Source organism: Phragmites australis, chromosome 4 (assembly GCF_958298935.1).
Source record: "Phragmites australis chromosome 4, lpPhrAust1.1, whole genome shotgun sequence".
NCBI classification, from domain to species: Eukaryota; Viridiplantae; Streptophyta; class Magnoliopsida; order Poales; family Poaceae; genus Phragmites; species Phragmites australis.
The window spans coordinates 18,074,905-18,146,993 of record NC_084924.1 but is presented as its reverse complement, the minus strand read 5'-3'; positions in this window follow the sequence as shown (position 1 = coordinate 18,146,993).

Sequence of the window (72,089 nt, the reverse complement as noted above, 5' to 3'; positions counted from 1 at the left end):
AAATGAAAAATGGGCTTTGTTGTACGATAGTGGTGGGGCAAGGTATGGGATAATGACAACTAATCTTGCTGAGGTCTATAACTGGGTCATGCGAGGTATGAGGTCCCTCCCACTTGTTGGAATTGTAGAAGGTATTATGCATGGGACTTGCATATATTTTATTGATCGGTACGTGCGCTACTTCAAAGGCAATGAAAGATAACTGTATGCTTTATGGATGAATGCTATGTGAGTACATGGAGAAGTCCACAAAGAAGGCACACATGTACCACGCTAATCAAGAGGGGACTCCGGAGCACAGGTTCAGTGTCTTGTGCTGGGATAAGGGTCGTAGGGGGTGGAAGACGTTAGCGGCATGTGCAAGAGTGTGTGTTTAGGAGTGAGTCATGCATTTGTACATACCAGAAGCCACAATTTCTTCATAGGCTGTACACACATCATAGCTACATGTGCGGAGCACAATATGTTTCCCAGGCAATATGTTTCTATGTACTTCATGAAGGATCAGATACTGAACACCTGGAAGCATGAGCTCGATGGCTACGAAATTATTGATACATTTACAAGTAATCCAGGTCCCTCATGAAGCTAAGTGCTAGATTTCAAAAGGATGAAGAATGCACCGGGACGTCAAAAAACTCGCCGGATTCGTAACTATATGAATGAATCCGAGGCAGGTCCAAGGGTGAAGCGATGCAGCCAGTGAAATGAAACAGGTCACACGTACAAGTATTGTCTGAAAAATGCACCTGTTGTGTAGGTGAGTGCATGACCACGCTTTAGTGTGAATGTATTTAGCATACCTTGCTATTATATTTGTACGGTAATAGCCTTCGTTCCCTATGTTGCATTTGGACCTTACATTTGTACCTACATGTCGCAATATATTCATGTAACTTTTCCTATGTGTATGTAATATGCTGTTCTCTTCACGTAACTATGTACATATTTTCATGTAACAGAATATACACATTATTCATGTATATGTAGTTGCGATGTATATTTCGATTCAATATGTATTCTTCTTGTCTACATGTTGCAATATATCCATGTACCTGTGGTTTTAATGCAGATATGACGCACCCTTTGACCCCCGAGCTTATTGACCCTGCAGTGGACAAGAGGCACCGCAGCTTCTTGTCCGTCGTGCACCAGAAAGAGTTTGGGGTATTCCGACCACGTGGCCCTGGGGAGCTACTTATGATCGACGATCGTTGGAAGCACCGATATGTCGCTATTTGGATATGTATGTGCCGATTTATTTATGTATGGCATCCCCCAGTTTATTTCTATTCCTAATGGTGCAGGTTGGCAGCATCGGGACTCCTACCGCTTTGTCGTTTGGTGGAGGCCCGAGCGACGGAGAACCCCGAGGCAGCGGCGAGATGATTCTATTTTGACCGCTCCCTGATAGCTATCCTGGTTGACCGATGGAGGCTTGAGACCCATACTTTCCACCTCCCCTGCGGCGAGATGACTCCGACGTTGCAGGACGCAGCCTACCTGTTAGGCTTACCTTGCGTCGGAGCTACTGTTGGAGTCATCGACATGGATGCTAACTGGATGAACGTCATGCATCAGCGCTTCTCCCCTGTTCAGCGGACTGACGACGCACCCCCCTACGTGCCTAAGTTCTTGTCCAATCCACGAGGGCCCACGAAGAAGTGGATCCTACAGTTCCAGGTACCTTTGAGTTTAACTTCTCATTTACTTCATGATTTTCCAGATATTTTTCTTATCATCACTTGCATTATTTGTAGCCTACGTACATGCAACCGAAGGCCGGCTTGTACTCAGTGTCGAGGTATTCGGAGGCCTGCCTGCTTTGGCTGTTTGGCTGAGTTATGTTCACCAGAGGCCAAGGCCACATGGTGTCTAGGACCCTTGTTCCGTATGCGAGGTGGATAGCGGATGTGGAGGGAGATGAGATCCCACAATTGAGTTAGGCCTTTGCTGTCCTTGCTGTGACGTATCGGGCCTTGTGCGATGCGTGCACGAAGAAGGAGCCACTAGCCACTTTTGCTGGGTGCCCACTACTACTGCAGCTGTGGTCTTACGAGCGGTTCGCGATAGGCCGACCAGTTGTGGACCGCTCATCGTACCCTGAGGAATGGTACGGTGAGCCCACGGAGGACGAGCCCACCATAGCCTCGCTGTGGTGTCAACGCTAGGTACGTACGTAATATTTGAATGCTTTACTTCTCACATGTTTTTGTTCTGGATTCTGACTATGTTTCTCACATAGCCGCATTGGGTGCATGAGCAGGCCCATAGAGCGTACGAACTCTGTCGGTCGCAGTTCGACCGGCTTCGTCCAGATGACGTGGTCTGGACCTACTACAACTACTTTTCCATCCAAGCCCGTGCATCTTTGGGTCTGTCTCCGTTGTGTACCCGTGACGAGGAGTACTGGCTTACGAAGACGCCGCTTGTCTTCAACATTTTTGTCGAGGAGTACCTACCCCACTGTGTCATGCGGTAATTCGGGTGCTACCAGGCTTTCCCCCTCGTCAACATTCGCACGGTTCTAGGCCATGTCCACAAGTAACTATAATCAAGTAAATAATTCATAACGTTCATCTCATTATCAGTCTATTTAACGTGGTTCACTTTCAGGTATACACGAAAGGGACAGCCGGGTGGCAACCTCTAGGCAGATCGCTTGGCGTCGTATGTCTCAACATGGTCCCAAGCACTTGAGGATGTCGTGGAGGAGGCACTCAAAAGTATTTCTTACAAAGCTACTTATACACGAAGTGACCACTCAAAAACTCTGTCGAGAGTCTAGCTTTTGTTATGAAGTGACCACATGACTCAACTTTAACCATTAAATGACATCATCGTTGTCCTGGTGTAATATCCTAGGTCCCGATACCCTACAACAGGGCAAATATCCTAGGTGCACTCAGTAGAGAGCATCTAATGTAACCCGTCATGTTTCCACCCCCTAAGGCATGTTATGATTAGGAGCGGTGCACTATTAAGTAGGTCTTTATGCGAACCGTACATGCCACCTTTTTTTGTCATCGTGTCATCGTGGTTAAAGTCCCATGTAATGTTTTCCACCGTATGTATAATCTAATGTTTGTCACCGTTTGTAAACTCATTGCCACGTAATATGCTGCGAGTGCTTCACATCTATAATTTTTTCACAAAATTTGATTTTGTATCCTCCCAACAATACGTAAACTAGTCCAAAATATCGACATATATACAACGATCCATATTTTCCAAAATATTGCTTCCCAATTATGCCGTATTTGCCACTTTTTTACCATTTTAATTCCAAATTTTGCAACATATCAATTTCAAATATTGAGCAATACAATTGTACAATTAAAAAAAACCTAAATCTGGGCCTACCTGCCCAGTGGAAGGGCGGTTGGCACCTACCTGCCCTATCAGAGGGCGGTTACGCCCTACCCACCCTCTGAGATGGTGGTTAGCCCCACTCGCCCTTTCAGAGGGCGGTAAGGGGTGGCCCTGCCAACGTGGCCCTCCTTACCGCCTTTCAAAGGGCAGCAGGTGCCTATTTTTGTAAATGTTACCGCAAGGAGTGTATTTATTTAAATTTTTAATCAAAAAATATAAAAATAAAAAGCTGGTACCGTACATGCGCCAGGGTCAAGCCCTCAATGCCCATGGGAATTTTCTTTTCCTTTTTCAATCTATTATCTTAATATTTGAGGTGTAAGAAGTGCCTCCACGTTCGCTATTGAGATTACGAAATTACTACATTAATAAAAAAAAGAATCTATATCACTTATTGTGATAAATATCTAATGATCTAAATTTATCCAAAGAGTCTGTATCGAATTAGCAGTTCAAATGTTCGATTTGACTATCTTTTTGGATAGTAAGCACATGTAACCGGATTAGGCTTGCAGTCAAAAGAATTGAGCAGAAACAGATCATGTTCTGGGTATCGAGTGGAAACACAATTGGATCGAGTGACCTGCTATTAACCGCACTCAAAACTCAAAAAAGGACTAAAATTCGACTAATTGACACTTGATTATGAGTAGAGTTAATAATCCTTCGAAGCTTGAACCGTTGGGTATAAGGCTACCTCCAACGGAATCAAAATTGATCTGGCAAAGTACTGTGCCGACTGCTCTCATGTACTTTTGCCGATCGAGCTCGTCCGCAACAACCACCAACGATTCCCATATCAAGATCAATAATGATACAGGCGTCGTTTACTATAGCGCTGGGAGCAGCAAATATGTCGAGCGATTGAGGGAGCTATATTACTGTGTCGAGTGGATGACTATGGGTCCAGAGGAAGGAGGAGAGTAATGGAAGGTAGGAAATAGGGTAGCTGTTGGAGATGAAAAAAATAGGGGATATTGTAATAGTGTTAGGGGATGTTGTAACAGTGTTATAGGGGATGAATTTTTAAAGTATATGTTGGAGATGACCTAAGCCCATTTAATGCATTCAGATGGGTGTGGAGAGATTCACACAATGCCATCATCCCGTCTTTCATGTCGATTGAGGTGCCATAGAGATGGGGGTGGTTAGAAAAAGAGTGATAAATTTTGGGCTATTTATCTATACAAACCTGGACTGTAGCAATTCTTCCTCGCTCTCACCCTCGACCTTCTCGCACAAGCCTCCATCTTTCTCTGCCCAAACACGCATCACAGCTGGAAGACTTGGACTCATGGATTCCGGCTCCCCTGCGAAGACCTTCGCTTCTTCCTCGTCGGAGAAGTAGCCCGATGCGAAGATCGCCGGTGCCTCCCCAGAGCAGCAAGAATCAAGGATAAAGGAGCTTGAAGTTGAAGGGATAGCGCCTCATCACGATCTGGTTGACTAGAGGTCTGCATCTGGTGAGGAATTCCCATCTTGCCAATTCGACTACAAGATCGTGGTTTTCAAATCCTTCTTCCGATGTGGATTCAACGTTCCCCCTTCTAAGTTTCTTTTCAATGTACTCGACTGGTACCAAATCGAGCTCCACCCAGTTAAATCCAAACTCCATCACTATGCTTAGTGTCTTTGTTCATCAAGCCAAGTGTGAATATAATCTAGTATTTTATCATCTAAAGAGGAATAAGGTGAACAAGTGTGTTGGAGGTTGTAGTTTCCAACAACGATCTAGAATGAAAAACTCTTATATCCTAGTTGCTTTAATCTCCTCATGGCAAAATGATTGAAAAAACACTGGTTTTATATCTTCAACCCAAACCCAGTCCACTCCCCCTTCGTCTATAGAGGTCTCTTTCCCCTACAAAATTCATCTTGGACAAAGAAGAATCGCGAATCGAACCACACCACCTTCTACATCATGAAGATTGGTGAACTTAGGCAAAGTGGCTTAACCGGGTGGCACATAGCTAAAGACTTCATCAGTCGAAGGCTAAGTCCCTTGAAAGCGCAGGATCACTTCGCTTGGGAATATGCTAGAGAGAGCGATAGCTCCATGGGCACGGTTGGAGGTAAATTTATATAGCAATTTGCTGCTTCTGTTATCTTATTCAAGCTCTTTCGAGTGACTATTTCTTCCTTTTTATAGCTCTGTCTCCTCTAGATATTGATGCTTGATTAAGCAAACTCTTCTCTAAGAAGCACAAGAATGATCTGTGCTGCCCTACTCCCTAGCAAATCATCGACCAGAGGTGAGGATTTCTCAAGTAAGAGAGCAGTGCTGATTACTACTTATTAAACCTAATTCAACTTTTTGATTTCGGGTCCCAGTCTATCATCAAGAGCATATCCTTATGACCGAGGTCCTTGACCTTGATGACACTTCCTCTTTTGGAACCAGTGACAAGGGGAAAATGCCAGTTAAGCGTGGGGCTGAAGGGTCTCTTTGATGCAAGAGATCGTCTCTGTTATATGATCCAGTGCCTCTCAAGCATTAGCGGAAAAGAAGCAAATTGATACTAACATCAAGTTGTCACATGATTATTTAGTCGCATCTCTGGCTATCGAGCACTTGCATACTAACGCTTGGTCTATATGGGTGGCCTTCCTACAGGTGACAGCTGGATCCACTCCTCGATTGTCTCCTCGAGTGATCGACATATTTGATGACTCGGTAAGAAAGGTAACCTTTATCAAGCTGCCCTCTCACATTGGTCATTGTTCAAAGCATTAGTTCGATGAATCCAGAATGATGATGAATCATTATAAGCTATTTTCTTACAGGAAATGATAGCTTTGGCTTTATTTGTCCCCCAAATGGCCCCTCCAACATAGTCGATATTAGCTACCGTATGATGAAGAAGAAAGTTACCATCAAAAGGCAGAAGTCGAGTGTTTTTTTCTCGCATCCCAGTCACCACAATGTTATATCTGACTATTTGTCTTGGTTTGTGGTCTTCTTGTTTCTTAGCCAGCCGATGGCAGGTTGCCATGCCCAGAGAAGTTGAAGGAGAAGGAAACAAGTGATCCAGTTACCAGCCAATTCCTGCTTCTTCTGACACGCCACTTCTGCCTCCTCGAGTAGAGCAAACTTCTATAGATGCGTCTGAGGGAAGCTTGGAGCCTACTACAACCACAACCCTTGGACCAACCATCGATCCTATGACAGTGATAGAAGCTCACATGGCAACTGCCAAGGATCAATATACGACGATCGACCATGCTGTTCACGAAGGATCCCTCTAGGACAAGGATAAGGAGCTAGCCGTTCACCATGAGAGGATTAAAGGTCAGACTTTGTTTACTTTCTCAGAACTTGAAGCTAACATGAAAATCCAACTCCAAGCTATTGCTGAGTCAATAAACATCCACATGAAAGATGCTAATTAGTGAGAAGAACTCAGGGATGCCTTAAAGGAAGTAGAAGCTAAGCGAGATGCAAAGGTCGATGCTCTGAAGAAAGCAGAAATTGATCAGGACGCCATGGCCGCTGAGCCGGACACCGCGGTTTTAGTGCTTCAAAAACTGAAAGAATAGACCCTCGCCCGCATGAACTAGTCGGCCTCTATAAGTGTCGAGACAATGCTTGGTCTCCTCAAGAGCTACAACCCCGACCTCGACACATCAGTGTGACAAAGGGGTTTCGGTGTTCAGCAGAGAAAGTAGCAGGCATTATTCATAGTATCGAGTCTTACATCCCTGCCTTCATCAAGTCTTTAGCACTTAGCCTGCCTAACATGAGAGCGAGGGTAGCCCTTCTAACTGACTTGACTCAAAACATTTGAAACTTGTTCCATGACTTGGGGATGTCTGGTACATTACTGATATTTTTTCCTATCAATTATCCTACTGCTTGCTATTTCCTTATCGATGAAATAGAGTTAGCACAAGTAGATGCAAATACTAATTAGTAAATGTTGTAACCATCCTCGCGTTTAGTTGATCGAATATCTATTAACACATGAAAACTCAACTAGATAGATGATTAGATGCGTTGACCTTCGAGTAACCACTCGAAGCAACCATAATAATGAGAAAAAAGCGACTAGTATAAAACTAGAAATAGGAATAACATGATAATCTTTTGCAAATTTTCACTGGCTTGTGCCTTGACCTGCGCGCGAATATGAACTCGACAGAGACACACACAAAATTGACTATAACTTCAGAACCTTGTTAGCTGTTAGGCGCGAGATGTCTGATAATTTCTTGTGCCGTTATGCCATATTAAGTATAGCTGTCTGTCATCAACCCAACACATACCTCTGTTGGGTTCTATCCAACGCCAATGCAGTCGACATAATGCAAAAAGTACATCCTTACTAAATAAATATGGTATTACGATGTAACCCCCGACTCTCTGGTCGAGGAGGAAAACATCCTTACTAAATAAATATGGTATTACTACGTAACCCCCCACTCTCTGGTCGAGGAGGAAAACATACTTGATAAGAGAGTACGAAAGAACATCCCTATACCATCAAAAATATACGATATAGCCCTCGACTCTCTGATCGATGATTGGATCTAGTGGAGAGTAAAGTCGTAGCATCAAAAGTATGTAATGTAGCCCCCGACTTTTTGTTTGATGTGATAATCAAGACAAATAGTAGAGCTGTAGCGTCATAAGATTCCCAACGTGGCCCCTGACCCTTCGCTCAATAACTAAGTTCGAGTAGAAAATGGAGAATAAGCACATGCATCAAATAATGTAACTCCTGGCTCTCTAGTTAATGCGATAGTAAAATAGAGAGTGAAGTATAAGCATAAAAAAATACATGATATAGCCCCTAAGAAACCAAGTTAAAATGTCCCTTGGTTTATATGTGATGAGTGATTGACAAAATTGTGGATTTGTTTTAATGATTGTTGGATTGCATGAGTATGTATATGTACTGCAATTATGATCATGACTAACCAAAGTTACAAAGAAAATGGAGTTGGCGTGTTTGTCTCTGAGTCTAGGAAAATTGTACACGTCGAATTGTCCGATGTTCAGATGTTGTACACACTAGGGCATTTCAACTCAGAAGAAAAAATTGAAGTACACACTGGATAGTCCTGCGTTGGGCAACTATGAACGCTGCAGCATTTCTTCCAGAGAAGTTGCAAGTCGGCTTTAGTGGACTTACATGCACCAAATGGTCCATCAATGATGGGTATGAACGCCTGAGAGATCGCCAGTGCATTTCTTTTAGAGAGGTTGCAGAATGGCTCTGGGGTGAATGCTACTCGCCGGATGATTCGACGATAGTGTGAAGAGAACATTGGACTATTTCTTTAAGAGAGGATCAAAAGTTGACCAGTCTGATGGTTTGCACACGCTGGATGGTCTGGCACTTAGGAGGGGTACATGTCGAAACATCCGGCGTTCATGTTTTCTTTGAGATGTGCTTTGAACTGAGAATTCTGCTTTTGAGCTAACTGGAGATGGAATTGGAGATATGTGTTTGCTTGTCTCATGTTGTGCAGGTGATGGATGAAACTTGGCGGTCGACAATAGAATGATTGGGGCAAAGTAGGGTACTTGGTGCTGGATGATCGAGAAGGCCGGGCGGAGTCAAGCATGATTCTAGCTGTGCATATGGAGGTCAAACAAAGTATGGAAGGAAGGATGAAGATGACGTGTTCACAAAGTCAAGCGAAGGGGATGTTGGTGTTAGTGACAAGGTGGCCAAAGGGACCGGGAGTGGGAGAGACTTGCCTATAGTCAAGATCGCAAGATGGAGTACACGCGTCGACATCGGAATACTTGCTTGAGGTGAAAGCAAGTGACAGCTAGTCACACTTTGATAAGCGTGCGAGATGTTTTCGCAGTTTGACCTCAAAACTGTGAAAGAATGGAGTGCATGTGGTATCATCATGAAGCTTGAGTTGAGGTGAAGCTAAGTCACGAAGAAGCCACAGCCGTTCGACAGACGGAGTTGAAAATGGACCAAAATGCCCTGATGATCGGTAGGAGGCCATTGGATGGTAGGGGTATTTTAGGAATAAGAAAGCTTAAGGGCTAAGCTACCACCCCATGCCTATAAAAAGAGGGGTAGGGCTGTAGAATTAGCTTGAGCCAGCCAGTTGAGCCTTGAGAGATAGGTTTTAGAGGAGAGGAAAGGAGAGCTTAGCCTTTGTAATAGGTGGGAGTGTTTTGTGAGGAGAACATCTTGTAATATGTCGAAAAGAGGGCTATCCTCCATAATAAATGAAGAGATTGTTTTTTCCGATGCATGTGTTCATGTCCATCTAGACTCTTTCTATTGGCTCCCTTGTTTTGTTGTGTGTTTTTCTTTTTTGGTAAGATTTCCATTTTGTTTGAAGGCTGGAAATTTCCCACCTTGGGAAGTTGTTTTTCTTGTTGCTAGAGGCATAAAATTCACATACAAATGAATATATTGGGTCTTGAATTCTCTTGCCTTTAGGTCATCAACTTGGAGAATTTCTTCTTCCAATGACCTTTGCTTTGGATAAAAGACTTCTTCCTTCAAGTTGCTTTTTTTTGTGGCAATGATACTTGAGATGAGCTTCAATGGAACCTAGGGTTAATATACATCCACGAGAGCCATGAGTTTTTTTTTTGGAGATTTTCACGGTAACTTGATTCTCTCCGGTTTTGCTTCCGCTATTGATTTTTGAGGTGTGTTGGGTGATAAAAAGGAGAAGGCCATCCGTTTTGAAAGAAACTGGTAAGATGCCTATTCACTCTCCTCTAGTCACCATTCGTGGTTTTACAATTGGTATCAAAGATTATTTGATCACTTGTTGACCTTAACCGGTTTTGTGATCTGTAGGTGACAATAGAGAGACATGGGAAAATTTCGCTCTTTGAAGGTCATGACTTCTCTTATTGGAAGGTCGTGACTTTTCTTTTAAACCAAGGAAGTGCAATATGGGAGATTGTAGACCCCAACTATGAGATTCCTGTTGCTCGTACTACTCAGGTCCAAACTAAACAATATGAGGCCAACAACAAGGCTAGAAATATATTGTTCACCATCCTGAGTCATAATGAGTTTGACATAGTTCAACATCTCTGTACTGCTCGTGAGATTTGGCCTGCTCTTAGTGTTTTTCATGAAAGCACTAACCAAATCAAGGCTCGACACCAAAGCATGTATAATCAAGAATATCATATGTTCATGCAAAACCCTAGAGAGTGTTTGGATGCTATGTTTGCTCGATTTGATAGAACTATCTGCAGCCTTAGCTACAATGGGGTTTTGCCTTACTCTGACCATGAGAGAGCAATCAAGATTCTCTATGCCCTTGACTGTATCATATGGGAAGTGAAGATATCGTGCATTGAAGAGTCATCCAGTTATGACACATTGACTTGTGATGAACTCTTTAGCAAGATCAAATCCACAAAGATACCCAAGGCGGCTAGAATAAGCTTAGGAAACCCTCTGTCTCAAAATATGGCAGTGGTTTCAGGACTGAGTGGTGGTATTCCTGCTGGAGTTAGCTTTTCTTGTACTAACTCTTAACCCGGTGGCTTTTCTTTGTCTTCCTTGGTTTCTATAACAGAGGAGCAGATGGACACACTTGATGATAAGGACTTGGCTTTAATCATGAAGAAGTTCACCTGCTTCAATAACAACAGCCGAGACCAGAGGAGAAGTGGTTCTCCCGCTTGTTTTGAGTGTGGTGACACCACTCACTTCAAGGCGGACTATCCTAAGCTCAAGAAGAGGGAAGACCATAACCATGACCATGAATAGCATAAGAAGGGCAGAAAGCCCTTCTTCAAGAACCACGACAAGATGGCCAAGAAAGCATCCAAGGTGGCCTCAAGGGCATTTGTGGCAGCGCTCAGTGATGTCAACACATCCTCAAGCGAGGAGGAGAGCTCAGAGGAGAAGGAGGCATCCATGAAGAAGAAGAAGAACAAGGACTTCACCAGCCTTTGCTTCATGGCGGACGACAACGACGATGACCTAGAGCTTGACTCTTCTGAGGTATCACCTACCTATGACCAACTTTTTGTCCAGGTCGATACCAAGAATGATATACTTGTTAGCCAGAATAGATTGCTTAAGAAGGTGGTTAGGGAGGTTAGGGAACTAAAGTCTAGGCTAGAGTGTTCATCTTCTAAGATTGAGTCACTAAAGTCTAGTGCCAATGATGGGGAGTGTGATAGTTACCTTGTGACCATGAGTGAGCTTGCCAAGCTTCAGACTTTTCATGCTCAACTCACCAGTCGGCTTGATACTGCTGAGAAGAAGATTCTTGAGGAGGATTCTAGACCTACTCTCTTAGACGCTTCCAAGGATCGCCCTTTGCTCTCAAAGGATGTTGATGTGAAATCTAAGCGCATAAAAGAGCTAGAGTCTAGATTAGAGAGTACTGAGAGTTCTAAGGATGTGCAACCAAATTGTTCCACCTACATCGTTGTTAAGGACAAGCTCACCTGTGTTAGAGGGCAAGTGGAAAAGCTTATGGCCGGTAATGAGTATCTCCTTTCTCTTGTGGAGAAGTGCTTAGAATGCAAGTGCCCAATTCATTTGATCTTGGACAAGACCAAGATATGTGATGATATGACTGGTTTAGCCTTGGGTTTGGTTTTGAGAGGGTAGATTACAATGGTGTTGGTAAGACTATTTTCACCTTACCTACTATCCTAGAAGCCGAGAAGTCCAAAATCAATGTCACACCACAACCTATCAAGAAACCCACTCCACAACCCACAAAGAATAAAGCCACACCTCAACCCAAGAAAGCTCCATAGCATAAGATGAGAGCCCTGTGAGAGAGTCTAGAGTGACTAGCAGTCGAGTTCCCGAGAGACACTACCATTGCACCTATTGCTAGAGAGAGGGTCACCTTGTTGGGATTTGCTTTCATCGTAGGAGAGATAAGCAGCGTGAGTGAGAGTGGAGTACTCGGGACATGTACCACCCCTTTTTTTTGTGTACATGAGCCTCTTTCTCGCTCTCACCCATGGGTTTCTAATGCTCTTCAATTCTCCTCCAGTGGTGTTCCCCAGCGTGGAACTTACCATGATTCATATGGTTTTAGTTCACGTGTAAGTGGCTTTGAGTCACAACGCTTTGGCAAACCATGTTTTCCCTATCGTGGCACTTGCCTTCAGCGCACTAGTGTTTATTTGCATGCACCTGCTTCTACTGCTTCAAGGCGGATGACCCAGTGCTAGATTCCTAAGATGTTTTAGTCTAGCCCTTGTACTAAGCCATCTACCTATTATTCTTCTCAAATGTAGGTGGCAGGCAGATGCCTAAAGAATAAGTGGCTCATCGATTCCTGTTGTTTGTGTCATATGACCGGAGATGCATCATGAATCTCTAGCCTCACCCCGATAAAACAACATGAGTACATCACATTCGGGGATGACAGAAAAGGTAGAGTGAAGGTCAAAGTTATGGTAAGAGTGAGTGAGAGTTTCACTCACAAGGATGTGGCTTTGGTGGAGCATCTAGGATACAACTTGCTTTCTGTATTTCAGTTTCTAGATGAGGACTTGGAAGTGCACTTCAAGCGCGATACTTCTAGAGTTCTTAATTCCTCGGGTGCTTTGATTTGCCGGATTTCTCAAGGGAGAGTCTTTTGAGCTAATTTTTTTTTTGAGTCTTTTGGTTCCTCTCGATTCTTAATTGCTCGACCCTCTAATGAGATTTGGATGTGGCATAGGAGACTAGGGCATATGAGTTTTGCTTTGCTTTCTCTTTTGAGTGTCATAGGTTTGATCCGATGATTGCCCATGCTCAAGTTTGAGGAGAACCTTGTTTGTGCTCCTTATCAGCATGGGAATATGGTTACTGCCTCTCACCCACCAACGAATCTGGTGATGACTGAACAACTCGGAGAATTTCTCCATATGGACACTATTGGTCCATCCCGGGTTCATTCATGGACGGGAAGTGGTATGCACTTGTCATTGTTGATAAGTACTCTCGCTACTCTTAGGTGTTCTTTCTTGTGAGCAAGGATGAAATATTGTCACACTTTTGGAGCTTAGCTTTGATATTGTTCAAGGAACCCCCTGTTGCGTTGAAAGCTATTCGTAGAGATAATGGTACCAAGTTCAAAAACTATCTCTTGGATGCTTTATTTCTTTAACATGGTATTGAGTATCAATTTTCTGCCACCCCCCCCTGCCCCGGCGTTCCTCAATAGAATGACCTGGTTGAAAGGAAGAATTGCACTTTTGTGGAGATGGCTAGGACGATACTTGATGAGAATAGTACTCCTAGAAAGTTTTGGGCTGAGACTTTTAGCACCGCGTGCTACATTTCCAATCAAATTTTCTTGCGCTCGATCTTGAATGTGACTTCTATGAGCTATGGTTTGGGAGGAAGCCGAAGGTTTCTCATTTGAAAGTTTTTTTATGTTGTTGCTTCGTCCTAAATTGTGGCAACCATGAGAAGTTTGAGTCGCGTTCTTCCGATAGAATTTTCTTGGGGTATTCTCTTCATTGTTATTATTACAAGATCCTTAATCTTGACACTAACACCATCATTGAATCTTGTGATGTCACTTTTAATGAATCAACCCTTTGTGCTAGCTCCATTCTTGAATGTGCAGGTGATCAAGAGATTTATGAAAGCATCTTTGTAGATGGTGACCTTCTAGCTCTCAGTGATGAGAAGGATAATCCACTACTTTCTTCGATCACACCGGCTGTCGAGCTGGCTCCTGTTTCTTTGACACATTCAGTGGATACATCCCCTTCAATAGATGATCGCTAACATTGGTAAGAGGGTAACAAGATCCAAATCTGCTTGCCATGCTCATTTTACTGATTCTGCATTCGTTGCTTCTTTTGAGCCCCATAATGTTGGACATGCTCTTTCTGATTCAAATTGGGTCAATGCTATGCATGAAGAACTAGAAAATTTTGAGAGAAACCAAGTTTGGGTCCTTGTAGAGCCACCCATAAATGTTCACAAAAACAAACAGGGCGAGGATGAGTCTGTAGTGAGAAACAAGGCTAGATTTGTAGCTCATGGTTTCACTCAAATAGAGAGGATAGACTTTGAAGAGACATTTGCACCGGTAGCTAGATTAAAAGCCATTAGGATCCTCCTTGCATTTGCGGCATCTCAAGGTTTCAAATTGTACCAAATGAATGTTAAAAGTGCATTTCTAAATGGGTTCATAGAGGAAGAGGTCTATGTCAAGTAACCCTCCAGCTTTGAGCATCCCAAATACCCACATAGAGTATACAAGCTTCAAAAAACGTATGGGCTTAAGCAGGCACGTAGGGCTTGGTATGATAGGCTTAAGTCCTTCTTATTAGAGCATGGGTATGTGACGGGGTCAGTTGATAAAACTTTGTTCACCTTTAGGCATGACAATAATTTCCTACTTGTTCAGATATACTTGGATGATATCATTTTTCGTGGCTCTTCTCATGCACTTGTGAGCAAGTTTGTAGAAACTATGCGCATGAAATTTGAGGTATCGATGATGGGCGAGCTCAACTTCTTCCTTGGACTACAAATGAAGTAATATAAGCTAGGTACATTCATCCATCAGACGAAGTACACCAAGGACTTGCTGAAGAAGTTCGATATGAGTGATGCGAAGCCCTTGGGACACCGATGGCTACCTCGACCGTGCTAGATTTGGTTGAAGATGGCGAGGAGGTAGACCAGCGCGAGTACAAGAACATGATTGGCTTCCTCCTGTACCTGATGGCGACAAGACCCGATATCTATGTTGTCATTTTCTTGTGTGCCTGCTTCCAAGCTTCACCAAGGACATCTCACCGCCAAGCGGTGAAGCGCATATTAAGGTATCTCAAACAAACCCTTGAGTATGGTCTTTTGTTTTCTGCATCTTCTTATCTCTCTCTTTGTGGTTTTTTGGATGTGGATTTTGCTGGTTGCAAAATTGATAGGAAGAGTACCTCCGGTACTTGTCATTTCTTGGGTACTTCTCTTGTGTGTTGGTTTTCTCGTAAATAGTTTAGTATTGCATAGTCAACTGCTGAAGCTGAATATGTTGGTTCCACTAGATGTTGTTCTCGAATTTTGTGGATGGTTGCTACCTTGATGGGTTTTGGGTTAGACTTCAAGAGTATACAACTTTTGTGTGACAACACCATTGCCATCATCTTAGCCAATAACCCAATCCAACACTCTAAAACCAAACACATAGATGTGAGATTCCACTTCTTGCAAGACCACAATGAGAAGAGAGATGTTAACTTGAGATACATAGATACCCACACTAGCTTGCCGATATTTTTTACCAAGTCTTAATGCTTGCATTGCCTCGGCACGAGTGGAAGCTTATATGGTGGTCACTTTTAACATTATTCGGCTATGTGAACCTAAATGCGCCAATAATTCTTCCATTTAGCTTGTATAGCTTCATGTTCTTGTGACATTGTATCTTTTTGAGCCATTCTGTGCTTGTGAGATCCACATTCTACTTTCCCTTCCCTTTGACGTTTCTAGCATTTTACAAATGCTTTGTGATATACTTGTGAAAGCTCAATACAATTACTTCCTCATGATTTGCATGGTGTTTTGTCCTTGATGTTTGCATTGACAAAGGGAGAGAAAAATATGCACTAAGCTACAAAGAAGAATCTTGCATGATGAAAGGGGGAGAAAATATATGAAAATGGTGCATCCATCAAGGGGGAGCTTTTGCATAGTTGGCTTGTCTTTTCCTTTCTTCAAGCTTTTGCGATCCTTCTTATGCCAAGTGACATCTTTTGCTTTTTCTTGAGTTTTGGGTCACTTGGATTAGCTTCTCTTGTTGGAAGTTTTCAAACCAAATCTTTGTGCTTTAAGGGTTGTCAATGCACTCATCAGGGGGGAGATTAAGAAAACAACTTGAAATGTGCCTTGGTTTATATGTGATGAGTGATTGACAAGGTTGTGCATTTGGTTTGATGATTGTTGGATTGCATGAGCATGTATATATACTGCAATTATGATCATGACTAACCAAAGTTGCAGAGGAAATGGAGTGGACGTGTTTGTCTCTGACTCCAGGAAAATTGTACATGCCAGATTGTTCGACACCTGGGATTTTGAACTCACCGGATGGTCCAACGTTCAGATGGTGTACACGCCAGCATTTCAACTTAGAAGAAAAAATTGAAGTACACGCCTGATAGTCCGGCATTGGATGACTGTGAACGCCAGAGTATATCTTGCAGAGAGGTTACAAATCAGCTCTGGTGGACTTACATGCGCTAGATGGTCTGGCGATGTTGGGTATGAATGCCGGAGAGATCGCCAGAGGATTTCCTGTAGAGAGGCTGCAGAATGGCTTTAGGGTGAATGCTACTTGCCGGATGATTCGGCAATCGTGTGAAGAGAACGCCAGACAGTTTCTTGCAGTGAGGATTGAAAGTTGGCCGGTCTGATTGTTTACACATGCCGGATGGTAGGTCTATAGGATTAGTTTGCACCATCTATTTGAGCCTTGAGAGATAGGTTTTAGATGAGAGGAAAGGAGAGCTTAGCCTTTGTAATAGGTCAGAGATTTTTGTGAGGAAAACATCTTGTAATATGTTGAAAAGAGGGCTGTCCTCCGTAGGAAATGAAGAGATTATTTCTTCTGGTGCTTATTTTTATCTCATTCTACTCGCTTTCTATTGGCTCCCTTGTTCTGTTGCGAGTTTTTCCTTTTTGGTTGAGAGTTTTTGTTTGAAAGCTGAAATTTTCCCACCTTGGAAAGTTATTCTTCTTGTTACTAGAGGCATAAAATTCACAAACAAATGCATACAAGTACGTCTTGAATTCCCTTGCCTCTAGACCATCAACTTGGAGAATTTCTTCTTCTGGTGACCTTTGCTTTGGATCAAAGACTTCATCCTTCAAGTTGCTTTCTTTTGTGGCGATGATCCATGAGATGAGCTCCAATGGAACCTAGGGTTAATATACATCCACGACAGATATGGGTTTTTCTAGAGATTTTCATAGTAACTTGATTCTCTCTTGTTTGCTTCCGCTATTGATTTTTGAGGTGTGTTGGGTGACAAAAAGGAGAAGGCCATCCGTTTTCAAAGAAACTGGTAAGGCGCTTATTCACCCCCTCTCTAGTTGCCATTCTCAGTCCTACATCCCACGACTCTCTTCTTGATGACTGGATTGAGCAGAGAGTAGAGCATAAATGTCGAACCATTCTTCTCGACCACATGCTCGAGGGTATAAGCCCCCGGGCGTACGACAACAATTATGTTATGGTCATCTAGTGAAAATCAAATAGTCGAGTAGGTGAGCATTAAAAACTCACTACCGCTCGTGCTCGTTTTCACCGCAACCTTTGATTTTAGCATGTCATAATGACACCACACCCCTCTTTGCAGATATTAAACAAGTCATAATGCCTCAGCAAAACCTTGACTTCCGCCCAACATGCCACGCTGTCGGGGTAGCATCGTTATCATGTCCAACGCTATCAGATCTTAACGGCGCCATTTCCACAGTATGACCTGTTTCCATTGCTATATATGTACATTCGGGGATGTCTATTTTCACCATGTCTCCTTCCTTTCTCCCTGCCCATTGCCAAGTAGAAATTCGTGGAGCTTGAAACCATGGCTTCCACTCCATAGTCATGTGCCGAGCCATGTTCAGAAATAGGAGGAGTTGGACCTCTTGCCCCAAGGCCTGTCACCATGGTTCCACCCATTGTCATCATTGTTTCCTTTGATGAGGAGGAATTGATTGAAAGGCCTAAGAGCAGAAGGATCAAAATGTTTGTCGAGGTCATCGACCTTTCACCCACTACCTCTGGCATTTCCTCGATGCCAACGCCACAAAATGAGTGGCAGAGGAGTTGGCGATGCGAACTGCACAAGAGGGAAATAAAGATGGTAGTAATCTTGATGAGGTCATCGACAAGGTTCCAATGAGGTCTTCGGTGATGGATCCCCCGAGCCTCTGGTGGTGAAGAAAATGCGGTCATCTTCTTCATTGACAACCATCATATCGCCTTCGCAACATGTGGAGGGCCACTCGGCAAAGTTAGTGCCGGTCAGTAGCTCCAGTTGGGTCTTTACCTCGGGCACCTTACTTGGCCCTTACGCTCGCTAAAGGCCGATCCCTGGGATGATTAGCTGCCACCTCGTGGAGGAACGGAAGAAATTCCTCAACTTGTTTGAGGGCAAGTAGGGGTCCACATACTTCTGAACTTTTGGAGGTGATGGATCTTCACTATTCGCAAGAGCTAGATGAATCCTTTCTTTTAACAATATGTAACATGATAGTCAGTCTGATCATAATGTAATCAACTTACCTTATATATGAATGGAACCCTCAGAGTTGGTCGATGTTCCACGAGTTTTTGAGTATCTCACTGTTTGGAGTAAATAGCTGTACTGATCCAGGTCGATTTACTTTGACTACTATACAGGGTCCTTCCCACTTAGGTGATAACTTATGGCACTGAGCCTATTACTGCACCTTTCGTAAAACAAGGTCTTCAGCAGTGAGTGTCTTGGGTTGGACTTTCTGACTATGATATCTACGCAATGCTTGTTGATCTTAGCTGCTCGAATGGATGCTCGATCACAATACTCCTGGAGTAAATTGATATTGTTCGCTTGTGATTGCTCTTGCCCTCCTTCCGAGTAACTTTCCACTCGAGGCAATCCATACATCAACTCGGTTGGGAGCACTACTTCTGCTTCGTAGACTAAGAAGAAAGGATTTTCACCGGTGGCCATGTTAGTTGAAGAGTGAACAACCCATAATACCGAGGGAAGCTCTTTCACCCATCATTTCGAGTAGGCTTTTAGTCTGTCAAAAACCCAAGTTTTGATACCCTACAAGACTATACCATTGACGTGCTCAACCTGACCATTTCTTTGAGGGTGAGCTACTGAAGCGAAATAAGTTTTGATGCCAAATTCTTCACAGAATGCAATAATGGTCCCGCTTTTAAACTAGTTACCGTTGTCTATAATTATCCAATGTGGAATTTCGAATCTAGTAATTATGCTCCTCATGAACTTCTTAGCCATTTCTATGGTTATCTTCCCCGCGGGTTCGGCCGCGATGCACTTAGTGAACATGTCAATAGCCACTAATAGGAACTTATAACTACCTTTTGGCCTTGGGAATGGTCCCAGGATATCCAGGCCCCACACAAAGAAAGACCAAGAAAGAGGAATTATTTGCAGAGCTTGGGCTGGTTGACTGGCCCGCCTTCTAAAAATTAGTAGCTTCAGTACTTTTTGACCAGCTTGGAAGCATCCTGGAGGGCAGTCAGCCAATAGAATTCTTGGCGGAAAGCTTTTCCGACCAAGGTGTGGTAAGACGCATAATTACCACACATGCTTCCATGGATACCGAAAAATATTTTATTTCCCTCTTCCTGAGTGATGCACTTCATCAAGATTCTATTACTCCCCTTTCAGTAGAGCTTGTCGTCTACCAAAGCATATAGCTTGGACTTACGAGCAATTTTCTCTGTAGACGCATCATCGTCAGGGACCTCTCAACCTTCAAGATAATCTTAGAATGGGGTCATACAACTCAGCTCGTGTTCGAGTAGTGCAGCTACCGTGTCTACAAGTTCTGCCTCATTGACCTGACTAGACTACTGGTCGCGTTGGGCAGGATCCGTTCACCGAAATGTCGGGACAGATGGTTTGAGGAGTTTCTCAACAAAGACTCCCATGGGCACTGGTGCTCGAGAAGAAGTGAGTCTAGAAAGTTCATCTGCACCAGAGTTATTTTCCTTCTTATGTGCATTACTTCTAGCCCTTTGGTCTTTTCCTCGAGCTTTCGCACCTCATTTAGATAAGCCGCCATGTTGTTGTCCGAGCACTACTCCTGTTGCACCTGGTTTATGACTAGCTGTGAGTCCCCTTTCATGAGAAGTTGCCCGATTCCAAGTGATAAAGCTATACAAAGCCCGTTTATCAGTACTACATCTTCTGCAACATTGTTGTAAGCTTTAAAATTTAATTGAACAACGTACCTAAGTTCATGACCCGTTGGAGATATAAGTAGAATGTTAGCCCTCGAGAACTGAAGCATGAGCGATTCATCGAAGAAGCACGTCCAGTGGTCCTCGACCACACTTGGCTTTGTTTCTTCAGTGCGTGTCTATTCGGCGATGAATTCTACTAGTATTCTCGACTTAACGCTTGTTCGTGGTGCATATTGTACGTCAAAAACTCATTGATCTCGACCTCCCATTGTGTGATTCGTCTAGTAGCCTTCCTGTTGCGTATGACATTGTTTAGCGGATATGGTGTCACAACAGTGACCTTGTGCACATGGAAATAGTGTCATAGCTTTCAGGAATATATCAAGACTGCATATAGCAACTTCTGCACTTGCATGTACCGTAGCTTAGTGTCATGTAGACCTTCTGTCATATAGTAAATAGGCTTTTAAACCTTGGCCTTTTTCTTGGGACATTCCTGCTCAACCATTAGGAACTTGTGGGGTTGCTACAATGTATAAAAATAGCTCATCTTTTTCTTTAGGTAGTGTTAGGATTACTAGAGACAAAAAAATACCTTTTTAAATCCTGGAAGGTGTTCTCCGCTTCTTCTGTCCACTCTATCTAGTCATGTTTCTTCAGCAGCTTGAAGAAAGGGATCCCTCGCTCCCCCCATTTTGGAGATGAATCGACTAAGGGCTACTATGCATCATGTAAATTTTTGAACTTCCATCAATTTTCGAAGTGACCATATTTGGTTGGGCACCTCGATTTTATGTGGATTGGCCTCGATGCCTCAACTTGACACCAGGAAGCTGAGAAGCTTGCCGGATGGAACGCTGAATGAGCACTACTCATGATTAAGCATCATACGGTATTTCTTGAGGTTGTTGAATGTCTCCTTGAGGTCATTAATCAATCTCCGGTTCTAGACTTGGCTACAATATCAACAACATAAGCTTCAATTGCACCTGATCTGGGGCTGTAAACAGTTTTGAATACACTGTTGGTAACTAGCACTAGCATTCTTTGAACCGAAAGACATCTTTACGTAACAAAATACACCGAAGGGAGTAACAAAAGTAGTTTTCTTCTCATCCTCCACCCCCATGCTAATTTGGTGATACCCCGAATATGCATCTAGAAAACACAGTAAGGCACAACCCGTCGTAGAGTTGACAATTTGGTCAATGCAAGGAAGAGGAAAAGGATCCATGTGACATGCTTTGTTGAGGTCGGTAAAGTTGAAACACATTCTCCACCTACCATTTGGTTTCTTCACGAGAATGCGATTTGTGAGCCACGTAGAATGACAAACCTCTCAAATGAAGCCAGCCTTTAGGAGTTTTCTGACCTCCACCTGGATAGCTTGCTTCCTATCTTCTGCAAACCTTCGATGTTTCTGCACCATGGGTTTGGCATTGGGTTTCACAGCTAGTCGATGCTCAATCACCTCCCTAGGGACCCTGGGTATATCACATGGTTGCCATGCAAACACATCTTGGTTCGTCTGGAGGAAAGTGATGAGCTCAAGTTCCTATTTGGGATTAAGGTCACCCCCTATCTCGACCGTCTTGGCTGATTCAGACAGGTTGAAGGGTATCACCTTGGTACCACCATCAATATTCTTGTCCCTAGCGCCATCGTTGTAATCCTTTGGTGGCCTCGTTGGACTTTGAAGCGGCAGCAAGACTTTGAACCTCAACAACAGCTTGATTCTTCTAGCGCTTTGACTCCTCACATTTTGAAGTAGTTGCCATCCGGTAGAAGCGATCGACCATATCCAAGCTTTGCTTATCGCATTTGACCACTACATGTTGATACCCTTTGATAGTTATGACCCCTTTAGGGCCCAAGATCTTGAGTGTTGGATACATGTAGTGTACCACGACCATGAATTTGCCCAGCATTGGGTGGCACAGAATCACATTGTAAGCCATCACAAAGTCTGTGACATCAAAGTTAACATCCCTGTATGGAAGTTGTAAGGCTCTTCGAATGTGACTGGCAGCTCAATCTGGCCAAAGGGTGTATTGGATGAATTTGGGATTATACCATGAAAAGGCTCAGCTCCTGCCTTGAGCTCCGACCCTAAAATTCCCATCTTGTCTAACATCTTGTCAAAGATGAGATTAAATGAACTACACCCATCAATCAATTTTTGATGTATCTTAATGTTAAGTATAGTAGGCTGGACTACGATCGGGTATCGACCAGGGTGTGGAACCACAGCTAGATGGTCAGCTTGGTTGAAGGTGATCGGGACCTCTAACCACTTGAGGTATTGAGTAGGCCCTATTAGAGGTAGGTTGACCACTCTCTCGACCATTTTTTATTGTCTTTTGCACTCTTATGTGACAAATGCTCTAAAGATGTGTGCCAAGCTCTGATCAGCCCCGCAAAATCTGGGTTTGTCATCTTTAGTATTTGGCTTGGCTTGTTTGCTATGATACTCAGCAATAGCAGCCTTGAGCTTATCATCGACCTTCTTTTTAAAGATGTGTCATTCATCAATGTCGTGTTGGTCGGTCCGATGGATAGGACACCACTTTCCACCACCTTGGCTCAGGCCTTTATTATTCCCAGTGTTGCGCGACTTGCTCCTATTCACTGCAACTACAGTCTTGTCTGGACATTTGCGCTTGTCACGACCTTTGCGCTTGTCACCAGGTTTATTCTTATTCCCCCGTTCTTTGAGGACTCGGGATTGTCCTAGCTATGACGAGAGTTTCTAGCATGTGCCTGAGCTTCAGCATGCTTTACACACTTGTCGGCCAACTCGAATAACTCTTTGACCATTTGGATCTTTATGTGTCCTTCGTGCCTCGCTTAAAGGTGATGACGACTATCTCATTGGGGATGTCCGGGATCATGTTGCACCTATCGTTGAACCTCCAGATGAAGTCTCAAAGAGATTTGTCATTGCATTGGTTCAGCTAATGAAGATCGTTCTCCATTCCTTGGTGCTTGAACGTGCCTAGGAAGTTTGCGATGAACTGAGCCTTTCACTCGGCCCATGATTGGATCGAGTTGGGAGGCAAGTTCAACAATTGGTACCGTGCTGGCCCATCTAGTTCGATCAATAGATAGTTGGACATCACCTTGTTATCATCGCCTGCCACTTGAATAATGGTGGTATAGATGTGCAACCACTCATTTGGATTGAGCTTTCCATCGTACTTTTGGATCATACCCACTTTGAACTTCTTGGTCCACCATCGACTGAAGCTCAGGTCCAAAGGCTTCGCAACCCCCATCAAACTCTTCAGGAGGTGGAGGAGGACTATCATGCATGTTCCTTCGAACAGGGTAGTCTACACTAATTATAGCATCAGTCATCCTCACGATGTTCCTCATGACAATTGTCTATCACTCTTTGTAGATCATGCCAATCGTGAGGGATGCGGTTCTCAGGTATTCCTAGTTCCTGCGCCTATGAATATGGCAGTTACAGTCTAGTCCGCAGTACTGCGCTCGACCCCGACTGCCCGAGCTTCCCATCTGTGGTTCCTTGACTCAGGGATATCTGTGTTTGTGGCTCCTTGAACTGGTGCCTTGCCGACTTGGGTGCCTAGAGCTGCCAAGGTTGTTTACTCGAGTAGCCTAGATCTAAGCTAAATTGAGTAAAGTCTTCACTTAATTGAGCATTGGGCTTAAAGGATTCGCCAGATACAACTCATGGAAGGATCTCAGAATCAGATGAGCACCTTGGACATTTGCCTCCGGAGTACTGAAGGCACCACTGTCATGGCTTGGCTATGGCTGAGTCTATGAAGCCTCATGATAGTTGTTCAGAGAGTATACGTTCCTTGATCTCAGGACCGGTGCTTGTGGAGGGGTACCCACCGGAAGTCATCGTTGAAGACCAGAGGGCACCTGAGCTCCTACATTCTGTCGATGATCAGTAGTATTAGGAGCTAACTAGGTACTAGCCATGGACATTCCTGGCGGTATATCTTCGATGATGCCGGTACCATGGGCGGCAGCTGGAACTGCTGGGTACATGGGAATCACATCTCCATTGTTCTTTGTGCCGTTTTGATCTACTACCATCGAGCCGTCGGTTGGGAATCTAACTCCTCGATCCATGAACACGTATCGATCTGTTTAGTTACTCTCGCTATCGACCGAGTTTTTGTTGCCACTATCCTTATCCTTGCCCTCGCTGTTGGTGTCTATGCACTGGAGAATGTTAGGCTCCTCGGGATCCCAGTCGAGATGCCCTACCTCACAGTATGCATCCAATAGGCTGGACTCGAGAATACCAGTGTGGATCAGTCCACCTTGATTGTCCCTGCAAAAAACTATAGCTCTAAAGAGGATCTCAAATCCGTTAGGAGGTGATGATTAGATGGCTTCTGCTGACTCGAAGTGGTCGTAGAAACCATCATCAGAAAAACTAGTGCCGATGTGAACTTGAAGCATGATCAATCTTGAAAAGCAGAAGAAGGCCCCTACCTAGCGCGCCAACTATCAAAGATTAGTTCCATACAATATGTCCATAATTGACTAGGGTACCTTTAAGATCTGGAATTGAACATGAATCATAGACAGGTTTGGGACACCGGTTGGAGTAATACCCTACGTCCTGTATGGATGATGATGTGTATGTATTCTCTCAAGTACATGCAATGTGTCTAGTTGTATTACACGGAATAGATCACATCTAAGCTAAACTAAGGATGATGTCGTCAAGTATTCGTATGGTCTTGGTGCTTGCATCGAGTAACAGATGCCTCTACCTCTCCCTCCCGGGAGTCTAGGTCCCTGCTTTATATAGGGCTAATTTGCCACCTCCTATCTAGTCATAGTCAATTTGGAGTCTTTCATGTTGTCTACCACAATAAAGCAGATTAATCCGACTTGGATACTAGTTCTTCTCGAGTTAGGCAATGAATCGAGACCCTCTTGGTATATGTCTTCGAGATTTTCGGGTGTATCAGGTACCGCAGATTCGGTTCCATAGTATCCGGAGTTGTTATATATGTGCCCGGTATACCCTGTCCATATACAGTGTACTCCTTATGCCTAGATACCCCATATTTAGATATTCAATAGAGATCCCTGGATGAAAGAAAACTACACATCAGTACCCAAGGTAGTCCCATAAAGAACACGAAGGAAGACTACAGAGGACGTACACGCCCTATATATATGGAGCTTGGGGACCATATGCAGGACAAGTGAGAAGTCTCTCTGTAAGCCATTATAGGAGTTAACAAGAGATAGAAAACTATAAGGCATTAGAAGCCATTCGACTAGCTTAGATCCATCTAGGTTAGCAACACACCCTTTGTAATAGGCTCATATCAATAAAAGACAAACATAATGTAGTGTTATTATCCTAAAGGAGGCTCGAACCTGTATAAACCCCCCCCCCCTTTGTGTGTTCCCTTCATTTTTCTACTCAAGGCACCCTCTATCTATTCTACAAATTCGTAAGATCAGCGGTTCACCAATAGTCGACAACTGGCGTGTCCATAAGGATCATGAAAATAGGCGTTGAAGATTCTACACAAAACATATCTTCGACTTTGCCTAAGCCTAGGCCGAGGACCGGTTTCTTGGATTAAGGGTTCTATGACAACTTCACCCCTCCCACTGATGAACTTACAATCGATCGGGTGAATTTTGATAAAGACCTTTTCGGTGACAATTCTAGAGAGGAGATAAGTCTCTTTATGGATTAATGCGCCAAAGACTACTGCATCGAGTTTGAACCACTTGCCTGCCAAGACAACTATGAATGGACAATTCACCACAAGTCGGGATCTTCCCATGCAAACTCTGACAACATTGATTTTCAAGACACCTATCCTGAGCAATCCAATGAAAAATCTATGATGGATTTGGACACCTCCTCCAGCGGAGGTTACCCCTAAGAAGTCTTCGCCATAAGATATAGTGGTGACAGTCTGGACAATTGTGATGACGATCCGGCAAACATGTAGGTCCCTCTCGCTTCGGGTCTGGGTGACAGCTTGCAATAGCTGAGCACGCCGCCCCATATCTTGAATCCTAACAAGGTGCAGGGTTTACGGATGATGAATAATGTATAGTACCATATCTGGGCATCCTAGGGTTTCTTGCAATTCTCGGGGCATATCTTTATCTTCAGGAAGGGGATCCTTGGATGAAAGAAAACTACTCGTAGGTACCTAGGGCATCCCATAATGAGGAAGATTTATCTCCAATAATAGGAAGGAGATGTACAACCCAAGCGCACCTCAAGGTCCTTGATGGACAACACCCCATAATGAAAACCACCCGTAGGTACCTAGGGCATCCCATAATGAGGAAGATTTATCTCCAATAATAGGAAGGAGATGTACAACCCAAGCGCACCTCAAGGTCTCCGTATATATATGGGGGTATTGTACATCCTCTGCGGGTGTTGTACATCCTCTGGACCTCCATGCCAACCCAAGCTATTGGGTCATCGTTGGGCGGAGGGTCATCGTTCTGGCTAGTTGCGAAGCTGGTGGGGGAACATGGCATGCTTGGTCGCAGCTGCATTGCATATTTCTTCATGGGTGTGGTGGTGGTAGCAGCTACTAGGGCTAGCTCCTTGATCGTCTGTGGTGGTATGCTACCTCTCTTTGCACTTCTATGTTCAGCCCTCCATGGACGACGCACTGTTGGCTGAAGAGAATGTCTTCCACGAACACATACGGTGAGAACACACTCATACGGATGGCTTAAGCTTGGAGAAGAAGTAGAGAGGAAGGAACACCAAATGTATTGATCATCAAAAAATTCCTCTCCTGGTCTGGTGGCCAGGGGTCTGTATTTATAGTGCCATTTGGGGTATAAACATACAAGTATGCCCCTACAGAAATAACGGTACAAGTTACCGTTATACTACAGGGCCCAGGACCGGTCGAACTTACACAGCCCGAGCCCTGGTAAAAATACTTTTACCCCTACCTAGAAGATATTATCTATTATGGCAAATACAATGGTGGAAGCAAACGTAAGGGCGCGATGCTGAGCCAATCATCAATTATAGCACGACGCCGCACTATCCCGGGTGTTAGGATAGCCTCCACTTGCACTAGCATTAACTGCTGGTCACTTTGTGTCAGATGACTACAGGGGTGTCCTTTCTTTGTTGATATTTCTTCCGGAGGTTAGTTGCCTCCCATGCCAGGAGGAGTGGCCTGACGAGCCCTTATGGCCTCCAGAGCTTGTAATCTTGGTATGGAGCACGAAGCCTTAGGGCTCCGGAGTGGCCCTAACCAGTGACTTCCTGGTAATCTTATGAGCTGGGGCATTTCCCCCAACACTTGAATATTAATGATATATACTTAGGATTGTTCCCCCTTCAGAGGATCACTTGGTCAAAATGATGCCATTTTAGAAAATAAATTCTTTTTTGGGAATAAATTGTTATACTCAATAAATAAAATAAATATGTCTGACAGTCAAACTAATCACGATATCAAACAAACAAGTTCCTAATGAAAGGTAGCCAAACAAAAGGTGGAACGTTTCAATGGCAGAAGAAAAATGTAGAGTTTATTGGTGGCAAATCCAAAAAATTTGCACACTTTTCATGTAGGAGTGATCCAAGGATTTAAATCTTAGATAACAGGAGAAATTTCAACCTTTACAAAGAAATCAGAAAACACATGATTCCTTTCTGCTGGGGAAAGGGGAGAAGAGGCTAGGTGCAAATACATGTAGGATTTTTTATCAGGTGTTGTGAGAAATTTTGAATTAACAAGATAAAAAGTTAGCAATTATGAGTATATATTTATATAGTTTTTGTGAAGCAAAATTTTGGATTTGCTAATTGAAATCCTGGATCGTTATTAATTTAATGAGTTTAGATCCTGTTAGGCAGAGCCCCAGCTTATAGCTCCACATCAGATTTTAAGTTTATAAACTAAAATAAAGTGGTTTAAAACTTTGTTTTCAATATAAAATAGGAATTAGATTGCTCACCCAAATATCCTTAGGGTCCGTTTGGTTACCTACATGCACTCTTGGGCCTAGCTCACGGGATGCAAAAAGACCTTCTTAGCCTGGTTGAGTAGAAACGTGTAAACAAGCCGTTTCTCTAGAGTTAGGCTCACGGGATGTAGGTCTGGCTCAGCTAATGATGGTATTACATATAATTAGTGAATATTAACTCATATTAATATATTTCAAATTGGATTAAGACTTAATATGATAAATTAAGTACTATAGAGTATATTGATACAAAATAAGCATCATGTTAATACTTGCCTTTTTATTTTAATCTCATGCAATATGTATTCATGTGAGGAACCAAACATAATATCTTCTCAACCTGGCTGAGCACATGCAGTCATCCAAAAAAATAACACTATATGCACAAGATCAAATACTCAACATCTGGAACCAGGAGCTGTATGGTTACGGCATTGTTGACACTTTTACAAGTAACCCAGGGCCTGCAAGAATATATGTGCCTGATTTGGGAAAGATGAAGAACGCACCAGGCCGAAGACAAACTCGTCGGATTCGCAACGATATGGATGAATCCGAGGCTGGCCCTAGGATTAAGTGATGCAGTCAGTGCAATGAAGTAGGTCACACTTACAAATATTGTCCCAAAAATGCATGCAGTGATGCACCTGTTGTCTAGGTGAGTTTTATGTGCGTTGTGCTTGTTTTGTACCATTTAATATTCGTTAATTTCACATATAGTTAATTTGCATTCAAAGTATATTGTTACTATATTTATTTAACAATGTATTAATGTACATGTCTTTCAAATATAGATATGGCTGACCCTGCGACCCCCGAGCTTTTAGACCCTGCCGTGGACAAGAAGCATCGCAGCTTCTTATCCGCCGAGCACCAGATGGAGCTAGGAGTGTTTCGACCATGAGGCCCTGGAGAGCTGCTGACGATAGACGAGCGATGGAAGCACAGGTACTTCGAAAATTTGATACGAAATTGCCATATCACTGCTGTTGTTCCATATTATTGATATACTGCAACACTTATAGGTTGGCAGCGGCCAGACTCCTACCGCTTTGCCGGTTGGTCGAGGCCCGATCGACGGAGAACCCCGAGGTTGCGGCCCGTCGTTTCTACTTTGATCGGTCGCTGATAGCAGCACTGGTCGACCGTTGGAGGCCGGAGACACATATGTTCCACCTCCTATGCGGCGAGATGACCCCGGCCCTGCAGGACGTCGCCTACCTCTTAGGCCTTCCTTGCGCGGGAGCTGCGGTTGGGGTCATCAATATGCAGGCTGACTGGATGAACGACATGCATCAGCGCTTTGGCCTGGTGGAGCGAAAGGCGGACGCACCCCCTACATGCCTAAGTTCTTATCCGATGCACAAGAGCCAACGAAGAAGTGGATCCTACAGTTCCAGGTACGGTAACATACAACCTATCGAATACTAATATAGTATGTCGTAAAGATCCTTTCTGACACCAGTCATATGTGCAGCCGGTGTACATACACCCACACGCCAACGCATACGCGGTCTCGAGGCATTTGGAGGCCTTCCTGCTTTGGTTGTTTGGGTGGGTAATGTTCACTAGTGGCCAAGGCCACCTGGTTACCAGGACGCTTGTGCCGTACGCCCGGTCGATAGCGGACGCTGATGCGGAGGACGTACCGCAGTTCAGCTGGGCATCCGTTGTTCTTGCTGCGACGTATCGAGCACTCTGTGACGCATGCACGAAGAAGGAGCCACTAGCCACTTTCGCCGGGTGTCCACTTCTTCTGCAGCTATGGTCCTACGAGCATTTCTCCATAGGCAGGCTGGTGGTGGACCACTCCCCGTACCCAGAGGAATGGTACGGCGAGCCGGACGAGGACGCGCCTGTTATGGCCTCCATGTGGTGTCATCGTCGGGTACGTATTTTACATTAATAGTTTCCTTCGTATTCTGTTTGTCTCTAAATATTTGTATTGATGTTTGTCACGCAGCCACACTGGGCGCACAAGCAGCCTCGCAGTGCGTACGAGCATTTTCGTACCCAGTTTGACAGGCTACGTCCTAACGATGTGGTATGGGAGCCATACAGCATTCCATCCGTGCAAGCGCGTGCAGGGTTGGGTTTGTCACCCTTGTGCACCAGCGACGAGGAGTACTGGCTCACGAAGGCACCCCTTGTCTTCGATATCTATGTCGAAGAGTACTCACCGCACCGCGTCATGCGGCAGTTTGGCCGTCACCAGGCATTCCCGCTCATCCACATTCGTAGCATCCCCATGCAAGTCCACAGGTACATTTGCAAAATTACAGTTTTAGCAACCTTCGTTTCACTGTGACTTACATTTACCGTTGTTTCAATGCAGGTACACGCGGAAAGGCCAGCCAGCTGGCAACCTCTGGGCAGAGCGCTTGGCCCCTTACGTGGCAACATGGGCCCAAGCGCTACAGGATGTCGTGGAGGAGGCTCGTCCCCACAACGAGCGGAACTTCAGGGAGTACCTATGGTGGTATGTACCATGTACGTAGACCCGTGTCACCTACACCCCTGAGGATGTTCGGCCCCACATCGCGTCGACAACGGAGGCATACCCGGTGCATTGGGATGAGGACGCCGCATTAGCAGTAAGTTACTTTTTGAAGTCCGTAGTCCATATTGAACGAACATAACCGTATACTATAATTGTTCACTTCTGTTCGTATCCGCAGACAGATATCCTTTATGATGTAAATAGGGATGCAGCTGCTGCCATGGACCGCGTCCGGCAAGGGCACCACCTAAGTGCGTCGGATGTTGCGAGCTTCATTAAACGGGTTTTCGACAAGACGACGCGCGCCTTGAAGCTCACCTCCTGCCGATCTACCACAGATGTAGCAGGGCCGCCTCCCAGGTCCAGTGGTGTCCACGCCGAGTCATCTCGGCCGTCAGACGTGCACCGACGTTCTTCCGTGTCAGCACCCACACGACCCCTTTTACCACGTCATGGAGGCTCGGAGCAACATGGTACGAATTATACTTTTGAATAATATTGAACAATATCCTTTATTTATTATTATTAAACATTCATTAGGTCCGCCTGCACAAGTCTCGACGCAGCCTCGTAGATCGAGCCCTGTGCATCCACCCTCAGGTACTCCGGGCACCCTTCATCCTAGTTTCTAATACTTTCAGCAAAATAAGTTAATATTGTGCTCAGGTTACTTCGGTGACGAGGCCGGTCCGTCTTCAGCGGCCCCACGCCCGACCCCGCCCGCAACGTACGAGCCATACTACGGCACATCAACGTTGCCTTCTTCTGTTGCACCGTCGTACCACGGAAGTACAATTATACAATTTTTACTACTACTTTCAATACCATATTGTTCGTATCTAACGTGATTATTTGTTCGTAAGCCCCTCCAGCCAGTACACATGGACGCTTGCAGAGCCTTCACAGTCCTCCTACCCTAGTTAGGAGGATGAGGCTGGCCCCGACGCCGCATACGACATCGTCCGTGACTTCTTCGGGGGCACACCTAACTACGACGTCCTCCAGCGGTCCCAGGTTTCCAGTGCTCCCCTTCGGACACAGCCCACGCAGGACGAGCCCTCGACACCGGTGGTCCCTACTAGGCCTACCAGAAACGTCGGTCCACCCGACCCCCTCACCTACTCCAGAGGTCACATGAGGGTTAACCAGCGGCATCAAGACCACGATGGGGCGCACAGGCGATGGCAACGAGGGAGGCATAAGTAGCATTTTACATTTTATGTAACTAACATATGCATATTCGCTTCGTGATGTACTCCTATGTATTAAGACACGTTTACTTTATATGGTCGACTTAGCATTTCGTAAATGCATTTCGTATTCAGACACGTTCAATGAAGAAGTGACCACATCACTAAACTTTAACCATGACATGACAACACATGCTTCCTGCCGCAGGCTTTAAACAAGATGTGACAACACTACCCAGCTTTTTCCAAACAATAAATGACAACACGGGTACCAATAAATGTGGAATCTCTGACCATGACCAATGACACAACTTTCCCATTCTTCAAGATAGAATCCGATGCTCCTGCCACCAACTACGCCCCTGCCCTCACTCCTTTCTTCACGAGCGAATCCAATGCTACTGCCTCCACCAACTATAAATAGCTGAACCTCCTTATGTTGAAGCATCGCTCATTTCTTATATCTCTCAAGTGCAATGTCTTCCTCAGCTCCATGAAGCCCACCAAAGAAACATTGGGGGACTACCTTACCTGAAGGTCTCGAACCACTAATGTGCTTCTGTGGTGACCTTTGTAAGCTCCGCGAGTAGCAGGATATCTCATACACCTATGGGCTGCGCTTCTTCATGTGTGCCAACTACGAGTATGACAAGCTTCGCCATGCAACAACTGGTTATCGACCGGTACGGTAACAGATATCCGCCTCATCTCTTCCGATTTCGCACCCTCTTTTACTAACCGCTCATCTTGTTCCATTTGTTCAGTCCCCTCCACTGCTCTGTGATTTTATTCAGTGGCTCGACAATGAGCAAAATGACTCACAGAAGCAGTGGGTCGACATGAACATGAGGTGGAGAAGGGAAGCGAAAGCACGTCGGGAGTACGAGCAACAGCAAGAGGAACTTCGCCTAAAGCGGGAGGAAGAAGAGCGCATGAGGAAGGCGCCGCACGACCGTACCGTGGCTCAGGCTCGGGAGGCTGAGAGGGAAAGGAAGCGGGAGAGAGCCCACCGTGCTAAGGCGGCAGGTCCCGATGCCCTCCGAAAGGGAAAGTATCCGAGATGCACTCAGTAGAGACTACCTAATGTAACCCGACATACTTTCCCTCCCTAAGGCATGTTATGATTAGGATCGGCGCACTAATAAGTAGGTCTTAGTGCGAACTGTACATGCCACCTTTGTTTACTCATCGTGTTGTCGCGGTTACAGTGTATTTTAATGTTTTCACCCTATGTTTAATACTATGTTTGTCCTCGTTCGCACCCCATACCTACGTAAAATGCTACGACTACTAATTACTGATTTATTATTCTCCAGCTATTACATAACCTACTCCAAATTTAAATTCTTAATTTCCTTACACCCCTTCCTTTTTATTTCTTTAATTACACAAAAAATTACATTTTTAGAGGAAAAAATGAAAAAAATTACATTTTTAGAGGAAAAAATGGCCCTAACCGCTCTCTCAGAGGGCTGCAGCCCCCAAGCGGCTAGTTTTACAAATTCTTCTGCAGGGAATCTATTTATTTAAATTTTTAATAAAAAAATATAAAAATTAAAAAAACTCATGACTCCAGCGGGACAGCCCATCTTGCGATTGTGTTCTAAATGGCCTCAGCTTGCAGGCCCACAGCTCCAAGCTTAGGCCGCGACCCCAGATTTCTCAAACATCACACGCTCAAAAGTGCTGATGACCCTCAACAGTACTTTTTTTTTGTGGGGGTGGGGGGTGAAATTGATCCCACATGAAGGAATCTAAAGAGGACCTTTGGAGGATCAAAACAAATGATATGAACTATTTTTTTTCCTCTAATTAGACATTCAAATTAACACATCCAGCAACAGAATTCATATTCCTCTTGACAACATAACTTATACACCTGCATTTCTATTCAAAGATATATATCAATATGCCATTGTCATAGAAGTAAAGTTGCTTCAACACATCCTAAATAACAAACTCAATGCCATTTGAAGTCAAATAGGAGTCTGATGTTCGATGCATGATTAGACAAAATTGCACGTCCCCATTGATCTTATGATCATGCAACATCTTGAATAAGGCCTCACGCTCAAAATAACACCACCAGAACTGTCCAAGAGGGGAGACCTTACGGTGTACTGTTATGCCTGCCGCAACTAACTCCTTCAGATCCTTCTCTGTTGCTGTTGAATGAATCTAACCAATAACCCGAGCATGAATTTTGTAATGGAAGCCCGTCACATGACGAACTAGGCTCGTATATTATCATGTATCATGTCAGATTGTTCAGCGTAAAAGTTCCAGATAGGTAAGCAACTGTGCATGAAATACTACGGTGTCAGGTGACCAAAAGAAGTTAGTTCAGGTGATGAAAGCAAATACAGGCATTATCAGCCAGTTGATCAAAAGTTGAAAACGTTTGTAAGCCCAGCCAACAGAAGTTTATAGGTTCAAGATTGAGTTGCATCAAAACCAACCTAATGAACTGGGGGTTTCATTTAGAAATCTAGAAGGTGTATAATAGGAAAGTTTCAATTGGTTGCCTAACTCAAGAACGACTTAGTGTCCAAGTTGTATTCATCTGCTTTATCGTGGTAGACAAGATGAAGGATTCTCTATCGACTACAGCCGGATAAGAGGTGGCATATCAGCTCTATATTAAGCGGGGACCCAGGCCTCCGGAGGAGAGATAGAGGGCTTTGTAACTCGACGCAAGCACCAAGAACATAGGAGATACTTAACGATATCATCCTTAGTTTAGCTTAGATCCAATCTATTCCCTGTAATAGGTCTAAAACACATTGCTTGTTGTACTTGAGTGAATACATACACATCACAGTCTATACAGGACGTTGGGTATTACTCCAACCAGGGACCAAACCTATCTAAATCGCGTGTCTCAGTTCGTGTTCAATCCCTAATCTCGAAGGTGCCCTAGTCAGTTACAGGCATATTGTCATAAACTAATCTTCGATAATCTCTTTTCTGAAGATAGAGATATACTCCGAGAATTATAAAAAACCTTAAGATGTTTAGATGTGGTAACTCGAGTAGGCACTTGTAGAAACCTTTCCTCCTGAGTAGAGTTAGCGGGTTACTGTTGAATATCTAACTGTAAGGTATGTACGTATAAGGAGTACACTGTATATGGATAGAGTATACCGTGTGCATGTATAATAACTCTGCATACTATAGAACCGAATATGTAGTACCTGATATACCTAGAAATCTAAAAGATGTATACTAGGAAGGTCTCCATTGGTTGCCCAACTCAAGAACGATTAGTATCCAAGTTGTATTTGTTTGCTTTGTCATGGTAGACAAGATGAATGACTACTTATTGACTACGGCTGGATAAGAGGTGGCATATCAGCTCTATATAAAGTAGGGACATAAACCTCCGGGAGGAGAGATAGAGGGATCTGTAACTCAACGCAAGCACTAAGATCATAGGAGATACTCAGCGATATCATTATTAGTTTAGCTTAGATCCAATCTATTCCCTATAATAGGTCTAAACACATTGCTTATTGTACTTAAGAGAATACATACACATCACAATCTATACAGGATGTTGGGTATTACACCGACCGAGAACCAAACCTATCTAAATCGCGTGTCTCAATTCGTATTCAATCCATGATCTCGAAGGTGCCCTAGTTAATTACAGGCATATTGTCATAAACTAATATTAGATAATCTCTTTTCTGAAGATAGAGGTATACTTCGAGAATTATAAAAAACCTTAAGATGTTTAGATATGGTACCTCGAGTAATCACTTGTAGAAACCTTTCTTGCTGAGTAAAGTTAGGGGGTTACTGTCGAATATCTAACTATAGGGTATGTACGCATAAGGAGTATACTGTATATAGACAGAGTATACCATACGCATGTATAACAACTCTGGATACTATGCAACCGAATATGTAGTACATGATATACCTAAAAATCTAGAAGATGCATACTAGAAAGGTCTCGATTGGTTGCCTAACTTAAGAACGACTAGTATCCAAGTCGTATTCATCTGCTTTATCGTGGTAGATAAGATGAACGACTCCCTATCGACTACGGCTGGATAAGAGGTGGCATATCAGCTCTATATAAAGCGGGGACCCAGACCCCTGGGAGGAGAGATAGATAGAGGGATCTGCAACTCAAAGCAAGCACTAAGACCATAGGAGATACTCGGCGATATCATCCTTAGTTTATCTTAGATCCAATTATTCCCTGTAATAGGTTTAAACACATTGCTTATTGTACTTAAGAGAATACATACACATCACAATCTATACATAACGTTGGGTATTACTCTAACTGGAGATCAAACCTATCTAAATCGCGTGTCTCAATTTGTGTTCAATTTCTGATCTCGAAGATACCCTAGGCAATTATAGGCGTATTTTCATAAACTAATATTCGATAATCTCTTTTCTGAAAATAAAGATATATTTCAAGAATTATAAAAAAACTTTAAGATATTTATATGTGGTAATTATCCTATAGTGGTCGTCAGATTGAAATCCCAGACAAAAATGACGTAGAGGACATATGGACTGTTCTTCCGTTCCTTCCCCATAAAGATCGAAAAAAGCATGGGCCATGGCCTAGAGAGACACGCCATCGATTAGCTGTGAAGTAAATGCGCGCTTTCAACCCGAATGGCATGCTCAGCTCGATCAACCCCCAGCAGCATAGCTTGCGTACGTACAGAATCAAGTGGGGATCGATGCCTGCAGTCTACACTACCGCATTAATGAAGCATGCATGCATCGGTCGGATCGCATTTGATGATTCACCACATGCAGCTTGGCAAGCTTGAGCCCGTGCCGGTTTTACTAGAGCCTGAGCTAATCATGAGACGTGCACTTTGAGTTCATCCGTCAGCCATAAGAAAACTCAATCAAATTCGTGAGATGAAGATAGAGATAAGCTACAAATCAAAACAAGGAAGAAATCCAAGAGTCTTATGTGAGCTTTTGCCAAAGAGATAAAAGCCCGAGCAAGTTTGTATCATGAAAGTCGAGTTTGTATCATGAAAGTCGAGTTTAACTCCCTTTTTCAAAATCTGAAATGAATTGGAGATAGAAGAGTGTCCGCCTATATATATTGTCACACCTTAAAATTTCGATTTTGGGTTGTGAAGCATTTTAAAATAATAAAATAACATTTTCTCTCAAATTTGAAAGCTTTTTCAAAAAAAAAAGAGTTAAAAAGAATTTGTTTTGTATAATGAAAAATGAATTTATAAAAAATATTAAATAGGTTAAGGAATTTCCTGGTTGGATTAATCCTTTCTCCTTTCTCCTTTCTCCCAAAATTTCCAGAAAATCTATTCTTTTCTCTTCCTTGAAAGCCCCTCGAAAAATTCCTTTTCCTTTCTTTCCAAAGGTGTTTTTATCCCTAAATTATTTCTCTTTTTCTTTCATTCCAAAAATCCCTACCGGGGTATTTATCTCCTTTTTATTTCATTAGTTATCCTGATATTCCTCTTATCCCCATTATCTAATATCCTAATCCTCTTGGGCCGAAATCCCTTTCAAAGACTGGCCCAATCCTCCTTCTCCCTCTCTTTTTCTCTCCCTCGGGCCGACACCCCCTCCTTTTCCCCGGATGGGCCAAAGCCCATTTTATTTTTTCTTTCCCTCCCACCTCCTCACTTCTCTCTTAGGCCGAAGCCCAACCGTTTTTCGCATGCGCCAGTGGGCTGAGCCCATTCGACCGAGTCGGTCGCTCCCCGCTTTCGAGCCGCCCTCCTCCCTCTAACTTGCGGGCCTGCCGCTGGGCCGAGCCTCGCCAAGCCGAGCTACTCAGCCCTGGCTTGCCTTCTTCCACCTCCGGTAGCTTCCGCTCCCCTCCGCCGGCTTGCCGCAATTCGGCACATCCCTGCACCCTCTCTCCTCCCTGTAACGGCCGGATTCGCGACGTTAAGCACCATCAAGTCTGCCCTACCCGTTTCCCCTCTTCTATTCCCTCTCTTCACTGCCAAATCAATGCGAAAATCGACCGTCCATAATGGCCATTGCCACCGCCGCTTCATCTCCGAGCCCCCCCCCCCCCCCCGGCCGCTCCACTTGCTCTCACGCCCATTTAAGCCGCCGATCACCTTCACGGCAAGGTTCTGCTCATTTTTAACCCATTCACGTCCTGTTTCCTCCCTCATAGCGCCGTCGTCACCTGTACTTCTTCATCTCCGATGAGGTTGCATCGCCGTCGCCAATTCCTCGCCTCTGCACCGTCTCCAGCCGAGATAACCTTCTCCCCGTCCCCACAGATCCCTCCGGAGGCGATTCCGAGGTTCTTCGTTGTCAATTGGCTACCGGAGCACCTCCTTCGCGCGCATCAACGACCGCTGGCCGCACCTCATCGTCGCCAGCCAACCTCTAGCCCTCTCCGACATCTAAAATCCCACGGCGAGACTCCCCGTGCTCCTCTCTCCCTTTTGCGCTACTCCCCCCTCACCAACGGAGCCCGGACGTACGTTTTCGCGTGACTCCGACGAGTTCTCCGGCCGTGAGCCCTATGCAGCGCCACTGCCTGAGTTCAAAGCCCCACCTCCTTCTCCAGCCGTCTGATCCTTGTTGAACGGTCAAAATTAGATCTACACTACCCCTTCGCCGGCCCAATAATGTGTTGCCACGTGTCTTGTGTAATCCCAGTCAGCACCCCTTTGCCACATCAGCCGGCCACCTCAGCACCTAAGGTGATGTGTCACACCGCATCACCTGCCACCTTAGCCGACCGAGCCAGTAAGCCCCTATTTTGCACATAAACCCCTAGAAATCCTTGTATTTATGTTTAAGCTCTGTAGTTTTGATATCTAAGCCCCTAGCCATTTTCTAGTCCTTTCCTTTTTGCAGAAAACCCCCTAGACTCTTTGATATTAGGTTTAAGTCCTGTCTTTTTATAGAAAACCCCCTCTGGTCTTTTATAAATAAGTTTTAGCCCCTATTTTTCTTCAGTTTGGCCCCTGTAGTTTTTGTTATTTCCAAATAAGCCCTTTGTACCTCCAAAACCTTGTATCTTTTCGCTCGTACCTCCGTTTTATGCGATCTTCGCTCTCAAATTCTCGTAGCAACGTGTAGGATCTTTTTATAGCATTTTTTTACCAAGTTATCTATTCAAATCTTGTTCAGTAACACAAATTCGTCTTGTGTCCAATTCAACGAATTTCATCCAAATTCCAATGCCACTTTGTAAATTCATCTAGATTCAGCAAGTTTCCAACAAAACATATGTGTTCTTGTTTGATAAATATTTGGTCACGTAGTATTATATAATTCTAGATAGTATTATTTTAATAATTGGATGCATATCGGATTACTTCGACATGCAGAGCTCACATATCATTATGCACATGGTATGAATTCAGATATTAAAATAATATTGATCAAATTCTATGGGATCTCACATACCAAATCTAATAGGATATTCTTTTTTGGTAAAACCCTAGTTCCCGACACACCACCACCATACCATCGTCATGTACACCAAGTCCTTCATTCTTTTCCTTGCCGATGTCATGCCATCGCCATAGTTAGGGTTTCTCTTGGGCGATAATGTCATAAATCCTTCAAGAATATTTTCAGGGAATATTCTATCTCCTTTTTCTATCAACCCTAATTTAATCTTCTGAGAACCTGTTCTCCTCCGTTTGAACTCTTATTTGAGCAGTTCTTGTGCCCAAATTCTTCTAAAACCGTATCCTTTCCAACCATAGTGTTTTTATGATGTGTTGTCTCTGTTTGGTGTATTGTTTATTAGTTGTTTTGTGCTTTCTCTTTTGTCAGTAGATCTTGTGAACAGAATACGATGTGTATAGAAGAATCGATGTTATGCAAAGTCAAGACTTCAGGTTATTCCAGAACCGAGTTTACGAAGATCACTGTGCAGCAACCAGGCAAGTGTCCTTGAACATCTTGTACCTATTTTAGGATATTTATGTTAGTTGTTTATCCTTCATGCATGCTTGTCTAAAATGGAAGCCTATGATTAGGGTTTACTAGGTTTTGTATGATTACCCTTGTCGTCATTGATGAGTCATGGGAAATGGTAAGGTAGATACGCTAGTTGCTGCCATGGTTGGGGTAAATGTTAAACTGGACTAATGATTGTGCAACATGAATTGGGAGTGGTAATCAATTGTAGCAACATGGTATAGGGATCCTAATAGGATGGTTGGTTTGAGGTTGTACTGCACAGCAGGTTTGTGGTTGTTTCTGTGTCGGATCCTAAGGACCGGTTTTTGAACATGTAACCAAGTTAATCCACACAACCACGATGCCTATATGGGTACGGTCTGGCCAACTAATTAGCCATCCCTCTGACTCTGTGAGCACCGTTGGACAGTTAAGTGGCACAAGAGGGGGCTTTTGCAGCGATGTAATCATCTGTTAGCAGTGAAATCTCAGTGGGTGCCTACAAGTTGGTGGGAGCTTTGTAAAGGCCTTTTAGTGAGACCCTGATTCCACACCCCGGAAGTGTGAAGCAACACGGGAATCACGACTCGTGGGGAAAGTTGTGCAGACTCTGCAACGTATCAATCTGGTCGATCAGCCATGCTCACAGACAAGAGCGAACTTGGACTTATTCTTGATTAGTTGGGATCAGGGTCCTAGTTTGGATGGTCAGGTAGCCAGGTAATGGGATTATCTGGTGAGTTTTGATAGCTGGATATGGGATATCTGGTGAGCTTGGTAGTCGGATGGGATCCGATGAGATGTTCCTCTTGTTTAAGTTGTGTCTTCACACTTAGTAAACAGAATGCCTGTTGTTGGAGTCATAGGTTAAGGTTGCTTAGTGCAGTAAACCAGTGTCTAACCTTTTCTTGTCATAAGCCATCATGTCATATTTTCCTACACTTGCAGAGTACGATAAGTACTCACACTTGCTATTTCTAGTAATAAATGTTGCTCAGTTAGAAAAGACCTCACAAAGATCAAGGAAGCTGAAGGCTATATGAAGACGGAGCATTCTGGGTCGCGTTGCCCCCAGTCGATTGCTTGTGGTGTGCCTAGAAGATCCTTAAGAGTCCTCTTGTGTTCTTCCATTACTGTCTTCAAAACTCTGGTAATCTTTTCAATAGAGTTGTTTTGTTCGATATAGAACTATATATCACTTATTATGTCACCGCATGTATGATGAAACTGATCTTAACATACATGTGGAATGCACCTAGTTATTCTTTTGAAAAATTGGACGTGACATATATGCTATCCTACGCTCTCCCCAGATCATCTTGAAGCTTTTGCCCAACTTTTCACCGAGAGATCGATCTAGAGCTCATCGTCATCGAGCTCCGAAGCTTCAAGCCGCCATCCGCCGTCGCCGGCCTCTCTAGAGCTTCATCATCGATGACGTGTGCCCTAGGTGAGTTCACCGAGCCTCCCCGATTCTTTTCCTCTGCTTGCCGAAGTAGCTAGATCACCTGAGCGTCGCTCCGATGTGATTCCGGTGATGCATCGCTGCAGAAGCCATCGCCGCCTCCTCTATTCCACCGAAGCTGAGAGCCAACACTTGTGAGCCATCTGATTTAAAACCGATGGCCGAGATTAGAAGCCTGTGTACCCCTTCGGTAGCCAATCATGTAGTGCCACGTGGTGTTTATAAACTCAGTCAGTCAGACACCATTTCACCGAGCAAAGTCATCCAGCCACGTCAACGTTTTTGCTGATGTGTCATGCCATCTCAGCCCAGTCCGTAGCCCAGTCAGCATTGTTTTCTTTTTAATTGTTTTAATTGTCTGATGGCGTCATAACTAGTATATATTACTCAATAAATAATTTTCCAATATAACAATAATTCTATTAAATAATAATAATTAGTAAATCAATATCTGAAATTTTTTAATAATATTTTGTAGGTTTATTTAATTCTGTTTAATAGTGTTATATAGTTTTATAATTCAAATAAATGTTAGAAAAATCTAGAAAAGTCCTAGAAAATCATAGATGGATTTGGAAAAATATAGAAAATTCCTAGCAAAATAAGTTCATCTGTAGATAATCTTTTTAGTCATGTTTTAATCTTTAGAAAATCATAACTTGTCAACCACAGCATCGTTTTGACCCGTTCTTCTGCCGGATTGTACAAAATAGTGCGATCTTGTTTGCGATGATGTTTGTTGTGTGATGTTTGGTCCTTTTTCAATCATGGTGTTTATGTGTTGTTGAAAGGATCGAATGGCCCAAGAGGGGGGGTGATGTGAGGAACCGTCCAAATAGTATTCTAATTAATCATCAGGAGGATCATTATTCATAATCACAACCTCGACGATTAACCAGAATACCATTCCGGTAGTCCCGGTACGTGTTTTGTGCCCAGGATCGGAACACATGCCTTCCAACTCAAATATCACAACACAGTTTAATAGAGAGCAAATAATTGACTGGATTACAATTATTAAACATGCAACTGCTTCCACAATTTACAACAAAAGAGGAACAACAGTAACTATGCAGCGGAAGAAAAACCTATACAACAAAAGAGTATGGAGCCGTATGCCCTTAGGCTCCATACCAAAAGCGCCAGAGTTCGGAGTAGAAGGTGCTACTCCTGCCCGCCACCCTGATCGGCAGGCACAAAGTAGCCGAACACTGCCTCTTCCTCGCCAACCTGCGAACCTGAAAGCAACTTAAGGGCAGCACCCCTTAGTACGAAGGTACTAGCAAGTCTTACACAATATGAGTATATATATATTATCGACTCCAAGGATCATGCATTTAAAGCTGTAGCAAGGATTAAGACATATTTAAGTTCATTAAGCGGTAAGCAACCTAGACTCTAGGTGTAAGCAACTGACTTAACCAACCACCGACTCAAACCCTACCAACCAACTGATCAGAACAGATATATAAACAACAAGTGTATGAAAGTAAACCATTCCCACCAAACCACCGACCACATACCGACCAAACCACCCCAAACCAACCATGCCACAACCCACATCGAAACTCTACGACCAAAACATGGTCGCTCGGTGGAGATAAGCGATAGCGATGCTCATGACCGAGAGCGCGGCAGTTCGAACTGATTATACACCCTGCAGGGGGATACTCCTGGACCCACACGACACAGGGACCATACGGCTTGTGCCACCCGCTAAGATGCACACAAGGGGGTACCCGTGACAACCTTTCCCAACCAGGCCCAACCATGTGGATCAACCATAGCTCGACGCGGCGGTATTAGAACTACTTCTCGAGCAAATGAACACCGCTAAAAGCCCGGACTCAAACTGGACTCACACCGTCTATGACGAGGCCCACATGACCACGTCTGCGAAGGTAATCTGCTCGCCTACCATTATATCAGCATGTGGTGAGTAAGGTAAGTGCTAAAGCCGACTACACCGACGGTCGGTGCTTAACCGGTGCAAGTGATCTACGGTGTCCGGGTTCCCTCCCCGAACTGCCTGAGGACTCCTCGTGAGCAGATGACACCCCTAACACCGCCCACACCTCGTCTCAACTCACCACTCACCAAACTGACTCATCATCAACACAACCACAAGTGTGAACAAGTAATAAGCCCTAGGCTCGCGACAACGGTGGACGCCGTCGTCGACTTCTACCGGAAAGCCTAAGTACCACTAAGCATAGCGAACTATAATTAGACCTCGACGACACCACTAGGCTCCTAGGAACAACACATGACACGTGACCGAAAAGGGATAATGCATCGGCATAGGTTCTACGCAACTCGGTACCCGACACATGCAATGTATACATAAGCGTAGATAACATATTAGATTTTCAAGTAGACACGGTGCAATATGAACGATGCTTGCCTTGCTGCCCTAGCTGCTGCTCACAGCTACCCGAGTCACGATCACCACTGCGGGAACCTCCGGGGACAGCCTCGTTCGCCTCATCGAAGTTCCCTAAAAGAATCACGCGTGCAATGTAATGAATATGAATGTTATGAAATGAAGGATGCTCCATAGAATGCAATAACAGTGCAAATCTTCAGGGCACAAGTTCTAAAGCATCGAAGATTTTTCTTAAATGGGATTACTGTTAAACTTTTGAACACTTCTAGGATTAATTAAGCTTAACCCTATATAGAATGGTAACAACATCTAACATGTGGGTGACTATTTTTGCTGAACAGGGGGTATTAAAACAAGAATAACAAAACTGGACTCATCAATTTTGGAAATACCAAACTTTAACTATGAATTATCAAAGCCTAGACATTTTTCATTTACTCAATAATTCACAGCACACATTTCATGGCCACTGGTATTTTTAATGGATATATCATGTCATAACAAAACCAACAAAATTGGTTTCATGAATTTTGGAGCTCTACACAATTTCCTATGCATTTTTCAAGATTTCAGCCGATTTATCAACTCAATAGATATTCATTTCGCAATTTCCGATTTTCTCTAATATTAAAATGGGCCCACGCCTTTTTCTACCGACACCGACCTAGCCCAAGCCACTGACCGTGGGCCCGGCTCCCTTGACCGAAGTCAAAATCAGCCCACGGCCGCTGCACGCGCGTAACTGGCGGACGGCCGGCGGCCCTTGTGGTGGCTGCCGGCGGCGAGCGGCAGCCTGAACGGCTCGGCCGAGGGCGGAAACGGCACTAGCACGAGCACACGGTTACGGTGGGGGCACACGTCGACGCCGGTGACGGCCGGAGCACGGCGAGCGGCGGCGCACAGCGGAACGGGCACGACGGCGGCTCGGCTTAAACCGCCGGCGGCTAGACGGCGGCGTAATAAGCCCGGCCGAGCACACTTACACGTTCTACGCGAGCACGTGGACCTAACGGCGTGCTTCCCGACCGACGAGCTCGACGGCGGCACGGTTGGCGGCATGCGCGGGGAGGCGGCGGCGGTTCGACCACCGCGGACGCACGCGCCGGTGACTGGACGGAGGGAAAACGGCACGCGCATAAGGTGTACAGGAGCATGGGGAAGCTCACCGTGCAGCGGGTTGGGCCGGAGAAGCAGGGACGCGACAGGTCGACGGAGGACGGCGGAGCTCGGTTGCCGCCGTTGGGGAAGAAAGCGCGGACGGCTCCAATCCGTGCGGGAAACGGCCGGGGAAGGAGGGGAAACGGCAGAGGAGGGCCTTGGCGACCTCCCTCGATGCTCCACCCTGCTCAGGCTCGGCGGAACACGCCGGTGGCGCGCGCTTTTGGCCGACGGCCGCGGCTCTGCTTGCTCAGCGCTGCGCTGCTCTCTGTGCTCGCTGGTGCCACGCGAGAGGGGAAAGAGAGAGGGAAACAGAGGCAGGGAGGGGAGGATAAGGACGCGGCGCCGTGTCCTGGTTTCCGGCGACATGGCCTGGCCACCAAAGTCAACAAGGGCGGCCGTCGCTTGCTCTGTGAGAGCGGGAGAAGGGGGAGCAAAGAGCTGTGTGTGCGAGGGGGATGACAGGTGGGGCTGTGAACAGTAATCGGCCGGTAAAATATCCCCACCACTTTAGCCATCCATTTGAATACCTTCCCAAGGTCTAAAATTGGTAAAACAAATTTTGTTTGAAACTAAAATTCATAAAGAAACCATTTGAACTTGTTTGATCCAGAATGCTTCAGCAAATTTTGAATAAAAATTGTTCAAAGATGCTATCTTTTCCAACTTGTGACAATTTTTATGCCTTCTAAACATTTCCCAAAAATTTGGGAAAATTCATTTATATTCTCCTCCTGGCATCTACTAATTTCTAAAATTATCACCAGCCCTATGTTCCATGGAAGTTTTGGGAGATGCTTTACAATGCATCAGTTAAACCTGGTTTAACCAAATTCGGTTTAATCCACATTGCAAGTCTATACTGCTCAAAACAAAACAATTGATGCTAATGACGCTCATTAGCACTTAATTATATGTTTAGAAACTCTGGGCCATGACAGGTGAATTGAGCACTAATTAAAACTTCTACCGCTTAAACAAATAAAACCTTAGCCTAGATAAAAGTGAACGCGATTACGTGATTTAAACTAGGACAAGGCAACTAAATAAGCAAGATAACCAAGAGAGAGAATTTTAAAGAAGGACTCGCAATAGCAAAGATACTCAAAGTAAAATGCGGAAAAGTAAATAGTTGGAGAAGAGAACACCGATTTTTTCCTAAGGTTTCGAGAAGTTGGCACTTCCCCCTAGTCCTCGTTGGAGCATCCACCAAGGATGTAGCTCCCCCTTGAGTCACTAAGACTCAAGTGCTCCCTCTTGATTGCCCCTTCTCCATCTCCGGATTGGCGGGCATCAAACCAAGTACATCATCTCTTCCCGGGGCTCCCACAAGTCCTCCAAGAGCTCACCGAGAAAACCTCCGATCACCAAGATCGTCTAGGTGTTGCCAACCACCAAGAGTAATAAGCCTTAAGCTTCACTTGACAAAGACCAAGCCTAGACAACAGCTAGATGCACACTTGTTACTCTTCAAGCACTTAAAGAGGTCCTTAATCTTCAACTAAGAACTTAGAATTGACACAAGTGCTCTCTCTCTTGCTTCTAAATGACACACCAAGTGTATGAGCTGCTACAGGGTCGCAAGAGATACTGAGAGGTCCAAATGGGTGGGTATTTATAGGCTAAGGATAAAAAATTAGCCGTTTCCTAACAACCCAGAACTTTTTGTTAACGCCGGAAGTTCCGGTGTGAATAACTCACTTCACATCGGAATATCCGGTGCTAATACATCTGACAAAATAGCCGTTAACTGTTCCATTAGCCGTTAAACCTCCGGTGTTTAATCCGGACTTACGCCGGATCATCCGGCGCATTGAAACCGGCCAGATGATTGTTTGCAACCTCTCTGTATAAAATCATCCGGTGATTACTCTTTGCTACGCCAGACCATCCGGTGTGTAGATTTAATTTTAGACTTCACTGCTTTCTATTTCTCCGGTGTTCTCACCTCTCTAACGCCGAACTATCTGGCGTGGTCTTCAACAAATTTTCAAGTCAGAACTCTTAGGAATTTGCTCCGGTGAAATCACTCTTTATGCAGAGGATCATCCGGTGAATTGAAGTTTCGCTAAATTTATCTATTTCAAAGCCATCTTGAGTTCTAACTTCCTGATTCTGAACCAGAAGCTTTTTGAGGTTAACCTAGCAATAGAAAGTCACAAGTGTGCATCGACTATGTCTAGACTCACCTAGGTCAAGCTACAACTCTTAACCCCTCTTTATAGTACGGTCAAAAGACTAAAAAGAAATAGAACCTATACTACTCTAAGTGTCCTTCATCTCCTTGTGACACTTAGAACTAGAAGATCCTTATCCTTCATGTACCGGTCCTTTGATCGTCCATATTAGCTTTTTAACGGGCAAGAATTATCAAGACATCATTGTTGAATAAGTTTTTCTTTTTCCTTTATACTGCTCAAAGCACATACGTTAGTCATAAAGATACGGTTGTCATTAATCACCGAAACTCTTACCTCTTTCCTAGGGGCCTAGATGCTACAATCTCCCCCTTTTTGGTGATTGATGACAACACATACTAGAAGTAAAGATGTGAAATTGAAGAACATCTTACCAAACTAAGCATTCATCGGCATATATCAATTGAGCAAGAAAAAGTGATAGAATAAATAAGAATTATGCGCACATGAAAGTAATGTAATGACAAGCGAAACACATCCATATAGAGAACCAAATGGCCTATCATTACATTAAAAAATCAAAAGATCCAACAATCCGAACTTAAAACTACCCAAAGATCTAAGCTCTCTCCCTCTGAATCAAAAACCTACAGCTACCTGCAGCTACTCTCTCTCTACCCACTCCCCCTATCACTAGACTCTCCCCCTTTGGCATCGAAGCACCAAAAAGAGGAAACTAGGACACAACTAAGCATCTGGAGCGGGAGGAGACTAAGGATCTGCTGCAGAAGAGGGGGCCACGACAAACTGAGAGCTGTCATCTGAGCTGGACGGACTGTGCCCCGCAACTGCTGTCACCTCATCAAGCTGACGCTGCACTGACTGAAGGGTAGCATCGGGCTCATCAAGTGCAGGCTCAAAAACTAGTGGAGGCACGACTGGCTGCTGCTGCTCAGGAACTGTCGGCTGGGGAGTATCCTCGAAGCGTAGAGGACCAGTGGGCAGAGGTGAAGTCAAAGAAGGTAACACTGGCCTCTGAGATGTCCCGACAGGCTCTGAGAGAACTCCGGTAGCCAAAAGAGCGGATAGTGGAAAACTGGACTCCGAAGTGCTGAGCAAACTAGTGGTGCCGGCAGGGAGGGGACTAGGAACTAAAGCTGATGCTGGAAGCTGCTATCCTGGCTGCTGAAGTAAGTATGAGAAGAGCTGAGTGTTAGTCTCCCTGTCGGCCGACAGAGCCTGCTGCTGCTGCAGAAGTGCTGCAAGCATGGCCTGCTGCTGCTACTGGAGAGACTGAATAATCAATGTCTGCTGCTCCTGCTGGTGAATAATATCAGCCTGATACTTCAGCTGCCTCTCCTCCTGAGCTGCCTGCTGCTGAATAATCATCTGCTGCTACTGTACCAACATCTGCTGCTGCTGCTGCATCTGCTGCAGGAACTGAGAAAACTCTGAGGATGATGCAGCAGGAGGTGGCACTGGGGGGTCGTCTCAGGTGCTGAAGGAAAGGAGGCTGAATGCTGTGCACCCTGAGCAGACTCGCCTACCTCGTGATCATGATGTCGAGGTAGAGGCGGTAAGAACTCTTGATCCGCAGAGTCGGAGTCACTGTCTGAGGCTATGTCTAAGAATGCCTGTGGTAACTCAGCCTCGGCGTCTGCAAGTGCCCCATCCTCAGCAGCCACTCTCTCTCTATCCTCAGGAGGGATCTGCTCCTGAGCGTGAGCCATTGCTCGCTAACCACGACGTCTATTTATAGGAGGAGCTGGAGCATATACTTTGAAGGACCGAGAGGACTCATATGTCTCAAAGAACTCTGGGGGTTTGGTGGTCTGAGCAAGCAGGAATGATATGATGTGGGCATATGGCTGCTGCTTGACCATCGTCATCCCATCGGCGATTACATCCTCAATCTCACACAGAATGAAGTCCACAATGTCGAATGGCTGGTGAGTGAAGATAGATAGAATAAGCCACTGCTGAAGGCTGGTGATCAACTCTGCGTTCCTAATCCTCGGTAGCAAACTGTGCCTCAGGGCATTATGAATGACGCGCACCTCAGGGATCAGCATATCTGGCAATCTTCGAGAACCGGGAGGGAACGGCAGCCGGAACAAGGGTCAGATCTGATCATCAGTTGGGAAAATCCCTCCAGTCAGACCGCGGCAAGGAGCACTGGCTCCTGGATAAACAATCTCATGCAAGCTCCTGTCAGACTCCTGCAGCCTCAAAGCCTCTAGTATATCTGTCCTGTACAGCCTCTGAAAGTCTCCCTGGAACATGAACTGCACAAAAGATCGATCCTCTGCAATCCAGGCTGTGGCATAGAACACTCTCACCCAGTCCTCAATATAATGATCTACATCTGTCAGCAGCTCAGTGAGTCCTGGAATAGAATCAAAATGACGCCTCACATCTGCTCCCCCTGCAGCTATCCTCATATATCTCCAGTTGAGCGTCTTGTGAACGCTCAAACTGACCTTCAGCTTCTGATATGAGATATAGAAGCTCTCCTGCAACAGGGTGTGGAACCTCGGATCTGTTCCCTCTTCTCTCTCTTCAGGAACCACTCATCAATGGGTACAAAATGCAGCTTCTTGACCGTTGGTGACTTGTAAGAGGTCAAGTCACGCAAACGCCTCTCGGCCTGTGGCTGTGGCTCTCCTGACTGCTGCTGCTCCTCCTCCTCGGGCTCTGGCTCCTGACGAGCCCTCTTCCGGCTGTCTGACTGGCTGGAAGGTGTCGAGCTCACTCCTCTAGCAGAGCGGGAGCGAGTCGACCATCGTACAGGGGTGGCAGCGTCTCTGATCTGAATCCCCTGACCCTACTGCTGCCTATTGTAGGCATCCACGGCTGCATTAGCTCTCTCCCACTCCTTCTCAGATGGAGTCCTCTTAGCCTTCTGAACCATCTTTCCCTTGCCCTTGTCAGTGCATTCTCGACCCATCTGAATAGATGAAAGATAATGCCGAGATGAGAGAACGCATAGAGTTTATGAGATTTGCAATAAAAGAAGCCTAAACATACCCTAAGCATGTAAAAGATGGAAAAACGACGAACATGCTAGGATTTGGATTGCGATATAAGAGAATGGATCAATTTGCAGAGTATTTGAGACAGATTTGAACAATTTGATGAAAAATTAAGAAACTAAGGGAACATTGGATGATCTTTGACGAATTGAACAATTGAAGCTCAAGAATGATGAACATATACTCAATTTATGATAATTGTTATAATTTTCAAGAATTTGACTCGAGTTTGCATGAATTTGAATGGATTTTGCTTGAATTTGCATGAATATGAATGAATTTGACCAAATTTAGCATAGATCGATGAATGTGTGTGTAATTGATGAAAGGTGAGCTAATGCAACACAATTTGCTTAAGATTTGAAGAGATTTGAATGAAATTTGAAAGATTTTGCACGAATTTCATCTAGGGTTTGGCGTTGCTTGTGATTTTGAGTTGATTTTGATTGTCACCACACCTTAGCACTTGTGGAGGCGGCGGTGAGGAGGGAATTCGACGGGGAACTCGGCCGGTGGTGCTGGAATTTCGTCGGCGCGGACGAAGACAGTGGCGCCGAGGAAGGAGGAGTCGCCGGGAGCGCAGGCAACCGCGGAGAGAGGAGGCGGCGCGGTGACGGCGGTGCTCAGGGCGGCAGTGATCAAGGCGGCGCTGTGTGGCACGGCGACGGCGAGATTAATCGGCGACGAGGGAGAGAACGGGCGGCGAATTCGGCGCGGCGACGGGAAAGACCGGATCAAAATTCCAGAGACATATTCTCCCTAGTTTGTGAGCGCCGGATAGTCCGGTGACTTGGCCACTGAACACCGTATACACGCCGGAACAAATTTTCCAGAGAGCACTTTAAACTGCCGAAGAAACATCTTCTGCACACCGGATGTTCCTCTGAGGCATGTACTGATCGCCAGATAAAAGGCGGAGCAAATTTTCCAGAGAGAACTTTAAACTGCCCAAAAAACATCTTCTGCACGCCGGACATTCCTCTGAGGCATGTACTAAACACCGGAGCTTCCGGTGCATATCCTTTTGAGCTCGTTCTCATTGAACTAATCGGATAATCCGGTGATAACTTTGAACTGACGCCGGATCATTCGGTGATAAAATGATGCGCTGAACTAAAATCTCTCACTGAGTCCAAATTTTAAACAAATCACTCAACAAAAACACATATTTAGACCAGTTTGAGTGAAATCTTTACCCTCTCAAACACTCATTTGCAAATATTTGCCAAAAGGCTTTACCATATATAATTTTTGAAATAGTCAAATAAGAACCAGAGAATAAGGGATAAAATTCCAAAAGGAAATGTTTGAGTCATATTTCCTATGAACTTAAAGATTAAGACTTTAAATTCGATAGGTTATGACTCAATTGACATTAAGCACTTATATCAATTTAAACACACTTATAGAGTTGTATGCTCACATTCAGAGTGAACAACCATCTCAAAGAGTGATATTCTCCTTTGTGATGTCTCTACCGCCAATGCTAATGCAATGCAAGGTTCATTCATGAAAGTAAACATGAGTGCATACTATATGACATGTGAATGCGAAGCATAAAATTAATCTATCTTGTCATATTACTTCCCTTCTCAAGCTTCTTCATGGTGAACCCAACAACATGCCTTGAGAAAAACTAGAGACCCACCATCTTAAGCAAAACCCGTGTTCACCATTATCTTGAGAAGGTTAGACAAGGTCCTATTATGAATGCATCTATATGACAAGGCATCACATGACATTAGAAGCATCGATCACATTTAGTTCATTTCGCAATCTACTAAAAGTGGCTTCATCTAGAGGTGTAGTGAAGATATCCGCCAATTGATCTTCCAATCGAACACTACTAAGAGAGATATCATTATTAGCCACATGGTCTCTTAGGAAGTGATGACGGATATCAATGTGCTTTGTGCGAGAGTGTTGAACGGGATTGTTAGCAATTTTTACGGCACTCTCATTATCACAAAGGAGTGGAACCTTCTCTAGACGAACACCAAAGTCTAACAAGGTTTGCTTCATATAGAGGATTTGAGCACAACATGCTCCGGCGGCAATGTATTCTGCTTCAGCTGTGGACAAGGCTACTGAGTTTTGCTTCTTAGAACTCCAAGAGACTAGGGATCGCCCTAGCAAGTGGCACCCACCCGAAGTACTCTTGCGATCCACACGGCATCCGGCAAAGTTCGAATCCGAGTATCCCAGGAGTACGAAACTAGCGCCTTTCGGGTACCACAAGCCTATGCTAGGTGTATGCTTTAGGTATGTAAGGATTCTTTTTACCGTGCTAAGATATGATTCCTTAGGATTAGCTTGAAAATGAGCGCACATGCATACACTAAACATAATATCGGGCCTAGATGCGGTAAGGTAAAGGAGTGACCCAATCATAGAACGATAGAGTTTTTGGTCAATCGATTTACCCGTTTCATCCAAGTCAAGATGTCCATTTGTAGGCATGGGGGTCTTGATTGGCTTGCACTCATCCATCTTAAACTTCTTGAGGATATCCCTCGTGTACTTCTCTTGATGGATGAATGTCCCTTCCTTCAATTGCTTGATTTGGAATCCAAGAAAGTAATTTAGCTCGCCAATCATTGACATCTCGAACTCCCTAGACATCATGTCACCAAATTCCTTGCAAAGCTCTTTGTTAGTTGAACCAAATATTAAATCATCAACATAAATTTGACACAAGAAAAGCTCATTGTCGATGATCTTTGTGAACAATGTGGTGTCTACCCTCCCGATCTTGAATCATTGGTTGATGAGGAAGTCACATAGGCATTCATACCAAGCTCGTGGGGCTTGCTTGAGTCCATAAAGCACCTTGACCAACCTATAAACATGATTAGGATATCTAGGATCTTCAAAACCGGGGTGTTGTTCAACATATACGAGTTCATTAATAAGGTCATTTAAGAATGCACTTTTCACATCCATTTGATAAAGTTTTATGTTATGACGTGAAGCAAATGCAAGAAGGATACGGATGGCTTCAAGCCTTGCCACGGGAGCGAATGTTTCGTCAAAATCCAAACCTTCAACTTGTGCAAAACCTTGTGCGACAAGTCTTGCCTTGTTGCGTACCACCACACCGTGTTCATCTTGCTTGCTGCAGAAGACCCATTTGGTTCCAATCACATTCTTGTCTTGAGGCCTCTCTTCAAGTATGCATACCTCATTGCGGGTGAAGTTGTTAATTTCTTCTTGCATTGCCAACACCCAATCCGGATCCTTGAGAGCCTCATCTACATGTGTGGGTTCTGAACAAGAGACAAACGAGTAATGTTCACAAAATGAAGCACATTGACGAGAGCGAGTTTATACTCCCTTAGATGGACTCCCAATGATCAAGTCAATCGGGTGATCCTTGGAAATGTGTGTATGCTTCACTTGTGGTTGTTGAGGTGTATTTTGTGGTGGTCCAACATCTTGAGCTTGAGCTTGAGCTTTCTCTTGAGAGATATAGACGTCATGTGAAGAAAGTGGTTGATCATCCTTATCTTCATCTTTATCAACTTGGGGTGCCATTGAGGTGTGCGGATTTGAAGTAGAGGGTACATCTTCATCATCCTCCTTAGGATTGATATCTCCAATTGCCATATTCTTCATTGCATCTCTCAAGGGTTCATCACCTACATCATCACAAGAAATATCTTCTCCTTGGGAGCCATTAGATTCATCAAACTCCACATCACAAGTTTCTTCAACAAAACCGGTGGCATTGTTGAATACTCAATATGCTTTGGAGTTTGATGCATAGCCAACAAGAAAACCAATATCACAACATTTTTCAAACTTGCCTAGGCGTTCCTTTTTCTTGTAGATGAAGCACTTACACCCGAACACCCGGAAGTAGGAGACATTGGGTTTTCTCCCAATGAGAAGCTCGTATGGTGTCTTTTTCAATAGTCGGTGGAGGTAGACTCGGTTAGATGCATAACACACTGTATTGATTGCTCCCGCCCAAAACTTCTCCGGCGTACCATACTCATCCAACATTGCTCTTGCAAGCGTGATCAAGGTCTTGTTCTTCCTCTCCACCATGCCATTTTATTGAGGAGTGTAGGTTGATGAAAACTCATGCTTGATGCCTCTATCATCACAAAAATCTTCAATTTGAGTATTCTTGAACTCCGTGCCATTGTCACTCTGGATCTTCACAAGTGTGGACTCAAACTCATTTTGAGCCCTCTTTACGAACTTTTTAAAGATCTCAACGGTCTTACCCTTGTCATCTAAAAAGAAAGTCCAAGTGTATCTTGTATAATCATCAACAATGACAAGACAATATAGATTACCACCAAGACTTTTGTAGGTAGTTGGTCCGAAGAGGTCCATGTGTAGAAGTTCCAAGGGTCTTGATGTAGACATCATGGACTTGTATGGATGAGAACTTGCAACTTATTTTCCCGCTTGGCAAGCACTACACAACTTATCCTTCTCGAAAATCACATCCTTCAAACCAACCACCATTCCATTCTTGAATACCTTTCTTGAGTTGGCTCATCCCAATGTATGCAAGCCGACGATGCCAAAGCCAACCCATATATGTCTTGGTGAAGAGGCATGTAGTCAAGCAAGCTTCATTAGAGGAGAAATCCACAAGATAGATATGTCCATGTCTAAAACCTTTGAATATTAGGTCATTATGCTTCTTACTAGTTATGACAACATCAACATCACTAAATAAGCATGTGAAGCCTAAATCACATAGTTGGGCTACGAAAAGCAAATTGAAGCTAAGTGACTCTACTAAAAGAACATTAGAAATAGAGAGATCTTTTGAGATAGCCACCTTACCCAAACCTACCACATTTGCCTTAGAGTTATCACCAAAGGTGACTTTATCATGATCACCCACTTCATCTTCTAGAGATGTGAACATCGTTACATTGCCGGTCATATGTTGTGTACATCCGCTATCAAGCACCCAATATTTTCCACCGGCTTTGTAGTTCACCTACACACATGTGATCAAGCTTTTTGTTTAGGTACCCAACCAAGTTTGGTACCTTTCATGTGAGACACAAGAGATTTAGGCACCCAAAGTTGCCTAGGAAGTTTGCCCTTAGCTTGAGTTCCAATGAATTTTGCCATGATTTTACCATTTTTAAGCTTATGCAATAGAAAATGATGATCATTAAATGTGGATTTGTATTTAGAAGGCAAAATAGGAAGAGGTTTAGTAGGAATTGGACACTCCCTCGTGTGGTGTTCGGTGACTTGACAATGTTGGCAATATGAACCAACTTCCTTGATGAAACCATTCTTGATCTCCGATGTCTTTATGACCCTTTTTATCGGGTTGGGGAAGCATCCAAGTCCTTTCTTGTTGTAGTATAAAACATTCTTCATGAGGATTTCCTTGTGCTTGTACTCCCCCTTAGTCAACCGGGCCACACAAGATTTGAGACTTGCAATCTCACTTTCAAGCTCTTGCTCCCTTGCATGGTTAGTCTTAGATGATGATGTAACATCACATGGTATATCAAGAAGATCATCACAAGAGGTAGATGCATTGACCTTAACTACATCAATATCAACCAATTCATTCAAGCTACGATCAATGGCATCATAGGCATACTCAAGTTCTTGGTGTTTGTACATCAAGCCATCATGCTCAAGTTTTAGCTTGTAGTTACTAGCCTTGAGAGACTTGCTAGATTCAACTACTTCATCATGTTTCTCAAGCAAATTATTGTATTTAGCAAGCAACTCATCATGACTAGAACTAAGCACGGAATTAGCATTTTCAAGCGACTTGATTTTAGCCTTTTGCCTTTTGATAATAGTAGCATAGTCATTCATTAGCTTAGATAGATCATTAGGAGAAAGACCATTATCATCACTACTATCATCTTCCTCACTACTCACCTTGTTGTTACCTTTTGCCATGAGGCATATAGGCGGTGGAGGTAAAGGTGGATCATCATTGACGATGGCGAGACCCGCGAAGTTGTTGTCATCATTAGCACTTGAATCATCACTTGAGCTTTCACCGGAGACCCATTCACCAACAATGTAGGCCTTACGTCCTCCACCTCTCTTGTTGAAAAGTTTCTTCTTCTTCTTATCTTGGTCCTTCTTCTTGTGCTTGTCCTCATCCTCACTTGCATCAAGCTTCTTGGATTTGTTCTTGTTTCTCTTATTGGGATGAGGGCAATCATATGATATGTGACCAAGGTTACCACAATTGTAGCACTTCTTCTTGTCTCCGCCACCGAATTTGTCAAATTTCTTTGGGCAAAATTTGTTCTTCTTGGGATCATAGTTGTAGCCCTTGTTTTGAAACTTAGAGATCATCCTTGTGGTTCTTCTCATGAGAAGAGCAAGCTCGGCGTCGGAGTCATCATCATCATCTTCATCATTATCATCATCTTCATCACTTTCACTTGATGATGGAAGCTTCATCTTCTTCTTGTTGTTGTCAACCATCTTTGCTTTGAGAGCAAGGTTTTTCTTGGATGAAGACTCATGATCTCCAAACAAGAACATCTCATGAGCACATATCTTTCCCACGGCATCGGTGATGGTCATGTCATTGATGTCCCTTTCATGAAGAAGAGATATGACAATATTGTATTGTGGCTTGGGAAGCACCATCAAGATCCTACAAATAATGTCTCCATCGGACAATTGAGTGAGTTCAAGGGAATTGATTTCTTCCACAAGCATGTTCATACGAGAATACATGTCATTGCATAATTCATTTGGAAACATCTTGAATTGATTTAGAGCATTCATAAGCACATGATATCTTTCCTCACGAATTCTCCTAGATCCCTCATGAATTTCACAAAGAGCAACCCAAATGTCATGAGCAAATTCCTTGCTTCTAACTCTAGAGAAAACTTTTTCACTAATTCCCTCAAATATAGCATTCTTAGCCTTAGCATTCCACCTAACTTCTTGTTCGGTAAAAGGTTGATCAAACCCAACAGAGGTTGCTTGCCAACACTCGGGGGAAATAGCCTCAAGATAGCTCGCCATGCGAACTTTCCATTAGGCAAAGTTCTTTCCCTCGAACCTTGGCATGCTACTTCCGCTCCCCAGGGCCATTTCTCTAGGATTTTAAGCCTATCAAGAGAACGAGGCTCTGATACAAATTGAAAGGATCGAATGGCCCAAGAGGGGGGTGAATTAGGCGCTAATTAAAACTTCTACCGCTTAAACAAATAAAACCTTAGCCAAGATAAAAGTGAACGCGATTACGTGATTTAAACTAGGACAAGGCAACTAAATAAGCAAGATAACCAAGAGAGAGAATTTTAAAGAAGGACTCGCAATAGCAAAGATACTCAAAGTAAAATACGGAAAACTAAATAGTTGGAGAAGAGAACACCGATTTTTTCCCGAGATTTCGAGAAGTTGGCACTTCCCCCTAGTCCTCGTTGGAGCATCCACCAAGGATGTAGGTCCCCCTTGAGTCACCAAGACTCAAGTGCTCCCTCTTGATTGCCCCTTCTCCATCTCCGGATTGGCGGGCATCAAACCAAGTACATCATCTCTTCCCGAGACTCCCACAAGTCCTCCAAGAGTTCACCGAGAAAACCTCCGATCACCAAGACCGTCTAGGTGTTGCCAACCACCAAGAGTAACAAGCCTCAAGCTTCACTTGACAAAGACCAAGCCTAGACAACAGCTAGATGCACACTTGTTACTCTTCAAGCACTTAAAGAGGTCCTTAATCTTCAACTAAGAACTTAGAATTGACACAAGTGCTCTCTCTCTTGCTTCTAAATGACACACCAAGTGTATGAGCTGCTATAGGGTCTTAAGAGATACTGAGAGGTCCAAATGGGTGGGTATTTATAGGCTAAGGATCAAAAATTAGCCGTTGCCTAACAACCCAGAACTTTTTGTTAACGCCGGAAGTTCCGGTGTGAATAACTCACTTCACATCGGAATATCCGGTGCTAATACCTCTGACAAAATAGCCGTTAACTGTTCCATTAGCTGTTAAACCTCCGGTGTTTAATCCGGACTTACGCCGGAACATCCGGCGCATTGAAACCGACCAGATGATTGTTTGCAACCTCTCTGTATAAAATCATCCGGTGATTACTCTTTGCTACGCCGGACCATCCGGTGTGTAGATTTAATTTTAGACTTCACTGCTTTCTATTTCTCTGGTGTTCTCACCTCTCTAACGCCGGACTATCCGGCGTGGTCTTCAACAAATTTTCAAGTCAGAACTCTTAGGAATTTGCTCCGGTGAAATCACTCTTTATGCAGAGGATCATCCGGTGAATTGAAGTTTCGCTGAATTTATCTATTTCAAAGCCATCTTGAGTTCTAACTTCCTGATTCTGAACCATAAGCTTTTTGAGGTTAACCTAGCAATAGAAAGTCACAAGTGTGCATCGACTATGTCTAGACTCACCTAGGTCAAGCTACAACTCTTAACCCCTCTTTATAGTACGGTCAAAAGACTAAAAAGAAATAGAACCTATACTACTCTAAGTGTCCTTCATCTCCTTGTGACACTTAGAACTAGAAGATCATTATCCTTCATGTACTGGTCCTTTGATCGTCCATATAAGCTTTTTAACGGGCAAGAGTTATCAAGACATCATTGTCGAATAAGTTTTTCTTTTTCCTTTATACTGCTCAAAGCACATACGTTAGTCACAAAGATACGGTTTTCATTAATCACCGAAACTCTTACCTCTTTCCTAGGGGCCTAGATGCTACAGTTTTCTTTTCGTGTATGTTGCGAGTAGACCCCAACATTCAGGAGGAGCTAGAAGGTTTGCAGGATCAAGATTTGAAAACTCAACTGAGTTCAGTGAAGGCAAGTTGTGTTATTGAACATATCTATCACAGTTTTACAAATGTTTTATTTTATAAACATGCATGCTAATAATTCATTGGGAATCCCAAGAGTTAGGCCCATGGACTTTAAAATTTGCAAAGCTAACAAAAGAGTTTCGTACTTAGCTTGATTGTTGGTACAAAAATATTCTAAGCAAACCGATGTTTCAAAAATAACACCTCTAGGGGAAATTAAAACAATGCCAACACCTTAACCTTCTCTACAAGCCAAGCCATCAAAGTATAATTTTCATGGACACACACTAATCAAACTAACCAATGCGTTACTATCAATACGATAATCAACAATAGAATCAGCAACGATTTGGTTCATAAGCCAAATCATATTCAATCAAATCATAGGCCCACTTTCTGACTCTACCACTCAAAATTGGCTTTTGCAACATGTACTTAATAATATCGGTTTGGCATGCAACCACAGAAGTACTAGAAAGCAAATAATGTCTCAACTTGGTGCATGCATAGTATAAACATAAACATAATTTTTCAATAAACGCATACCTTGTTTCCGCATCCAAGAGACGACGGCTCAAATAAGTGATCACATATTCTTTCCCTTTGCTTTCTTGTATAAGAACAACACCTATTATCGTCTCTTGTGCACCAACATATAGCTGAAACGGAATCCGGCCTTGGGCGCAATTAACACGGGAGGTGATGATAAATATTTTTTGATGTCATCAAAAGCTCGTTGTTGTTCTACCCCCCCCCCCAAGTAAAATCAGCTTCTTTCTTTAACCGAAGTATGCGAGTAAAAGCACTAATCTTGCCGGATAAGTTAGATATGAAACGCCTCAAATAATTGACCTTTCCCAGCAATTTTTGGACATCTCCCTTTGATTGTGGCGCTCCCAACTTATCTATGGCTGCTATTTTGTTAGGATCTATCTCTATGCCTCTTTCATGTATTATGAAACCTAAGAATTTGCCCGCCGATACACAAAAAAACACTTGAGTGGCTTCATCTTTAAACCGTATCGATGCATTCTTTCAAAAGCTAAACGCAAATAGGTTAAATGACTATCCATGGCATCTGAAAGATGACACCAAGCGAATCATGAAAGATCAAATTCATAGCTCTTTGATAAGTAGCACCGGTATTTTTTAAACCAAATGTCATAACAACCCATTCAAATAAACCAACAAAACCCAAGCAACAGAAAACCGTTTTAGACATATCTTCTTCGGCCATGAAAATTTGATTATAGCCCGCATTACCATCAAAAAACTAATAACTCTATGACCCGAAGCATCATTAATCAACATATTGACGATGGGCATAGAATATTCATCTTTAGGAGTAGCTTTATTTAAATCTCTAAAGTCAATGCATACTCTCAATTTATCACTATTTTTCTTCTCAATTGGGACAATATTAGATATCTATTCAGCATATCTACAAGGACGAATAAACCCCACAGCGAGCAACTGGCTTATTTCTTCTTTGATTTGCCCATACATGTTAGGATTAAACTTTCCAGCTGGTTGTTTGTGAGTAAAAAAACCCAACTTTACGAGAAGCCGATGCTCTACCAGCTCACGGCTAAGTCCCGGCATCTCATGAAACTCCCAAGCGAAGCAATCGATATATTCTTTGAGTAGTGCAATCATTTTGCCTTTTTGAACATCATGCATGTTTTTATTCACAAATGTTGGCCTAGGAATAGTACCATCTCCTATATCTACCTCTTCTAATGGATCAGCGAACGAAAAACCTTATCCTAGCTTTTCTATCTCATCAAAATCATCAATAGTCTCATAAATATCGTTCTTTTTAGACCGATATTGCTTCACACGCTGTTGCAACCATTCTAAATTACTTTGTTTATCCATTTATAACATTACATTGCTAAGCTGATGATGAGTAATGTTGGCCTGATCTTCCGATAGGTAGCGATAAGTCGGTGGGTGGAGAACTCGACGTTGATGATCCAAAGGCTTCGACCCGAACAGATCGCCTCCCTTACAATCACTACACCACATCTCCGTTGGTTGTCAACCGTGTCGCGCGGTTGACCTCGCCAAGAAGGCTCAATCCCTGCAAGCGTACCGAGAACACAAGCAAGAACGTAGAAGATGCAATCTGAAATATTGCGAATCAAATTCAAGCACTCGAAGTCGGGGTTCCACAAACACTTGTGGTGGCCTAGTCGGTCCGGAACAAGAGCGAAAATCTCACAACTATGTGTAGATCAATATCTAAGCAAAACCCAACCCTAATTACAGCGGCGGCTAATGTATATAAAAAACTAGGGTCGGCCAAGGACCCCTGGACGCGTCCCTGATGGACTCCAACACGTTACACGGCCCAACGGCCCAAAAGATGGTGGCGCAGCACCCTGACAGATTCTGGACGTCTACTTATTTTGACGATTCCTGTTGACTCAGAAAGAAATTGGACATGAGACCAGTCCCGTTGGAAAGCTTATCTCCTTAGCTTTCCAACCATATGTAGAACGTCGAAAACGGAGTCCGTATGCGTCCTGGGCGACGATTTTAATGCAGGCTGGTCCTGGACTCCGAAACGGACTCGAACTTGATTGGACTTCCACCTTGGCTTGGGCGCCCTTGCTGTTCTTCTCCCGTGTTTCTAAGTAATTAATAATACATCACAATTATTCAGTAGCATCACATCCTTATCAAAATATAAAGGAACACTAAGGAACGAGCTCACCTCATGATTTAGTTGACGTGCACGAGCTCGTGTCAATGGATCTATTGTTGGAGGAATACTCGGTGTGTGTGTATCTGAAAGAGTGATGTCCTCATCGTCCTCCCCCTCTTGAATTGGAGTTGTCCTCGACGCAATGTCATCTTCTTCTCTCAAGTAAGGCTTTAAATCTGAAATGTTAAATGTGGGACTAACCACATAATCTACAGGCAACTCAAGCTTATATGCATTATCATTGTTCTTTTCCACAATTTTAAAAGGATCATCAGCTCGAGGCAGCAATTTAGACTTTCTCAAATCAGCAAACCTATCTTTGTGCAAATGTAACTACACAAGATCACCAATTTCAAAAGTAATATGTTTCCGACCTTGGCTACCATAAGTTCTATACTTCTCATTCATCTTTTCAATATTTTCCTTAGTCAACTCATGCATTTTCATAATCAAATCTGCACATGTCTTAGCATCAAAATTCAATTTCTTGGATGTTGGTAAAGGAAGTAAATCAATAGGGGCACGGGGGTTAAAACCATACACTACCTGAAACGGACTTACCTTGGTGGTGGAGTGAACTGATCTGTTGTAAGCGAACTCAATATGGGGTAGACACTCTTCCCACAAACTCAAATTTTTCTTCAAAACAGCCCGCAACATGGTGGATAATATGCGGTTCACAACCTCCGTTTGTCCGTCAGTTTGAGGGTGACATGTCGTCGAAAATAGCAGCTTTGTCCCAAGTTTATTCCAAAGTGTCCTCCAAAAGTGGCTCAAAAATTTTGCATCACGATCCGAAACAATGGTGTTAGGCACTCCATGCAAGCTAATGATTTCCCTGAAAAACAAATCAGCTATGTTTGTAGCATCATCGCTCTTGTGACAAGGTATAAAATGTGCCATTTTTGAAAAACGATCCACAACGACAAATATACTATCCCTCCCCCTCTTGGTCCTAGGCAATCCTAAAACAAAATCCATAGAAATATCCTCCCAAGGCACACTAGGAACAGGAAGAGGCATATAAAGTCCATGTGGGTTCAAGCGAGACTTAGCTTTATTGCAAGTAGTGCAGCGTGCCACGTAGCGCTCGATGTCGCGCCTCATCTTAGGCCAAAAGAAGTGAGTAGCCAGTACATCCTCGGTCTTCTTCACTCCAAAATGTCCCATCAAACCACCTCCATGCGCTTCCTGCAAGAATAATAGACGAATAGAGCTAGCTGGGATGCATAGCCTGTTAGCACGGTATAGTAATCCATCATTCAGCATATATTTATTCCAAGTTCTTCCTTCTTTACAATGTTCAAAAGCATCTTTAAAGTCCAAATCAGTAACATATAATCCTTTAATTGTTTCTAAACCAAAAATCTTATGATCGAGTTGGGACAGCATGGTATAACGTCTAGATAATGCATCTGCAATGAAATTGTCTTTACCTTTCTTGTGTTTAATGATATAAGGAAATGACTCTATAAATTCAACCCATTTAGCATGACGTTTGTTCAGTTTTGCTTGGCTTCTAATATGTTTCAAAGCTTCATGATCAGAATGAATAATAAACTCCTTGGGCCAAAGATAATGTTGCCATGTTTCTAAAACTCACACTAAAGCATACAACTCCTTATCATAAGTCGAATAATTAAGAGATGGCCCATTCAATTTCTCACTAAAATAAGCAACGGGTTTACCTCCTTGTAGTAGCACTCCTCCAATTCCAATGCCGTTAGCATCACATTCTAACTCAAAAGTCTTACCAAAGTCCAGAAGTTAGAGTAAAGGTGCATGCGTAAGCTTCTCTTTCAGTGTATTAAAAGCTTGTTCTTGTGCTGGCCCCCATTGGAACGGAACACCCTTCTTTGTCAACTCATTGAGTGGGGCAGCAATGGTGCTGAAATCTTTCACAAATCGCCGATAGAACCCTGCAAGGCCATGAAAGCTTCTCACCTGTGTGATAGTCCCAGGGGTCGGCCAGCTCTTGATGGCTTCAATTTTAGCTTCATCCACTTCAATTCCCTGTGGAGTAACAACATATCCAAGAAAAGCAACTCTATTCGTGCAAAAGGTGCACTTGTCAAGGTTAGCAAACAAACGTGCCTCTCTCAAAGCAGTAAAAACAGCACGTAGATGATCAATGTGTTCTTCATGTGACTTGCTATAGATCAAAATATCATCAAAGTACACCACCACAAATCTTCCTATGAAAGCACGTAAAACCTCATTCATCAATCTCATGAAAGTGCTAGGTGCATTAGTTAAACCAAAAGGCATTACTAACCACTCATATAGACCGAACTTAGTTTTGAAAGCAGTTTTCCATTCATCTCCCAATTTCATTCTTATTTGGTGGTAACCACTACGCAAGTCAATCTTCGTGAAAATAATAGAACCACTCAACTCATCAAGCATGTCGTCTAGCCTAGGAATAGGGTGACAATACCTTATTGTGATATTATTAATGGCTCTACAATCAACACACATGCGCCATGTACCATCTTTCTTAAGAACCAAAAGAACAGGAACAGCACAAGGACTAAGGCTCTCTCGTACGTACCCACGGTCCAAAAGATCTTGGACTTGTCGCTGAATTTCCTTAGTCTCCTCCGGATTGGTCCTATATGCAGCGCGGTTTGGCAAAGTCGCTCCCGGGATCAAATCTATTTGGTGCTCTATCCCTCTCAATAGTGGCAGCCCCAGGGTATCTCAGCTGGGAAGACATCCTTATACTCCTGCAAAAAGTTAGTGACAGCAGCAGGCAAAGAGCTAGGTATATCATAATTGAAAATAAAACCTCTTTGCATACCAAAGCATAGCACAAAGTATCATTATCTTGAATTTCAGCAAGGTCAGATTTAGTAGCAAGCATAACACCACCCTTTAACTTAATGCCTTCGAACCTAGGTGTGTTCTTCTCTTTCTTAGGTGGGAAAACAGATTGAGCTACTTGCTGATTTTCAGATTCCAAAACACATTCTTTCTTTTCTTTTTCAGCTAGCGCTTTATCACATTGCACAATTTCAGCAGGTGTCAAAGGAAGCAAAGAGATTTTCTTTCCCTTGTGCATGAGAGGGTATTTATTACTTCTACCATGGTGTGTAGCATCGGTATCAAATTCCCAAGGACGGCCTAACAAAAGTGAACATGCTTCCATAGGCACTACATCAAAATCAGCATAGTCATGGTAGGAACCAATAGAAAAATGTACTCTCGCAGATTGTGTTACCTTAACCTTACCGCTGTTATTGAACCACTGAATGTAGTATGGATGAGGATGTGCACGTGTTGGCAAGGAAAGATTCTTCACAAGATCGGAGCTCAAGAGGTTGTTGCAACTCCCGCCATCAATTATGGTACGAACACGTGCATCTTTGACAATGAGGAATGTCTCGAACAGATTATGGCGTTGTAGCTGCTCCGCTTGCCCCATTTGAGAACTCAAAACTCGCTTCACAATGAAGGTGCGTGCTGCATAACTCTCCGTGGCAGCGGTACCACTAATCTCCTCCCTCTCACTATCCATGTCATGATCGGCTGCAAGATTAGCTTCAAATGCATATTCTTCCTCGACATCACTATGACTAACATATCCACCATCTGTTGTTACGGAGTATGCTCGCTGGCTTGGGCAATCCTTCATGACGTGGCCAATACCTTGGAAGCGACGACACACAATGCCCGTTGTACAACCCGTGGTAGCTGCACCTGAAGAAGAGCGTGGCATTGGATCCTGCGAAACAGTAGATTTACTCACCTCATGTGATGGTTGTGGTGCTCCTGCTGAATGCGCCCGAGTGTTGGAGGAGGGGGCAGCAGATCGTGTAGATGTAGAAGGGAATGTTGTTGCTTGTCCCGGTGGTACTCGTGAAGTAGATGTACTCCCAAAATTGTTCCGCAATTTCTGCACCTGTTGTTGACCCTGCAGTTCTTTTTCTGCCAAGATAGCAAAATGGAACAACCTATTGGTAGTATTGTAATCTTTATAATCAACAAGGTCCTGAATTTCACGTCTCAACCCGGAGTAAAAACGAATCATGGTATCCTCATCATCCTCTTGTATACTACAACGAAGCATAGCAATTTGAAGCTCTTGATAGTAATCATGCACAGATTTAGAACCTTGATTTAAGCGCTGCAATTTCTTTTTCAATTCACGTGTATAATCAGGAGGAATAAATCTATTGCGCATGGCACGCTTTAGTCTAGGCCATGATTCAGGTTCTAAGCCACTAGAAACTAAACCATTCCACCAAATAATAGCATAATTCGTGAACTCACAAGTGGCTAGTCTAACTCTATGCATTTCAGGAACCATATGAGAACTATACTTTTGATCAACCATCATTTCCCAATTCAAATAAGCATCAGCATCATATGCACCATCAAAAGGAGGCATTGAAAACTTAATCTTAGAATAAGGATCATCGCGACCGTTGCGATTAACATTATTACCTCAATTACCTTGACGACGTTGTTGTTGGTCACGACATAATTGTTCAGCACGAGGACGTTTCTCAGCATGGGCATCTTGCCCAACAAAAACCTCACCATCTTCTTGGTCACCATTATTAGTATCATCATCATCATCATGTGAATGGTCATCATCCTGTGGTGGCTGTCGCAACTCAAGGTCGTTGACTCGCGTGACGAGGTTAGCAATGCTTGTTCTAATGTCTGTCAATAGTCTAGTATGATCCTGCAAGGATTTGTTGAGTTCTTCCTTGGACACACAATCCTTAAAATCCGACGGAGAGCCATCACCTGACATGGTTAGTAGAAAACAAAGGACAACACAATATTATCCCTATCATCTACTAGGTTGTGGAAAGTGGAATCACACACACTCAAACGTCTTACCACGCTCTTACAAATGTTCTTACCAACGCAGCAAGGAGGAACAACCGGTGATGAGTCTGGAAGCGTGGGATGATTGCAAGAGTGAACCTATTCGGATCAAAGGAGGTGGAGCTTGGAAGGCACAATATGGTAGCAAGGATTAGCAATAACTGTAATCAGAAGAGCAAAGCTAAATAAGTGTCCAAAGTATGAATCACAGTTGCTGGTCTATCACGTGTCCCTAGTCCTAGCACAACAGCTGAAACAAAGCTAAAAAAGATGATCAGAGAAAGACACAGCAAATAGCACAATGATCTAGGTGTTCTCTATGTGCTCCTCTTTTTTGTCTTTTAGCACTAGTAGGAATCGCGAATTTTTTTTTCGTATTTTTCTGAATTTTTTTTTCTGAACTAGGAGCACACAAGAAACAACCACAGAAATTTTCAGCTCAAATGGATGCAAGATGTGGCCTATAGAAAATCAAGCACGTTCTCTGAAAAGCGTGCGGAAACTTCGCAGCTCGAATACTCAATCTTCCGAGCCGAATTTGGGAAAAAAAATTCGGCGGAACTCGGCAAAGCCGGGGAGCAATGGATGTAACTTTTCCTGTAGATGTCCGTGAAATTTTTTTTGCCTGATTCCGAGTCCGTATGAGAAAGTTATGGCCGTTTTACTGAACCCCTGTCGAGTTAGGGTTTTTTCAAAGCACCTCTTGCAGAAATTGACCTCTTGAAGGTATTGCAAGCAATAGGATCGCGAGATGAACAAGGAGGGTAGCGGTGGCAGGGCAATTGATACAAGGCGGCTTGCGACCTATGTAGGGTTGGCGTGGCAGAAAGTAACACAAGGCGGCTCGCGGTGGCAAATCGAGTAATGTGGTGGCTCGACTTGTTGGCGGGGATGGTGGAGATGGGATAGCGGCGTGATCAAAATAGCACGGAGCGTTGACTAAAGACCAAGAACACGACTCTAAAACCAGCAACAAGACTCGACCACGGACACAAAATCAACAACGCGCAACTGAAAACAAAAATTGCAAAGGCACAAAGGGTTCTAGGGCAGCGGAAATTGACGGAATTTTTTTGGCTTTTTCTGGACTCTAGGTAATGAAAAACAGACTAAACTAAAGGGGAAAACAAAATTACCTAACGGGCAACCTGAAGCTCTGATACCAGTTGATGAGTAATGTTGACCTGATCTTCCGATAGGTAGCGATAAGTCGGTGGGTGTAGAACTCGACGTTGATGATCTAAAGGCCTCGACCCGAACAGATCGTCTCCCTTACAATCACTACACCACAGCTCCGTTGGTTGTCAACCGTGTCGCGCGGTTGACCTCGCCAAGAAGGCTCAATCCCTGCAAGCGTACCGAGAACACAAGCAAGAACGTAGAAGATGCAATCTAAAATATTGCGAATCGAATTCAAGCACTCGAAGTCAGGGTTCCACAAACACTTGCGGCAGCCTAGTCGGTCCGGAACAAGAGCGAAAATCTCACAACTATGTGTAGATCAATATCTAAGCAAAACCCAACCCTAATTACGGCGGCGGCTAATGTATATAAAATACTAGGGTCGGCCAAGGACCCCTGGACGCGTCCCTGATGGACTCCAACACGTTACACGGCCCAACGGCCCAAAAGATGGTGGCGCAGCACCCTGACAGATTCTAGACGTCCACTTGTTTCGACGATTCCTGTTGACTCAAAAAGAATTTGGACATGGGACCAGTTCCGTTGGAAAGCTTATCTCCTTAGCTTTCCAACCATGTGTAGAACGTCGAAAACGGAGTCCGTATGCGTCCTGGGCGACGATTTTAGTGCATGCTGGTCCTGGACTCCGAAACGGACTCGAACTTGATTGGACCTCCACCTTGGCTTGGGCGCCCTTGCTATTCTTCTCCCGTATTCCTAAGTAATAATACATCACAATTATTCAGTAGCATCCCACCCTTATCAAAATATAAAGGAACACTAAGGAACGAGCTCACCTCATGATTTAGTTGACGTGCACGAGCTCGTGTCAATAGACCTATTGTTGGAGGAATACTCAGTGTGTGTGTATCTGAAAGAGTGATGTCCTCATCAGCTGAGATGAAAAAATCGGCTGTACAGACATAGGTACAAAACCATCTCTAGTAACACTAAGAAAATCATACCCTGAAAGGTCTTGACTGGAGAGACAATCTACTGAAGCATTGGTCAAAGCAACAAAAGCCGATGTATCCGCATGTACAACTTCTATTTCATCGTCTACCCATTGAATCAAGAATTGGTGCAAACTAGAAGGTACACAACAATTTGCATGAATGCAATCACAGCCTAAAAAACGTTGTAGTTACCTTGCACGTCAGTGACGAAGAAGGCCGTAGGGACCGTCTTGCTCCCAACGGTGAGCTCCTTGGAAATTACGCCTTTTGCCTCCATAGGCTCGCTGGTGAAGCCATTAAGCACCAAGTTTGTCTTTACAAGCTCTTTGTCTTCTTTTCCTAGCTTCTTAAAAACTGAATATGGCATTAGATTCATGGTGGCTCCACCATCCACTACCACTCTCAAAATTGGCCTTCCATCAATATGCCCCTTGACATAAAATGGTCTCAAATGTTGGCTCGATTCTTTAGGCTTTTCAAATATAGCTTCCTTCAGACCAAGATTTAGTTGTGCAACCTCCTCATCAACAACCCGAAACTCCGAAGGTAAAACAAAAACCATATTGATATCCATATTATCATGCGGCAGAATGCCATCTCTAAGAATTGGAGAGTCTCCTAGAATGTCATCTTCGTCATCACTAGATGTCACAATAGGCTCTACGACTTGCTTTACTCTCCATTCTTGCCGAATAGGCACCATCGGCTTGATTTCATTGAATGCTTGATCTCTTATCTTTTCAGCTTGTGCTTCTCCCAACTCTTGTTTTCGTATCCTTTGTAGCCTACTCTTTTGAGAATGTGAGAGACCCCTAGGACACCACTGTGGTTGTGGCTTAGTCCCGGGCAGCAAGGACTTCTCCTTGTTCAACCTTCCGATCGTCTAAACTAGCGATCGGCTTTGAACTAGAAGTGGCTTCTTGAACATTTAGCACCATGGGCTGTTGTACTGCTGTAGGTGGTGCCTCCTTAAACTCAAGATCAGTACAAACCACTCCTACAACTTCCCCTTTGTTGCTGCCACTTGATCTGTCATTAGCCAATTGCTTTTGCACTTTGTTTTCATCAACAACCGGCTATTTTTCTTTCGGTTCTAGATCTGATTTCACATTAGAAATACTCATGTTCTTCACACGATAGACCTTCTTAACATATCTCCTATCCCTCCTATCATTTGACTGATTTTTGGGATCAAACCGGTCTTGTCTAGGACGAGATAGTCTGTTGAATGCCAAAGGTCGTGGTGCTGTCCACCCCAGGTGAAATAGTGCAAATGGCATAGAAGGTGGTGCCCAAGGTGCACACCAACCCCACGGCGGACATGGAGGACAAACCATTATAGGAGACCCCCACATCATAGGCATTGGCGGCCCGAAAGGTGGGAACAGAGCTGCTGCAATATTATCCTCCCATTGCCTCCTCCACCCTTCAAACTCATGCTTCAGAGGTGATCTTAGATGTTTAATAGCATCGGGCTGGCTGCCCCTTTTTTGGCCGTCCTTGCCACTCTCATATTTAACCAAAATTGTATCAAATGTAAGTTTTATCTTCTCATGCTTCTTAATAGCTTTGTTGTTATCTTCATTCACTTCCCAATGCCTAATTTCTGGACTTTTGGGTTTGATCATCCTTAGCCTTACATTATCATTACCAATGATCACACTCTTGCCTTTAGTCAATTCTCATGAGACGGCTAAACCAAGACCTTCCCTTCAAAGTTCATCATGTTGACGGGGAATGGATCATTATCTAGCTTCATCTTAGAATTTTTAGCAAACTTCAACCGTCCTTCATTAATGGCTGATTCAATCTGTTGATGGAAAACATTGCAATCATTAGTAGCGTGAGAATATGAATTATGCCATTTACAATATGCACATTTCTTAATCTCCTCAAGTGATGGAATAACATGATTAGGAGACAAACTAATCTACTTTCTTTGTAACAAGAAATCAAATATCCTATCACATTTAGTGATATCGAACGTGAATTTCATCTCTTCTTGCCGATTCTTTTATGGAGTCGGCTGCAATGCAGAGCACACGAATGGCTTAGATTTAGACTTTCATGTCCATTCGGCTACACACACGTCTATGCTATCACCATCTGACGAATCGTCCTCATATTCAACTACATTAACACCCGGAGGATCCACCTTGTGTTTTTCACTACACCTTTGAACCTTTCTATGTTCTTTGGCACGGCTTTCTTGAGCCAGAGCCCGCTGCAAAATTTGGTTCACATCTGAAAATTCTTGCCCCTCTAACCTCTCTTTGATGTGTGCATACAACCCGGCAAAAGCCAACTCAGCTAGATCTTTATCGGAGAGCGAAACATTGAAACATTGATTTTTAGTATCTCTAAATCTTCTAATGTATTCATAAATAGACTTATTATACTTTTGTGTAACTGATGTCAAATGAATTAACCTCAACTCCGTGTCTCCAATATAAAAGTATTCATGAAACTTTTGCTCAAGTTGCGCCCATGTATAAATAGAATTAGGTGCAAGCAAAGTAAGCCAAGTAAATGCATTGCCGGAAAGTGATAAAGGAAATAAACGCAAATGACAAGCATCACTACTATTGGCTTCACTACATTGTGCAAGAAATTGCCCTATGTATTCCATTGTGGCTTGACAAAATCAGGAACCTTAAACCCACAGGGATATGAAATCGTATCATAATAATTAGTATACGGTTTTTGATAAACACGTGCCCTCCCTTTAGGTTCTACCCTAAAGTGCTCCTTCAAAAGACTATCCATCTCCTCTCTAATGCTCTCACATCTCATAGGTTGTTCGGCCATGGGCCGAATAGGATTTGCACTACTTTGTGGAGGCACTACAGGTTGCGCATGTGTAGTATCTGGTGGAGACACATTGAAGTAAGTATCCGGTAATGGACCATAAAGGATGCCGGTACCTTGTGAAGGTATGGGAGGTGTGCTATACGCCACAGTATTGTATGGAACCAGCGGCATGCTTGCTGAAATTTCAGTAGCTCAGTTATCAGTTATGTGTGGAACCGAACTAGTTATGCTAGATGAAGTGCTTGGAACTGGAAAAACCAATGATGAAACCTCTGGTTTACTAGTATTCAATCTATTAAATGGAGGTGTCACCGCATTAGCCGAACCCACATTGGTCCAGCTTTGAATCAGCATGTTTTGTTGCATAGGTGTGGGTGTCATAGACTGTGCCGATGAACTAAACATGACACGCTGAAATTTGCCATAGTTATTAGGATTCAAAGCACTAGCATCAAATGACAAAGGTTGTTTCAATGTGTCCTTAATGCTTTGCATATTGTCCTTAATGCTTTGCACCTCAAAAGCTATAGAATCACAACGTCTATTAAGAGATTGATCTGAACCCTGAGCTAAACATCAATTTTATTACTCACTGTAGCTCCTAAGGACTGACGACTGTATGCACAATGTATTCTTGCAAAGCATGGGGAACATCACTTACATTGGGCTTTACCTGAACTTGGTCGGTGGGTGGTAGAGAATCTTCTTTCTTGAACACGCCTTGCCGAGTCTTCACATAGCGCGAAAGGAGCTATTACCAATGTCATTCCACATCGGCGTCGACCACCAAATGCGCCTCTTCCAGCAACTCATTGTAGGACGCCGTT